The sequence below is a fragment of the Serinus canaria genome, chromosome 9, assembly GCF_022539315.1.
Source record: "Serinus canaria isolate serCan28SL12 chromosome 9, serCan2020, whole genome shotgun sequence".
Taxonomy (NCBI): Eukaryota; Metazoa; Chordata; class Aves; order Passeriformes; family Fringillidae; genus Serinus; species Serinus canaria.
In genome coordinates, this window is record NC_066323.1 from 23,863,139 (window position 1) to 23,917,852 (window position 54,714).

Sequence of the window (54,714 nt, forward strand, 5' to 3'; positions counted from 1 at the left end):
ATTTCATGTGCTTCCTCCCACCAGGACTGTTTCAAACACCTCCTCAAGTGCCTGACTTGTCCACTCAATTAAAATTTGCCATTTGTCTGACTTCCTGTCCTAATTACCCCTTCCCCCTACAATCTGGGATATTCCTGGGCATGAGGAAGAAAAATGCCAACATTTTCTACAGCAGCTCAAACAGGTGTGGTCTCTAGTGGGGGCTACCAAAGACCAAACATTTCTGTCTGCAAAGTAATTATGTTCCTGAAGAGCAACTTCTTGTTCAGGAATGCTGCTGAACAAAACCACCTGCAGAACCTGCACCAAAAGCTCCTGAATGCTGTTGAAAACACAACACTCTCCTGGTGTTTGCCACACTGCATTACCTGTGACAGCAGCTCCAGAGGCAGCCAGGAGACCCCAGTGGCCAATTACAGACTCAGCTCCTGAAAATCAGAGAGAAGTGAAGGGCCAAAACTTTATCAACCAACCTTATCAGCTCCTGCCTCCAGCCAAGACACAGGAAATAGCATCTCCTCTTTGCCCTTGCCAAAAAGAAATAGAAACAGCAATAATCACACAACAAGGCAAGGGAGGCTACCAACAATGAATTAGAATTGATTGCATCTTTTATACAGCACTTTGTCTTGATTCTTTAAAAAATGTTTGTGTGAGCCAGAGTTTCTCATGACTTAAAATGATTTTGTATTTGAAAGGAAAAAAGCTGAGCCACTCTAAGGCAATAAGGGAAACCTGATACACATCCACAAGAAACTGATCCTCTTCAGTAATAAAGAACACACATTTTTCTTCAAAATTTTATTTTAATTTAAATTATGGGGCCAGCCAGATTTTTTGGGTATGAAACATTTTCCTCAGGAGAAATGAAATGCTACCACGGAAATAGAATTACAATTGTATACATCTCTTATTATTAAAAAAAAAAAAAAAAAAAAAAAAGAAAAGAAACAACAACCAAAAAAAAAGAAACAAAAACAAAACAAAAGAAAGCTTGCATTTAAATATGTTTTAGTAATACCCTTAAGCCTTCAAGCAGATAAGAAACCACTTCCAGAACAAGTTTTTTAATATGAACAGCACATCGAAGGAGCTTTAATTTAAATACAACTTCTTTTCGAAAGCCAACATTCAAATGTTTCCACATATTAAAAAAGTCACCATAGCCATTGATTCCAAGGCCTAATATAGAGAAACCTCTATCCCAGTCCAAATGTTTTCACTTCTTTACACATAGAAACCTTTAGCACATCTACATCTTTCTAGAGAGGAAGCCTTACATGTTATGGTGAGTAACTTGGCAAAGAATGTTTCCTCCACTCACCTATGATAAACCAAACTATAACAGACAGTTAGTACTGAGCCACAACATCACCCCATGCCAGCTCTGCCTGGCATCTCTGGGAAGAGTCAGCTGTTTTCCTTCCTGTAAGCAAAATGATTCTGTTTGCAAAGGACCCGTTAAGAACCTTTAAAAGACCAATTTTAATGTTAAGAGCAGTTTTAACCAAGCGAGTGAAAACACTCCATTTTCTGGAGCTCTGGGATTTTCCTTGTGAAGGCTTTCAAATCAGCTCAAACGTCACTGATTGGGAAATATTTCAAATGGGAAGAGGACAGGAAGCAAGAAACATTTTCTGTAGCATTCACAATCATTCAGTCATGCAGGATTGGAACTTCCAGGCCCCAATCCACAAGTTTTTGCTTGGTTGTGATCTCAGCGTTACTATATGATGGATAGATACAATTTTAATAACATCATTTAGCTATATTTAGTAGATTCCTTTTGTATGGTCACAGTAACAAAAACATGGTGCAAAATCAGTTGGAATTTCTGGTTTTATAAATACTGATAGTTTGCAGCAATAAAGAACGAAATCAACAAAAATGAATCATTTTGTTATCCTAGGACACCTTGGAACTGCTTCTTGAGGCCGGAGGGAATGAAATCTCTCACACAACTATTGGACTGAGTTATTTACTGTCAGAAACGATGCACAGCAGGCTCCCCAGAAGTCAGAGGAATCAATATTAACTTAGCATAATCCTTGCCATTTGCAGAGCTGGTGAGCACAATGCTAGTGTAATTAAATAAGGCCAATATTATCTGGTAAGAAGGGAGCAGAAAGGGTTCCAGTTCTCTGTTTCAGCCTACCCTAACTGATGGCACCCCATTAGACACGTGAATACAAAGAATTTATTTGGGTTTGGGTGTTTGTTTCCTTTTAAATGCTGCAGTACTTAAGATTGTTAAATCAGCATTTCCATGTGATCTGAAGTATTCAATTACATATGAGCATTCATTTTGCAAAACTCAATATTAGGTAATAGTTACAGACTAATACAATAACATTCCTCTGCTGTACAAATTAAATCATATTTTAAAGAAATGAGCAGCCTAGGAGTTATATACAAAAGAAACCAGCAAGCATTGTTGAAATGAAATGCAAAATGTCACTGCTAGGTCTACTGTCTGAAATACCTTTAAAGTAAAATTAACAAAAACCCTTAGAATGTATTTCCAAGTTTACAAGTCAAGTCTCAGAAAAATCAAATCATGTCAAAAAAAAAAATTCTATAAAGCAGTGAAAGGCATATATACATTTTCCTTATGAACCTTGAGATTTCACTCTTTTAAAAGTTGCTAAGTTTCAATATCAGTTTATTTGCAAGACAACTGTTTATCCCAGTAAGCTCACATCTTAGATACATTTCCCCTTTGATTACAAATAAAGCACTGCACATTTTTTTTTTTTAATCAAGGCATATAATCTTATACTATGGTGCCAGGTATGCACAGGTCACGTTGTGCTCATTATCTCAAACAAGGTAAGTGCAAACATACAGATTTATTCAGATTTGCAAGCATGCAACCTGTTACTTAACTACATGAATACCTTCTCTCCTAGACCAAACTAGTATCTATATGTTTGCTTTCACGAACCTAGAATCTTTCTTTTCAGGACTCCTAAAACAAGCAGTGTCTTTGAATTCTGAAATGACACAAATATCAAGAAAGTCCACATTGTGCAAGAAAGCAGCAGCTATGTTTCTCAACTTGGACTAAAAATGAAAAGAGAAAAACAAAAACCGTTCACTGAACAGCAGATTAGCAGTAATGTTCCTCATGAATCGATAAGAGTGCCTGATGCTGAATATCTAACAGCAAATGCTGAATTTGGGTTTAATATTTTAAAGGTTTATTGGAGTTTAAGCTTCTTGCTGTGCTGGTCTCTTCAAATCCCTGATCTGTTTAACTAAATAGGTCTTCTCATCATTAAATTGTTCATCCTCGGTCCTGTCATTCTGAAACTTGCTGAGGAACTCAATAAGTTTGGTCTGGTTCTTTAGAAGGATGTCTAATATAGGCTGTGTCTTGTTAGGATTGGCTACAAACACCTGCAAGAAAATAAAAGACATTGAGCACAACAGCGAGAAACAAAAGGTTACGTTAAAAAGTAAATTATCTAACAAAATACTGATGATGATAAATTAAAACTATGCTTTAATTATTCCAGTATGCCACCAAAAAACCTGCAAGTTTTTAAATAAAATTACCTTTTTTTTAAATCAGGGCATAAGCTGAACATCAGTACCCAAGTAAATCTAGTCTGTGGGAGGTGACCAGCCTCAACAGCCTCTGCAGAAACCAATGCAGACACTTTATGGGTAAATTCTATGGCAAATGCATGGTTTCATATCATGTGCAGCATCTGATGGGAATCTCACACTTCACTGCAAAGTTTTAGATCTCCAGTTATAACTCTTGGCTGCCTGTCTGCTGCAAAGTCAGAAGCCATCTGTCATAATGTTCAAATTACAATTCAGGTGAGTGACATACTGCTCTCTTTCAGAGATCATGCAGTGTGATAAAACCACTTTTGAACTCCATGATTTTGTATGGAATCATGCATTCCTCCTCATCTTAATGCATTCAATCCCAGAAGTTTCGGAGAGATGCTACTCTGACAACCACACAGAAGTCCCTAAGTAGTTTCTAAACGGTTTTCAAAAGATGTCCAAGATATCAATTTGTAAAGATGGATCATAATCAAGCAAACATTAGTGCTCCCTTTATTTAGTCACCTAGCAGACATTAAGGTCAGCTCCATTTAGGCTCAGCTGAGCAGTTTACTCAATGAAACAGCTTCTGGTCAGATTCCTTCTGTTTCACAGTGGGGTTTGGTAACATACCTTGAACACATGGAAGGCCTCAAACTGAATGTTACGACTCTTGTCTCGTAGAAGGTTCATCATTAGTTTGAGATTTTCAGGTTTACTGATGTACTTTGTCATAATTGTGAAGTTGTGTCTGTCCAGTAACAATTCACCGAGAAGCTGAAGACAGAAAAGAAAGAAAAATGAAAGAATTAGTAACAGAAGAATCACCATGTATATAAATGCTTTCAGACCCCTGAAGTGGTGTGGTGCTCTGTGAATGCAGCACCAGAGGACAGGAGATAAAGTAGCCACACAACTAAGTGCCCTAGATTTCCATGTGCAGGTGCATTTTTCCCTTATTTCAACAACACAATTTCTCATTTTCCTCAGAAAGTGAAAAATCACACTTGTTCCCCCTTGTTATGAATTGGAAAGAGAAGTCTTTCATTTTTTCCACCACAACTTCATTATTTTTTCCACTTATACAGAAGCTATTCAGCATAGAAAGAATACCTTTAAAAAAACCCAAAAACCCAATAAAACACGTTAGTATATCAAATGAAATACTGACTGTTCTTTTACTACCTAAAGGGTTTAAAAGGATTTTGCCCACAAGGATCACCTTTGCTGCAAGCTCTGCTTTACATTTATGTTCACTGTTTCTTACCTACTTGAATGGAAGATCAGTGTTGCTTAAGGCACATCATGAGAATCTTTGATAAGTTATTTAAATGTAACCAGACTTGTTGAAAGAGAAAAATCAACAAAAATAAAGAAATTTGATGAGCCATTTTTTCATAGGGAGAGAAATTACTTTGGTCTGTGATGGACATTAAGATATGTAAGAACTGGACTAAAAAAATTAGCTGATCCCAAGAATTAAAATGTCTGAAGAATTAACATAACTACTGTTCAAGGCTGTTACAGAAGCCATTTCAAATAAAGTTAACTCACCTTGAAAATAAAGGGAATCTCTTTGCATTTCAGAAGAAAATAAAATTGCCTTACCTTAAGTGACTGTCTCTTTGTCACGTAATTTTCTGAATGAAGTAACTTCTCATATTCACTGAAGAACTAAACATAGAGTAAAGAGAAGGGTTAGGACTTTTTCAAGTGTCATAGGCATCTTCTTCCAAATTATTGCAACAAAGTGGAGAAGATGCAAATCCCTAACAAAACTAAACAGAATCTGAAATCTCAGTGGGTTCCTGTAAGTCACTACACTGTCACTACTTAGGCTTTTAAAGCAGATATAAAGTTAAACATTGAATATGCTTTAAAAAATGTGTATTTGCTCTTTCAAGAGACTTTAATGTTCAGGTCACAGGGCAGTGGAAGGAGATTCCTCATTATTTCTTACAGAAAAAGGCTGTGCAGAGCAGCTGTGGCTGCCCCATCCCTGAGGTGTCCCAGGCCAGGCTGGATGGAGCTGTGAGCAATCTGCTGGGGGTGCCCATGGAGGGGGCTGGACCAGGGCATGACTGAGGGGACAGCTCCTGTACCCCACATTTCTCTTCACAGAGAAAAGCAAGGCACAGCTTTTCCCAAGAATATTCTTATCCCATTTGCTGTGCCTGTGTTGTGCCAAAGCAGAATGCAATATGGAGACTGCTTGCCCACAGTGATGGTGCTTTGTTTTCTTGGCCTGTCAGGGCCAGGGGTGTGTGTGTGTGATGTGCGTGTGATGTGCGTGTGATGTGCGTGTGATGTGCGTGTGATGTGTGCGTGTGATGTGTGTGTGATGTGTGTGTGATGTGTGTGTGATGTGCGTGTGTCAGGACTGTCACTGACAGCCACGAGATTCAGAGCAGGCTGGGTGCAGGTTGAGTGCTTGGCTGTCACTGACATAGTTTCTAAAAAATCCCTTTGCCAGGATTTTTCTCCTGAGAAGCTGACAGGCCTCAGAAACGAAATGTAAACAATAATTATCTGCTGCTGTGGAATGTGGCAGATGCATCTTTGGTTGCTCTCATGTGGATTGTTTTCACTTGATGACAAATCATGGTCCAGCTGTGTCAAGGCTCTGAGCAGTCCCAAGTTTTTATTATTCTTTCTTTTCTAGCCTTCTGATGTCTTTCTTCTCTTTCTTTAGTATAGTTTTAGTATATCACTGTCTTTTAATATAATATCATAAAATAATACAGAACATGGAGTCAAGATTCTCATCTCTTCCCTCATCCTGGGCACCCTCAAGCACCACCACACTTGGCAGATTCAGTTCAGATGTAATGTAACATAGTGTAATAGAACATAGAATAATACAGTATAATAAAGTAATTAATTAGCCTTCTGCTATCAGTGGAGTCAGCTGCATCATTCTCTGCCCTGCTCGGGGTTCCCTGAGAGCTCGCTGAGCTTCCAGTTCCCAGGACACCCTGGAAAGCAGGGCACGGGCTCCCTCTGCAGGAGAAGCCGGGCTGCCTCCCACAGGACCACGTTCAGTGTAAGACTCTGATGTCTTGCACTCACCAGAGCAAATTGATTTTTCAAATTGTGCAGGGTTTTTTACAAACGCCCAAGTGACCATCTGGAGTTGCAATTCAGTGTGTCAAAATGTGAGGACATCACCGAGTCAGGCAGGGCTAATGGAAACATTTACCTTGCTCACTCTTGAGGGGTTTTTTAATATTGTCCGGTTTTACTATTCATGAGTAGTCTAAGTTTCATGGCTGTGACATTGTTAAATACAGTTTCACTGTGACTTTTTTTAGAAAAACATTGATCAAAATCTCTTAAAATTTCAGATATGATTACACAGCAAGCAGAACTTTGCTTCAAAGTAGATGAAGAGGTAAGCTAAGTATCAACCCTGCACATCTAATTTCTAAGAGCCTCTTAACTGGTTCCCAAACAGTGCCTAAAGCATAATTCAGTAGATAATTCAGGGCTAAAGCCAGTAGTCAAAAAGGGAATAATAATTTTTGTCTCCTGTTTAAAAAGCTGAGTCACTCAGAGGAGATATTTGTGATTTAGTGAACATGGCTGGAGACAAACCTTTAAAACTCAATGTGATTCCAAGTTTGTTGGGTTTGGGTTTTTTTTAATTGCTTGTGAAATCTGGGAGTTTTAACCAGAGTAAGATTTAAACACTTAAATATCTTAGTGGAACTTATTCTGAATAATCTGTTGAAAGGCAAAAGGATGGAAGTCATGTAGCTGAAAATGTCAGGATAAATGAAACTCTCTAACATTATTTGTTTTGGCTTTGGGTGGGGGGGGGGGAACTGAACCCCAAGTTCAGCTGATTTAATATTGTGTGGAAATCCCCAAATCCAGAGCTAAATGAGGAATAAAACTGATTTCTTCAAATAAGATACACAGCACCAAAGCTCTAAATATGAAAAGGTGTCTGCTCACCCTATCGTAATGTTGTTCCAAAAATTCTGCACTTAACAACTTGTGTCTTGTAAGCAAATCCTGTAAGAAAGCACAAACCCAGTACAGTCACTAAAAATATTTAAACAGTACAAAGACATTCTCACACATGTAAGACATTCAATCCAAAATTCTGCTATTCATGAAACACACTGGTTTAGGACTTGAATACAATTACCTGGACACTGCTCAGGACCTGGGCATCCCTTAGGAAAGATCTGTGATGAGTTACTTTAATTCACAGGGAAACAGCCTGTGAAGAGTGCTATTTATGGATCAAGGCTATATTCTGCACACAACTACACACAACCAAGGTTAAGTCCCAGCATTTAATATTGATTAATATTATGCTTATTGTCCCCATAACTGATTGGTTTAGGGACACAAAAATTGGGCCACAAAAAATTTCCCCAGACAAAGCAACAGCATCAGATATCCTCAGGAGGAGTTGAAGACAAAGATTTAAAGCCCCTGGCATGGTAGCACAGCTGCACTCAGGTAATGCAGGATACATTTTACTCTCCAGAACGGAATTTTGGGGAGCAAATGTACTGTACTGTATTCTGAGCAATCAGGAAGAACAGTGTCCAGCTCACCCATCCACATCACACCTATGTTCTTCCCCTCTGCCAAGGCTTGTTTTGCCAAGAACAGCCCCCCCAGCAGTGGGTGCCCAGGGCAGAGAAGCAGAGAAGCAGCAGTCCCAAGGTCTGAGGGATTACCTTGAAGGTGGCGAATGCATCGGACGCGATGTCGAACGTGGACATCTCCACGTATCGGAAGAAGTCGTAGAACTGCTCAGACCACAAGATGATTTTAGCTAGTGGCTCGTGCCTGATGCATTCTCTGAGCATTATCCCACAATTTAGAGCAATTTCTGGAGATTCGTACCTATTCACAAAAGCCAACAGAGATTCTTTATGAGTTTATGAACTTCCACAAGTTAGCACTGCAGCACCACACTGCTAATTACAGCCTTCAGTACCATCAAGTAAACAAACCCATTAAAATCAGAGGTACTCACTTCTGCATTAAACTCCATGTTTAAATATTTCTACTAAATTCTGCTCAAATAGCTGCCAGTTACAATTACAGCCAATGAAAAGGATTTTCACAAATGGGGAAACAAGACTAAATAAAACTACTTTCTTTGCTCTCTTGTTCCATACTGGTGGGATTGCAGACATCTGGAAAAGCAGTAAATGATTTGCCTTGAAAGCTGCTTGCTTAAACATGACAGCAATTGACATAAAACCTTCCATATGAGCAGGAGGGGTTAACAATACTGGACATACATTCAGATCTCTCCTCCATTAAACCATTTTTCAGCATCACTGGCTGCTCTGCACATCATGGGTTCCAGCTTCTGGAGCAGCCACAGCCTCTCACATGCATTCCTGCCTCACACCTCCAGAATGCTGCCTCCTAAACCAGTAGGAGCTAATTGGAATTCTCCCCAGTTTCAGGAGAGAAGTATCATTGTGCATACTAAGCCTTAACTCTATTACCCTACAAAAAACCCTGAAATAATTTTCATTAAATCCTGCAGTACTCTCCATTCAACCTGTCATGGAGATTTAAAATCTACTGAACTTTTTACAATTCATGCCACAGTTTAAATTCACACAAACTTGTCTCAGTTGGATATCAGATGTAACATGTAAATGCCCATTTCAAACATCCTGACTCATCAATATGAGTTTCAAAAACCCCTGTGAGGATGAAGCTGTCTGAAGTGTGACAACACAAACTAAAAGTGAGCACCAATGTGTTGCAGCCCCCATTCAACCACTTACAATGAGAACATGCTGAAAAAGTAGTTTTCTCTCTGCACCTCAAGTATCTTTGCCTTCTTTTGTAAATTATTTTGAAGATGAACTGAATCAATAATTTCTTTTGCATTATGCCACAACTAATATTTTTTTTTGTCCCTCTGACCTTTAAATGACATTACAGGCAAGTAATGCTACCAACAGGAATATCCCACTGAGATGAGTGGCCCTTTCATACACCCTTGAGTTATCCCAGTAGGTGGAATATAAATAGCTGTATTTTTTAAATTGTTTATAAATGCTTGATGAGCTTGTCTGTCCCAAAATAACACAGTGGAATTGCAATTTTCAGAACTTACTTAATTAATGTTACTAGAAATGCAAGCAATTATTTTCTGCTTTCATGTCTGGGAGCTGCAGCTCTACATGTGTTCAGTATGGCAGGACCCTCCAATATCCAGCACTCCAAATATTACAAGAAGAGAGGAAGAAACAGTTGTCTGACACAACAGGCCACGAATAATTCTTTTTTGGTCAGGTTTGTGGTGGTGTGTTTGTCTCAATACAGCAATATAAATCACTATGAATAAGAAGTCTAAGACAGGCCAGCAAGCTGGAAATTACTGTGGTTAAAAGGAAAAAGAACAGCCTTCAACTGTTGATGAGTAAGTTCACAAGAGAATAGTTTAAAGAGGCTCAAATAGCCTACTGAAAGGAAAATATCTTACTAGCCCACTAAGAGTATTTCACAGTACTAACAGTTCTCAATTTTCATTTCTTTTTCATGCAAAAGTAGATGGTTGGGGTTCTATTTCTTAGGTTTTCCTTTACTTAGGGGAATTACAGACCCCAAAATGAAGTAAAAAGAAAATAAAATTAGGCATATTGCAAAGAAATGCAAAATTGTCAGAACTCACTGCTTCTCCAGGCATTTACAAAGCCCTTACTTCATGTAAAAGCACATTTATGCTTCACAGTGCACATACCCTTTTAATAGCATGAATAAGATATTCTGTTGAGTGCAGATGTATTCAACTGTGGGAGTTCTTGTACCAATTTGTCTTCTGAGAATGTTGTTGAAAATTTGCGCAACATCTTTCTTGCCCTGTCAAAAACATCAGCAGTTAAACACAAAATATGGAAGTCCACAGGCAAGTTAACAATGAAACATTATCATCACCTCGTGCAGCTGTACTGGGCAGCCTCCATATTCTGATCTTGACCAGATTCTCTTTCTTTATGCCCATTTCAAATATGCCAAAGCACTCAAAACATGACAGCACATTGCAGGCAGATCATGGGGAATTTACACTCAGAAGTAAAGCCAGCAGATGTTTCATCAGGTATTTCTATGGAGCATCAATCTCCTGGGCTTATTTGATATTTGATTTTGCTAACAGTATAACAGTTTTTAACTGTGCTCTTGCCTGGAAGTGTATTTCTTCAACATTCCATTATCCTCTCCCCTTGTCTAGGGACCCACATTAAGAGTGTGCAGAGCATTTCCAACTGCAGCGTTAACATCCAACTTAGAGCTGCAACTTATGAAAGTGGAATAAATAAATGAATGAATAACATACACAGAAATCATTCACTGACCTAAAATGCATGTCTCACATTTTTCAATGCACAACAGCAGTATAAATAAGACCAGGATGTTGGAATTCAGCACAAATTATACACACAAGAATTCACAAGCACAGCACCAGACAGTGTAAAAGGAACCGGAAATGTTCTTTGTTGAATAAATACACATCTCCTGTTTATTTCTTCTGTAGGACCACAAACTGGTAGACATCTAACAAAAAGGTGATTATAAACATAAACAGCTTCCACTGTCATTCAAATGCACCATTTAAAAGCCAGGTTTCTGCAATTAACTGTCCATTCTGGACTGCACAAAGACACCTCCAGGATTATGGGTTATCAGATCTATTCCAGAAAAAGACCAGGCCAGCTTGTTCTAAGCCTGGACCTGCAAATAAAGGCCTGTTAAGCAACTTCACCTACAGGTTCCCTGAATGTTCTACATCAAACCTAGCTGTATATAATGCTTCTTGAGAAGCTCTAGCTGTGCTGTAAATCTCCTGAGTAACACCAGGAAGCTTTTGAGTAAAATGCAGCAAGAATTTTAAAAACATCATCAATTATTTAAAATTCTTTCTGTTTTCTAATCAGTGTAAAAAAGACTGCATGAGAAAAAATGAAATGTTTATGAAAACGTAGGAGGACTGGAGTTTTACAAATGGCATGTTTGTGAATTACCACAGACAGTTTGGCTGGAGTGTTGTTTTCAGGATGTAAGAGATTGTTTGTAAACCCTTGTTTTCTCAATTACAATTCCATTGAAAGCCAGCCCAAAGCAACACCAGAACTCTTTGTTCTGTCATGAGTAGAGCAGTGTTTGCAGGAATTGCTTTACTCAAACTCCACATAATATAATCATCAAGTCCCATTCAGCAGAGCTGCGCTGCTTGCAGTCCCCAGCAAGAACAGCATTTCCTTCTCACCCATCCCTGAGCTGCCCATGGCACACTGCAACCCCACAGCCAGGTTCTGTCACTTTCTTGTGCCTTGCCAAGTGACCTCATGGCCCAATAAGACCCCAGCGGTGAGAGGGATACTGTGCTTGTATTGTCTTCTCAGCAGAAGGATTTAGCTTCCCTGGGCAAAAGGCAGTTTTGTTTTGGGGGGTTTTTTTAATTCTTCATTTGAAAAATCCCAAAACAACAGAACAAGAAACCCAGTTGCACCAGGGATATCATCTCTACCAGTGCAAACCAGCAAGGAGATAAGTGGTAAGTGTTAGGACTGATAAGGAGATGGTTGTGTTGACTGCTTTATTGGGAAGCAAGCTTCCAGGGAAGGGCAGCACTTTTAAACAGGCCTGAGCACAAGGCAAGAGATGGGCAATTACAGTTCTCTTCATTAAAACATCCAATTTGGGTTTTTTCTAGCTTTTACTTCTTACTTTTCTATGGGTTGTTTCCACCATAGCATTTCAGATTCAATCACATTTGAGTTAAAGAGTCACAATAAATAGTCCCTGTCTTAATAAGCTGTCTATTCCTGTTCTACAAGGAAACCTTCTTCAGAAGTGAGACTGAAAGGGAAAAAGACTTCAGTTTGTCACTGAATAACGTGCAGCTGTTGTGGGAAACCAGAAAGAAAAAATTCCCGACCCACTCTTCAAGTTTAAAAACCACCAGAAAATCAAGTATGTATTTCCATCAGTAATGGAAAAATTGCTTCAAATGCAGTAAACCCACACAGACATTTGGGATATCAAAGGCAACATCTGGCTGGCTTTGTAACAGCTGGAAAGCTGGAGCACATCTGGAGCACAGGTGTGTTGACATTAATTCTAGGTACCAACAGCAGCTGGACAGTCTGCCAGCTGTCAGCCATAAAAAGCAGACATGGTCCAGCCTAGAAAGCATGAATGACTCCTTCTCCCTCCAAGGGGAACCATCACATCCTCCTGAAACACAGCAGCAGAAGAGCCACAGGCAGGAAACAACTCACAATCCTTCCACGTCCCCTTAATGAAAAGCACAGTTCTCCTTAATGAGAGCAAGCCTGTGCAAATGGTTCTCATTCTTCATTAGCAGGAGATAATGAAGGTTTCCTTTGCTAATAACTGGCCTGAGTCAACAGCAGGCTGATACCAATCTAGAGGTCAGCAGAATCCAGATGACGTTTCATGATTTCCTTTCTTCAGCAATTAAAGGCCATCCCAGTCCAGCATTCCCTCTCAGCTTTCCCAGGTTTCCTTGCTTATTTAACAACCTGAATGTTTTATGTATGGTATAAACACTTGTGTGGGTAGGGGAAAAATACCACTGTATTACAATTAAACACAAATCAGAGGGAGTTATGGGTGGGGTGGAGGGAAGAGAAGAAAGAACAGCGAAGAAAGCCATTGTTTTTGGAATGTCAAATTACAATAGGACTTTAAACTGTTCTGTTTGTATTGTGAGCAACTTGTTTATGAACAATCCCATTTTTAAGCAATCTTAAGTGGGATTATCTTTATGGTTGAGGCTGTGGAGTGAGATACATGGATTTGGCTCCCTTCCTAGACAACCACACGCCTCTTGTGAGACCTCAGGGAAAAGAGAAAAATCCAATTGTACTGCAACATCTCATACCTAAATAGGATTTTTCTCCACGGTGCTAAATTATTCCATGTGATGTGGTGACAAATGCCATAGAGGCTTGTGGAAAGATACCTTTAAATATAAGTAAGTATCACTATTTTGAATTGATCAATAAAAACTTGGGTTTGTTTTTATTAAAAAATAGAAAAAAAAGACAAGGAAACCAAAGGCTGCATCACTTGTGTCTAAAAAAAGAGAGAAATAATGGACTATTAATAAAACTAACAGCTTTAAATTATGTATTTAGGCTTCTTATGATTATTACAATAATTCTATTACTTTTCCTAGTAATTTGAAGCAGCAAGATGAACACAGAGATACATCTTGCAGTATTAAGGTTTGTGTTCACTACAGAGTTACTACTAAGAGATTAAAGCTTCTGTGTACACAACAACTCTGAATTATTCCATAATTTTAACAGAACTGTACCACCAGATTAGAGGTTAATCTGCTTCAAATCTGTGTTGCTTATATGTCTAAATTCACAGATTTCATATTCCACAGTTGCTCAATCTTCCATTCAGTTTGGAACAGTCTCTTTCTAATGGATGTATCATAACCACAAAATAAAAGCTGAAGACTGAAACATCTTAACCATTAAAGTGGCAGGAGTTCAGACGTGTTTATTTTAACATACAGAATATAAGAAATGTCAAACCTCCTCTCTTACCTCAAAATCAATGAGCTGCAAGTCAGCTACTAGGGTACTAAGAAGACCACTGTTGTATAGCTCCTGAGCAAGCTGGGCCACAGCTTCTGTTTGGGGCTCCTTTTCATTTGTGCCATACAAGATTTCTTTCATGGCAACAAGGTTTTTTGAGACCTCCTCTGTCGCCTAAAGAAAATGGGAAAACAATACAGTTAGAGAACAAAGCCATTTGTCTTTCTGACTGCACACTCCTTTATTCTTAACATCTGCAAACTTCCACTGGGGGGGAGGAATAATCAGGAAATGACAATCTGGTAAAAAAACAATAGATATTCTTTCTGCAAATAAGACTGTTATGAGACTGGTATTTTCAAAAAAACCCCAAACAATACAAAGCAGAGGCAAGACATACACAATTTAGTTACCAAAGGTAAAAATCTCTTCCTTTTTACTGCCTTTTAACTTCCCATTCAAAAATCCCCTAAAGAACAGCAATAGGATGAAAAGAACCTGACAAAATTTCCATTCTGCGAAACAGTTGTGTAGGATCAGACTGGAAAACATGACATGGAGCCTCATGCCTGTGCCTAGGGAACTGCTCAGAGACACCAAACTGATTCCTCCTGTAGATTTTGCACACATCAGGTTTTGCCAAATACTAGGCTCCCATTCCAGTTACTGTGGATAAAGTCTTTCCAACAAATAAAACCTCAAGGTGAACCAACTTTTAACTTTCAGGTTATCTCAGCACACAAGAACAACCTGGCCAACAGATCCAGAAAGAGATACACTCAAAAGGACACAAAGGTCTAAAACCCTTCCCTGCTTGAAGCCCACTTTACAGAAGCTAGACAGGTCTAACTTGTCACTTGTGAGGAATTCCTAAGTTTCCAGGATGAGCTGGAGCAGCATTTAGCAGTGAAAACACAGTTATCTCACAAGTAAACTAAAAAAAAAAAAAAAAAAAATCAACAAGAATACTTCTAAACACCCAGTTCTGAATCTTAAATCTCAGTTTTATTGGACCAAAAAAAGAACTACTCCTTTCAATAGATATGTTTACTAAGCTTGGGGGCAAAATGCTGAAAATGATCATCATAAATAGCTGGTTTAATTATAATGGTTCTTCACATGCCTAAAAAGTCTGAATGGCTTGTAAGTGCACTGATTTTTAGTAATTAGATGAATCTGCCAACAAAGTATGCATACACTTTAATGTAAAGCATTCATGATTGATAGCTCACAGAAAATTAATAAAGTGAAGAAATTACCACTTCCTGGATATTGCCTGTCTTATAAAGGGTGTGTAAAAAGATTTCTCATTTGTGCTTTTTAGCCAGAGAGGCTTAGGATCAGCATGACCATGCACTATTCGAGCTAAAGCCATTCCAGCTTTGCTAGGTATGCAAGCAAGGATTCCATGACCTTTATGGAGGCTCTGTATCATTTTTAGCTCCTCCACAACTTTCCACTCCCTGCCACTTCAGTTCCTAGTCCCAGTTGTCTCCTCCTCAATCGAAATCCCAAGGGATTTTCTGTGCACTGCTGGTAAGACAGCAAGAAGCAGGTGCTCAGTAAGACCACTTTGATTCACACCAGCTCCTGAAGAGGTGAAATGGGAACACCAGCTCCCCATGCTGGAGCAGAATTACACCACACAATTGTTCTCTGAAATTCAGAGGAAACAGCTCTTTTGTAGAAGAACAGGAACACTGTCAGATATGGAGATATGAAGAGATATCTTTGATGGATGGCTACCATGGGAAGAGGAAGCAAAGTCTGTCCCTGCACACTAATGTAAAAAGCAAGATGAAAGAGGAAGAAAGGCAGCTCAAGGAACTGCCTATTTCAGCTGAAACCATGGCAGTATCGAGGGCATGCCTGTCATCAAGAAAGTGAGTGGAGAATTTGTCCTCCCAAAACCCAGGGAAGAGGACAAGCCTCCCCAAACTTGAATAACTGCACTTGAGGGCTCTCCCTCACCAGCAGCCCAAGACAGACACCAGCAATGGAAATGCTTGCAAACCAGGCAGAAAATAATGCAGGGTCTCCAAACACTGAGCGTTTATAAAACAAAAAAGCCTTCTAGCCCAACAGGAACATTCAATCTGGGAACTTCAGTAGGGGACAGGAGGACTTCAGTGCTCCTCACAGCTGCCAAGACCACCTGCATGTGCTCCACTGCAACTTGGCATGGCACAAAGCTTTAGTGGGAAGCAGCATTAGAGACACAAAACCACTGAGTCAATGAGGTTGGGAAAGACCCTTAAGCTCAAGGCTGCCACTAAACCACATCCCTAAGAAGCAGCACAGCTTAGGCTGGAAGATACTGCTTTAGACTACTGAAATTATTCACCCAGTACAGGTTTAGAGCTATATCTGGTTTACCTGTCTGATGGATCTTTTCATTAATAGTGCAGTTTCTGTAGCTGCATTATCTATGTGGAGAGAGCCCCCAGGCACTGGGCTTCCATGGGCCTGCAGACTGCCAAGCTCTCTGGAAATATTTCAGGAGTGGCCGTGTGTTCTTTATCTTTTTCTACTGTTCACAATCCCCAAATAGTCCAGCTGTACAACTCTAGGTAGAGTATTTGGGGTTTGCACTGCTTACCATTTAAGGAAATACTCAATTTTAGGATATATTACTGATCTGTCCAGAGACTGCAATCAACCATAGCTATAAAGACATGCAGCTATTCTGGGGTAACGCTAATATGTGTGACTTCATGGTGTCTGCTTTTATTTTTAAATAGTATCTTCCTGTCCCTCATAAACATAGAGAAGCAAGTACTTTCTTTATTTTCCTTGCTTTCCATTTCACTTCTGTAGTGTGGCTTGTCCTCAGATGGTATTGATTGTCTGGCACCATTAAATTTCAAATATGACTTGCCATGAAATTTTTCTCTAAAATTCAGGTTGCTCCTAATGAGAAAGTGTTGAGAGCATATAAATACAGATGTTAATACTTAAAAAATAAAAATTCTAACACATAAAATATATACTGTTTTATATATACTTATGTAAAATATGTACTTATACTCTCTATAAAATATATAGAGAGTATAGATATTCTGTATATGTAAAATACACCCTGGTCATATATTGTACTGGGTATATTTTATATATTTGTAGATATGTTGTCTGATTGTTAGTTCCACTTTTGATCATGGATTTTTGGATGAACCTCATTGTGTATTTTGATCTTCCTCTCTAGAGGCTTTTTTTTTCCCCTCTTAAAAGAGAGCAGTGCATTAGACAATTTTAACCTCAGTATCTTAGAAAATCTTGCAAATAATGCTAGCCAAGCTTCTCTTATCTTTCTTGATTTTATTTGTTTTCAGTGGTTTTGATTTTATTTGTTTTTAGTGGTTTTTTACTTGGCTCTTCACAGCAATATTTAACCTAGCATTATATTTTTCAGTGTAACTATCTAAATTCCATTCTGCATCTGAAATTGCAAAAATAGGTCTGCACATCTTGTATTTGGAATGTGTCTGAGAGTCCATGGAATGTGCAAGAGTAAGGAGGTTCTAGAAATTTGTCAGAGTTTATTCCTAGTCCTTTTGCTGTTGAATTTTAGAGAAGAACTCTAAGGATGTTGTATTTTATGGAAGTGCAGTGCTCCAGTTGATAGACTACGATAGATTGGTTACTGATATAATACTTCCAGAAAGCCTCAGTTTGCAGAAGATTCCCAGAAGTGAAGCTGGAGTGATGCAAGGCAGGTGCTTTGAGGTGTGGTGGTCAGACACTGGCACAGCCTGCCTGGAGAGGGGTGCAGTGTCCATCCATGGAGCTGTTGGGAGCATGGCTGGCCATCAGCCTGCTCAGCTTGGCAGGACTAAGGTGGCTCTGCCTCGAGCATCCTGATGGCCTCCTGAGGTACCATCTGAGGACAAGCCACACTACAGAAGTGAAATGGAAAGCAAGGAAAATAAAGAAAGTACTTGCTTCTCTATGTTTATGAGGGACAGGAAGATACTATTTAAAAATAAAAGCAGACACCGTGAAGTCACACATATTAGCGTTACCCCAGAATAGCTGCATGTCTTTATAGCTATGGTTGATTGCAGTCTCTGGACAGATCAGTAATATATCCTAAAATTGAGTATTTCTTTAAATGGTAAGCAGTGCAAACCCCAAATACTCTACCTAGAGTTGTACAGCTGGACTATTTGGGGATTGTGAACAGTAGAAAAAGATAAAGAACACACGGCCACTCCTGAAATATTTCCAGAGAGCTTGGCAGTCTGCAGGCCCATGGAACCCCAGTGTCTGGGGGCTCTCTCCACATGGATAATGCAGCTACAGAAACTGCACTATTAATGAAAAGATCCATCAGACAGATAAACCAGATATAGCTCTAAACCTGTACTGGGTGAATAATTTCAGTAGTCTAAAGCAGTATCTATCCCAACTAAAAAGCATCATTTTAATAACTACTTAAATTGGCTGGATTTAAAATGCTTACAAAAACATACAATTCCATAAATGCATTAGTAACTACATCAGTGCAGTAGCTCATTTAAAGGCCAAAAATTACTGTATGATTTGCCAGTGAACATTTAGCACGGAGACAGCACAGAAAAGTTCAATTAGAAGAGAAGCATGTTGTCTCACCTGCCACTTCCCAAAGAAGACTCATCTTTACCCCCTGAATACCAGCCCCACACTGGAGGCCAGGCACACTACTTAACCTTTAGCCTTCTTTCAAGCACAGATTAATTGTACACACATGCGTAACAAATCCAGGATTTTACTGCTTTGTGAATGACAGCATTAACTCCCTGAATGAAATCTGACCTCTGGCAGCATGGCACAGCATCACCCTGGCAGGGCTGAGCCAAGCAGCTCATGGTGCTGCCACCACACAGCTGTGACATCAAGGAGAGAGGTCACCCACGCCTGCAAGGGCCAGCCTGCCTGGGATCACAGCAGGGCTCCAACAGCCACCCAGCAGCCCCAAGGGAGCTGTTGGGACAGGGCAAGCCAAGGTCAGAGGGTGGTAAACAACAACTTGATTGCATGAGTAAATATTTACCTGCACCACAGTAAACGTGTGCCACACACCAAGTGAAATGCAGTATGAGAAACATGCTGGGATCAGCCAAAGAGGAGGAAGAGCTGTGAATAAAGATTAAAGGAGTAGATCGAGGGTAGGTCCTGCTTATGGGAAAGGAGGTTCCTTTCCCTTCCCTTTAGGCCCCCTTTCTGAGAGAGCACAGGCAATGGAGAACAAAGAGCATAAATGATGAACACATTTGAGTTATAAAGCACTTGACATCTCATTTGCCTTCCCAAATACTGCCAGACAGCAAACCATGACCCCTGTGCTAAGCACAGCACTGCAGCAGCAAGCACCAGAGCTGTGGCACAGAGGGAGGTGGGACAAGTGAGCCCAGCCCAGCTCCCCCAGCCCAGCTCCCAGCTCCTAAACCAGCACCACATGATTAAAAGACATTTCAAATGACCTGGAGAACTACCTGGTTAATTTTTCTCCAGTCTTTACTAAACTCAAAAGCTAGATTAACATGTAACTAGGATACACCTGAATTTCACATTTTTGATTATAAAACAAATTTTCCAGTATTACAGGGCAAAATGTTTCATAATTGACCAAGACATTGCTATTGTTTTACACCTTTTACTTTGAAGAATATCTTCCATTTTGATTATAAAGAATGGACAGGAACACACACTGTCCAAGATTTAAAAATCTTTATTACCTCCTTTGATTTTTTTTTTTTCTCAAATAACATTAACAGATTTAAATTTCAGCCTAAGCACTGAAAAAAAAATGAGGAATTCTGTTCAAGCATAATTACACTTACAAATTCCAGGGGAAATTATTTGTCTAATTTTCTGTATTAATCTGTATTTCCAATTGTGCAACAAAACTGTCAAAGAGCATTCTCCACATAGTAGCAAACTCAGTATTATAAGAAATGAAAGTGTGTAAGAAAAGTAGGTAGTTCCTTAACCCAAATGGGTATTTTTATAACCAATACTGAGTATTTAGCATGCTGACCCAGCACTGAGATTGCACAATTGATATGTAACAGGCTGCAAAAGCATACCCCTGGATCAAATAGCAACAATGACAAAATTACTGAGACACATTGTATTTTATACACATCCAATCACTAATAAAGTGAAGTCATAAAAACAAGAACAACTTTTGCATCCTTCTCCCCTTTTAGCACCAGGCAGCAATTTTTGTGCTTCATGTAGAGTGAGTTTTTCTGTTTCTGTTCCATGACTAGCCACAAAACCCACCCTGCCACCAGCACAGAATTCTTCTCCAAAGGAGGCCAGAAAGTTACACAGCAGAAAGGATCATCATAATAAAAGGGATAATGAAAAAGATGCCTAAATACTGAGATATGGGCATAAAGAAATGTTTGTTCTTTTCTAATAAAAGCCACTGTCTTTTAACTCCAAACTCACTCTAGTCATGTCTACAGACTGGACAGGAAGAGGGCACAAATTCAGGGTGCCTGCTCACAGAGCTGTGCCCTCAAAGATCTGATGACTGGTCCATAAGACATTGCAGAACTTTCTCCATCAACCCAGCAAACCTCCTGAGCTAAAGAGTCACAACCTGAGTCACCTGCTGTCGTGGGGTGACAGCCTTTATCCCAATATCGTGTGTTGTGTCTGGCCTTTCTTCCCCCCACCCCGGCCGTCTTGCCGCAGCGGGGCGGGGAGGGTGAGGGTGACCGGGCACCTCGGCTTTTGCTTTTGGCTGGCTGCTGCTGCTGCTTAGCTTGCTGGCTGCTTTTGCTTTTGCTTGCTGCTGCTGCTTAGCTTGGCTGGCTTGCTTTCTTTTGCGCTCTTCTTTTTTTTTTTTTTTTTCCTTCCCTTTCCCTCTTTCTTACCCTCCCCTGAAGATACCGTACCGGCTCTGGACCTGACCTGGGACGTCCAGGACCCCCCGGAGTCTGCGAGAAGAAGATCAGCACCCTCCACAACACTGACTGGTTTCTTTTTCTTTTCTTGTGTTGGGGAGTGTTCCTTTGTTACTTGTTATTAAATAGGTTTTATTTTCCACTTTGCTCCTCCGAGGAATTCCTTCCCGAACCCGGTATTGGGGGAGGGGTGGTTGGAGGTTTGTTTTAGGGGACTCCCTTTCGGAGTTTTCCCCTAATTTGTCCTAAACCAGGACACCTGCCTGAAGTCTTGGCTTGCCAAGGAAACAAACAGTTCCTGATGTATCTCTGCATGGAGGATCTCACCATGGATGAATCTCACCATGGACACTGGTGTTGTGAGTGCTGGGATTCATCAGCTCCTTTGTAAACAGCAAGGATGATGGGGAACAGCAGCACCATACCCAGCCTCATTGCCTTGGATGGCAGGATTTAACCCACTCACACTTCACCTAGAGAATGTGGAATGCCTTTGTCCTCCTGCAGGCACAATGTGTTACCTTCTGTCTCACACAGGAAAAACCACTCCACAGGCTCAGCATATTACTTCTTGTCAGAGCAGCAGCCTCACACAAATGAAAGCTTTCAAAAAGATGGAGGTGTGGGACCAAAAGCCAGCAAGAAGAAAAGGTAATACCAACCTCCAGCTGCAGCATCAGGAACACAGGCACATGCTACAGGAGACAGCCACACACCATAGGATGAGCTGGTCTGTTCCCCATTATGGGTCCCAGCAAAAAGAGGACACAAAAGAACACAGATTTTAAGAGCAGGCCACATCTCCAGGAACTAATAATGAGGCCAAGATAAAGGAGGCAGTGCCAAGTCTCATCAGAGAGACTTCAGAATGCACCTATCCCTTCTCTCCTGACAGAAGGCTCTTTTAGAGACAGAAGAAGAGCAGCAGCAAATTAAAATCTTCCAGCTTTCACACAAGCCTGAAGAACAAAATGTAACACTTTTCTCTACAATAGGAGAGAAAATGCATCAGAGGAAACTACTGGTACACTGCAAAACACCTGGAACATACCACATGATGGCAAAGGGGTAGAAGATACTAATTATTAAAGAATAGCAATAGATGGCAATTTCATTAAGACCCTTAGAAGTAGTAGTGCCAAATCTAGGTGAAACTGAATGTAGAAGTGCTGGCCACACTCTGCTTAAAAATATAGGTGAACATGAAAAGATTGTGACTAACTCCAAAATGGGACTCAGTGGATGCCAAGAATGAATGGCACACAATAGTTAAATAATGCTGGGAGAGGCTCCAAGGAAGGTGCTCATCTCAACCTCTGCCACACTATTCACTAGGTGGGACACAGCTGCACACAGGCTGAACTCTGAGGTCAGCTCCTATAAAGCTGTAAAAGCCAGAGTGCCAGTTGAGAAGGAAATGACTGGGCACAGGTACACAGCCTGAAGTACAAGACACTCATGTAAAGGAAATTGCATAGCACAGGAACTTCTCACATCTTACTGTGGGCTGAAGAAGAGGCAGGAAAGCCAAAATATATTATCTATCCATGAAGACACAGAGTTCTTCAGCTTCAGTAAGAGACACTCTGCTCTGTCAAGATTTGCATGGACAAGCAGAGACAGAACTACTTGTGCAGTAGAGAAGGCACTGTGGTGGTCACAAGACCAGAACACTGTACAGCTGTGAGCTGTTTATTAAAAGAATGCAATGTCCTACAGCTCCAAACCATTTTAAATGTCATTATCAGCTGCCAGTGGTGTAAGCCAACAAACCAGCAGGACACACACCTGTTCAAAGGTACATAAATTACCCTTTATCAGAGTATAAACCACCAAAATAATTGCTAATTGTTTCAGTTTCAACAGCTGTAAATTCCCCCTTTCCCCCACTCTCAAATACAGTTTAGCAACTGGGACATCACAACTGTACCTTTTCTGCCTTTTTGTCAGAGATGTCTTGTTTTTCTAGAACTGCCATGCTCTCCTTCAGGTTTTTCACTATGTCTGCAGGAGACTTGTGGGACTTGCCAAAGGGGAATGGCATGATTGCAAACCACAAGGTCTTCCTTCTGTGGCTCCTGCTTCACCTGGAAAAGGAGGAGAAAGAAAGTACATCAAAACTAGAAACCTGAGCTCTGCATAACAACACACACCAAGATCAGAGAGCAGCAAAGGTATTCATACATGGAACAAATGATCCTTGACAGCTGAACTAGAGCTTGCCATGACAAACTTAAATTCTTGTATTTCTATTTCTTTTGAAATACAAGATACACATTGAAGAACTCACATTAAGATAATCATCTTATGCTTCAGGAGCAAATTAAAGAGTACATTAATTATATCCAAAGGCACATACTGCACACATGCCCCATATGGGCAAGACTTACAAGGATCAATTATTCTCATTAGTGCTGTCAAGCCAAATGCCTTCTCCCACGAGGTGCTCCTGGTGTCTCAAGGCCCTGCAGTGACTGCCCAGGTACGTGCTCTTACCCAGATTCACTCCATAAAGAATTTGCAAATACCCCAAGGTGTGCACCTTAGTGCAGGACCCACAAACACGAGCAGGCAAGGCTACAGACAGCAGCCTGTTCCTGTCAACACACCTGGCATGGCCTGGCATTCTCACATCTGTAACCATACTGAAATACAGTCTCACCCTCACACATTTTATGGGAAATAAAATTTGACACCTAGCAAGGATACATACAGCACTTGAAAACATTAAAACCAACACCTCATTTGTATCTTTCTCAAAAAGATAAAACACATCTTACAGGAGGAAGTTTCCTTCCCTAAAAATATCTGGCTCTTGAATCCAAATACATTTATTCTTCTGTATGTTTACACATATTTACTTTTATACACACATACATATATACTCTCTTCTGTGTACAAAATAGAAAAGTACTACTGGAATAAATGAGTGTACTGAAGCTTTTGTCACTAAACACACACACCCACATTTAAACAATAATAAAACCTTCTTACAAGTGAATTACATGAAGAATACTTCTACAACTCTAATCTAGACAGAAGAGAACAGGAAATCCTCCATTAAAAATGCTGACAGTGCTACTTCTGCTAGACACAAAAGACAGCTGAAGCTGGCAGAGCAGAGCCTGCACTGTCATTCCAAAGAAGGAGGACTACCCTGAAAGTTAATTTCTATCTCCCTGCAGTGTCTGTGTAGTGAGTAACAAGCCAGCTCTAACCAGTACATGTTAAAGGTTCTTATCTGACACAATGCACTTTGCTCCTTGATTAAAATACCAGCTCACCCACCAGGAACTCCAAAATCTTACTCCTGATCTTACTCAACAGTTCTGATCAGGGATGAAAAATCCCAGTGTAATTCTATTTTTGAGTTATTTTTATTTTTCAAACACATAAGTTTGGCTGGCCCGAGGGCAACAATTTAAAGGGTAAGAACAGAAGAACTTGGATCTTCAGCCAAGTAAATTTCCATAAATAGAGATTGCAGGTAAGCAGTCACAGAGACCATACATTCACAGCTCCATGTCTACAACTGACTTAAAGCATAAGACAGGTAGTTTTTAATTAGACTGCTTCCAGATAGAAGTATCAGCAGGAAGGCTGAAACAAGACCTTCCACCAGCCCTTTCCATTCTTTAACAGATCACAAGGAATTTATGTTGCATTTATTTTCTAGCATGTGTCATAATAATAACCTCTCATTCACAATCTGCATAAAGAAGGGTCTGTAACACTGAAATTACAAAAGCAAGAGATAAAAAGACATCAAAAAGTGCCCACAGGTCTTTCTTTTGAGAAGAGAATTTTATGCCTCAAACTTCATCACATCTAGTGGAACAGAAATCTACAGCCAAGGAAAGCACCACTATTGACTGTTATTTAATGAAACTACAATGGCATTTAAAACAATATTTAAGGAAAATTATGGTATTTTCACACAGGATTTATTTTTCCTAGAAAGAGATAGTGTTAAAATAAGCACAGTTTCCCCACAACATAGATGGCACACCTCAAGCATCACAGCAATATTTTAAATGTTCTCTTTATCTCTCCCTTTGATTACTACTCTGCCAAATTCAGATGAGCCCTGAAAACAAATCTGGAATTGTTCATGTTTGCATATCATCAATGATAGTAACAGTATCTAACAACCACTCTGCCTATTCATTCTGGAAGATGGCTATACCCATGTAACAGAGAAGGACTGGCTCATCCAAAAACCATGATCAAAAGTGGAACTAACAATCAGACAACAAATGTACAAAGATATAAAATATATCCCAGTACAAAGAGAAATTACCAGTTTTAATTCCTTGGATTATGCATTAAAACAGAAGCAGATCCACTAGGAATCAAAACAGCTGAGAGAACAAAAACATATGGTACCACAAAATCTGGTATGACAGCAAAATACAAATAAAATAAATCAAACCAAAGAAAAGAGCCCTGCACACTCAATTTCTGGATCACAACTATGCTACTCCCAAAGTCTAAAAGACTACATGAATAATAGAAAACCTATGGAAATACAGGATATTGATAAAGAATTGTCCTCATGTGTGCCAAAGGTCTAGGTTTGCAAAACTTGATTTGCCTCTAGACAGTGCCCATTTTTTTCTTTAAATTAACAATAGTCTATAGCTTTGATTTATTCCTAAAACCTTCCAGGTTCTGTGTAAACCAGATACACACATACATGCATACTCAAGTCATACACAGGCTTCACTCTACATCTAGTAGAAAATAATCAATTAATAACAGCTCACTAGCATACATTCATAATAAACATTTTCTCCCAATCCAGGTAAGTTCCTGTATGAACCTCTCATAAGCAATTTAGAAAATCAGGAAGGACTGTCAGCACCACTAAGAAGGAAAATCTACAGCCTTGACTACTGAGGATGACATTTTGCTTCAAGGTATTTCTTTTATTATATAAAATGGAGTAAATACACTGTTTATGCCATTTCAGTTTTATTACTGGAAGGAATGCAATGGCACTGCTGGGAACATCATCTGGCGCCTCAAGACTGAAGATCCCACAAACCCCGAAGCAAAATTGTTACTGAAAAACCTGGGCCACATCCTGCCAAAAAGAAAAAAGAAAAAGAAAAAAAAAGCAAGCAGGAGCAGTGCTTTGTCTCAAAGCTGTACTTCATGCAGGAGAACATAGACAGGCTGTTCCTTTTTCAGCCCAGCAAAACTACCCCCAGCAGCACTCTGGGCACAATAGACAATGCCAACATCTGTGTGGGATCGGAAAGAGCTGCCACCACCACATCTGCAACACAACAAAAAAAGGGAACAACATCAAATGACATTTTCTGTAAATAAGAATAGGCCTTACATCATGTCAAATGATAACTGATTCACGATACTAGCACCTGGTTGCCTTGCAAATTCAGAATAAAACACTGACTGTGCCTAAACAGAGGATCATAGGATTCCTGAAGGGTTGAACTGCCCCAAGTCCATGGACAGCTCTGTGCTCTGCTGGGCTGCTTTGCTTTATCTTCCCTTCCCAGAAACCTCACATCCATCCATCTGTTAAAAGAGATCATGGACAATATTATACAAACCTCAAGTTTCTCAGGCATGCCTTTTATTTCACCAGTATTCAAGTAGGTTAAAGGTAACAAAATTTAAGGTCCTCAAAGCATTGGGGTCACAGCCACAAAGAGAAATGTGAAGTGATGCTATCAATGCCAATGGACCATCAAACAACAACAGGGCACACGGCCAAACCTGCAGGGATTGAAGTTCTACTGACACACTCAGGCACTCTGGGACACTGGGGCTTTTGTGATAACCAGAGATAGTGGCCCCACTGTTGCAGATAGTATATAACTTCCAGCTCTGTCAATGCACCAGGCAGCCATGCAGTTTGCTTTATCTATAAGGCTTTGTCATTTCTCATTCACTGGATTGACCACACAATCAATAATGTCTGATTTAAATCTAATGCATTCCATATATAAGATTTTAAAGTGTCAGTTGAGTCAAAAAAACCCCAGCATTTTAATGTGAGGACAACCCTCCAGCAGAAAAAAGAATGCCACAGGAACAAATACAGAAGCATGATAAACAAATCCCTTTCCTTTAATTAATTTAAATTCTCTAAAGAATGGATACACTAGCCTGGACTATTGGTGTGTCATGTAGCTGAGCTTTTTTTGTTTGAAGGGTCAGAAAATTTGCCACCTCTATAACAGAAGTGTGCCACCACTTAAACCCTGATTGCTTACTAGAAGTAGTGTTTTTTCTGTTGTAGGAAGTACGTTTTTGTTTCTGTGAGATGCCTGCATTACTGTTTTCAGAACAATACAGGTACAAGAAATGGTACAGTTACACTCCTGACTGCACTAACATGTGTAGTTACTCCACAGACAAATGAATTTGTGGCATTAGAGTCTCACCAGCACAGACTTTGAAAGAGAAGAAGGGAAAGAGATTAAATGGAATGGAAAGCTATACCAGCACCATAAGCAAGGACACAAAGACAAACTCAGGCCTTTTCACTTTAGACATACCATGAACTTACCACAACAAAGTTTAAACATTTTTTTTCCCTGCACAGAAGTATAATCCATAAATAAAGCACTGTTTAAGTATCCACATATATTCCAGCTCCAGAGAGCAAACCACCATCTATGCCCATGCAAAATGCTACTTAACTAATGCACAAAAGCCCTACATTTCCAATCTGTGAAAAAAAACAGGTGCAATAAACCCAATCCTTATTCTATTGTGGCCCTCACCATTTAATTGCACTCTATTAACCCCTCAGACGCATCCTTCTGCCTTGTTTATACACACCAAGAGTTTAAGGTGATTGCTTTTGCAAGCTCCTAATGAGGAAAAGAGGAGGAAAACACCCTTCAGCTATTTCCTGACTGCAACTGCACATGTTAAAAAAAAATCCAAGCCTAGTGAGAGAGTCCATGAAGCATTTAATGTGCACCTAAGAAGAAAACTGATGCAGATCAAACAAAACAAACATAATTTTAGTAAGGCCAAATACCAGTGAGGTTCCCCAGGGCAGATAAGCCAAGCCCAGAGCTGGCCCATGGGGAGGTCCCACTCTGCCCCAGCTCCCAGCATCACACCCCTTCCCCTGTTATTGGCCAGCTGAGCCATCCAGGAGCTGAGCCACTCACCAGGCTACCAGAAACCTAACATGTGAAAGGAAAATAAGCAATGAGTAGTGTAGGCAATGCAGAAAAAACATCCCTTTGAGCAGCAAGTAGTTGTCAATCAGCTCCCTCAGCTCCTGATCTCTCAAGAAGAACCCTTCATGGTGAGGCTGGAGCCAAATCAACAGCAGGGCTGGAGGGGCAAGGTCACTTTCCATCAGTTATTTTGAGAAGCCTGATATTTGTCCCAGTGCCCAGCGTGCTGACTGAACTGACCAAAATGGCAGAAGACAAAGCCAACAAAAATGAGGGATAATAAATAAAAATTCGGAAAGGTTCTTAAGACAAACCAGCACAAGGCAACCTGAGCTGTGAGCCACACTTAGCCCGAGGAAGGGAGGAGGAGAGGGCTGAGGCAGTCAGGAGGGAAGGGCACAGCAGCTTCTCCTCCTCTTCCAGGTAGAGGGAAGCTGCCAACTTCTATCCTGAAATTATATTGTGTGTCAATTACCTTCCACAGTGCTAATAACACATAGGAGAATGGCTTAAGCAAACACTCTTAAATAAACTAATCAGTCTACAAAGGCAAAATACCAAGTTTCACAATAAACAGTTGGGGTTGCACTGCTTGTGGATTTTTAATTGACAATTTATCAGCCTATTACTGACACAACATGTTGCATCTTGCTAAAAGGGGCACATTGTTATTAAAAAAATTTAATGCAGAAAGCTCATGTTTGTCTTGATAGACCTGATGTCCCTCACAACTCACTCTTTTGCTGCATGCTTCTTGATTACCAGGGATCATTAAGCCAGTATTGAAAACAATAACATAAATCAGTTTTCTTGAGGTGTAATTGCTCCAAGGGGCTGTTAGCTCAGCTAGAATTCACCACTGTGAAGTCTGGTTGGAATGTTAAAACCAGGAACAGATCGAGAAATTATGCATTTTTAAAAGCACTGTCTCACTCTCAGACATGCCTAGCATCCCAAAGGAAGACTGACAGCCATGCCTTTGATCCAAGAACCATTTTTTATGCAAGCTACCATGCTCCTTGGGAAAAAAAAATTGACTACTTCAAAGCCAGAAGCGACACCTTATTAGTTATTCACCCTCTAGTACAAGATTATGAAATGTCACAGCTATCAGGGTATTGAGGCAGCTGAAGCTCCTGCCTGTACTTTTCTGTGAGGGTGCTCTGTCCCTGTCCCAGACATGCAGCCAGGTGCTACTGGGAAGCAGCTGGAATATTGCTGCCAGCTCATCACTGCAAATTCCTGCCTACAGCACAATTCCTGAAAGGCTTTTCCACTCCTGAGTGCACAAGCGCAGTGACCGAGGGCAGCAGCCATCACCTCCTTCAGTGGGTTATCTGAGTACTCACATTCCTCATTAAAACATTCTTGCACATTTTTCATGTGCTGGGTTTCAGTATCCTCATTCTGGATATATGGCTTCCCACTAGATTAAAGGATTTTCCAAAGCTTTACGACTGTAGTAAAGCAGTTATTTTCTTTTGGATATGTTAAATGAATTGAAACTCAACAGCCTCTCATCCAAAACTTGTGTCTAGCAGAGTTTATTAATACAAGCTCACCTGCAAAACTTTCCTATCCCAAAGGAAATGAGACTGATAAAGAGCAGGAGCCACAGCACAATGTGTGTCAGGGCTCCAGCACGAACTGCTCAGGGTAGCCATGGCAGACCATGGCTCTGCTTGTAAATGGTAATTACTAGCAAAATTTAACAGTATAGTCCAGGTCTAAGCCATTTTTGCTATCCTCTAAATACTTCCAGACACCTTTTCAGTATTTCTTTCAACATAACTTTAATATGTGGATCAAATAATTACACCAATGATCTGTTTGGATCTAATGTGATAATTTTCTGAGGAATATAATTCATACATATGGGTTTTCTTGAAGGACAGGCATGTTCATCTCATACTTGGCATGTCCCACCCAGCACACAACATTAGCATCTTTCTTAAAATTCACTATTAACTTATTCTATCAAGTCTGCAGCACACAAAAGCTTTAATGTGATTCAAAAGCAGTGTCACAACTCTGCATCACAGAATTATTTGTAGTATGACCCACCTAAAGATTAAAATGGAAAAAAAAAATCCCCTCTTTAAAAATGGCAACTTTATTCAGGGAAAAATGAAAATCATGAAGAAAAAAATTTTCTTCTGTAACACAGAACAACAGTGAAGTGAGAAAAAAAAATTAATTCTAAAGATACATTGGAAAATAAATTTCTACATAAACATGAAATTCAGAATGTGACACAGCTTCTTACTTTCTGAATATTTCCAAACAATTAAAACCCTGGCAGTTCATAGTCCTGCTTGTTTCTTTAGCACCAAATGCCATCTGATTCCTTTCATTAAGCAGGCTTCTCCCTAGCCATTCAATTAATTTACTGATCCTTCTGCCCTCCAAGAGCCTCCTTCTCCAACAGACACCTGCACCATGCATGGAAAAGAAAAGGGCAGCCACTGCCACTGGGGTCCTCCAGCTCACCGCAGCTCCTAAAAGCACACTACACTCTGTGACCTGGACATTGTTATAAGAAATTGCAGTTTAACACACAGCTACAGAAACAAAGTAGAAACTGTTTTTAAATAGCACTGCTGCTTGTAAGGGGCTTCAGAGATCCAGCATACGCAGAAAAGCCTGTTAATATAAAGCTCAGAATGTGAGATCCCAGCCTGTCTACATGCTGAAGGAAATCTTATGACTCAGCTTCTTTCCCTGGTGTGCTGTTTAAAGTTACCCCACCCATCCATTCCCCCACAAACCTTACTGCTGCATTGCAATATGGTACACACACAGGCATGTGAATGCTTCACCCATTCCTTGGGAAGTATATTTAAAAATTAATAAAAACAATAATAATCCTACACTTCATCACAAAAAGCAACTACTATCTCTAGCACACTGGACAAAAAAACCAAAGAACTTACCTGAAGATTCAAGGAAAGATGTCAGGCAATATGCCCACGTCTGCCCAGGCAGAAGCTGAAACAATTTTCTCCTAACCTGGTATCCAGTCAATCCCCTGTTGGCTCAGCTGCCCATACTGCATCATCACAAACCCCAAAATATTTGTTACATGACAAAAAATGCTGCAATTCTGGACGTGCCATTCTACCCACCCTTGGAAGCAAAAATGCAAAGCAAGAATCTCCTTTGTAACTATTTCTTGTCCTTTGCATATCTTATTCCCATTCCCTTCCAGAGGTTCTCTTTGTACCAGATTTTCTGATATACATCTAAGGGTCTATTTTGAGAGTAAAGCAGTGGCAAAAGTGGAGGCAGAAGGACACTGCAGTTTCATTTCTGATTTATTTCACATTGTGAAATACGGCCTAGGTTCACATGTTCCAAGAACACAACTGAGCTGTGTGTGAGAAACCCCCCAGGTGAAGGACAGGAAACCAGCACCACACACATCAGCACTGGTGCAACAGGCAGGGGGAAAACATCACTTTAAGCAGGAGCTTAAAGGTGACATAAGGAAGGAGGGTGAGAATCCCAAGTACCAGCACAAGGGAGGTGCACGGGAGCTTTTGGCACCTTCTGAGCAGAAATTGAGAACAATTAAATGCAAGAACAGGTCTGGGGCTGCTCCAGCCACAACTCTCTAAGGCACAATTTTCTTTAGAGAATATTCCCCCAAACAAAAACCTACACTCAGTAAAGCCATTCTCTAGCAGCACAAATTCAGAGAGTGACCAGGTAGGAAGAGACCTTCAAGATCATCGAGTCCAACCCAGCCCCAACACCTCAGCTAAACCCTGGCACCCAGTGCCACATCCAGGCTTTGTTAAACACACCCAGGGATGGGGACTCCACCACCTCCCTGGGCAGCCATTCCAGAACTTTATCACTCTTTCCTTGAAAACCTTTTTCCTAATATCCAACCTGTATTTCCCCTGACACAGCTTCAGACTGTGTCCATTGGTTCTGTCTGTTGCTGCCTGGAGGAAGAGACCAACCCCACCTGACTACAGCCACCTTTCAGGGAGTTGTAGAAATAACAAAGCTAGGGAAAAAAATCATAATTAATAAAGTATTTACCCAAATACATTTTTAATAAGAAATTTATAACTTTTAAAACTAACTTTAAAGAAATTCAACAATATTTTTCCCATGGTTTCTTTACTTTATTTGGAAACCATATTCTGTGGCCTGCTAGTAACTTCTAATGCTCAACCTAGGTTTATTAAAGTTTAACACAACATAATTGTTCATCTAATTTACCTTAAGATGAACACATTTTTAACAAACTTAATCTACAAAATAAGATCACTTAAAGAACAATATTAAAGCACTAACATTATGAGCAGAAAAGCAGTGACCGTGACATAGCTCAGGAACATCCTAAAAACACTGACTTACACAGAAGACACACCAAGGAGTATCCCTCTTCCCACAGTGATGACTGCTGGGCCCTGCCAAAGGCAGCATGGAATGAACTCCATCCATCTCTGCTTCACCACACTCTGTGTGAGAAGGCTTCCCTTCCAAAAGAATCCACTCCGGAGCTCACAACAAAGACTCTTTATGTTACACTGCTGTGGAGCTCACCTCGGCTCCATATGGAACAAACCAGCTGGGATGACAGGCAATCAAGCAGAGCTTATCTACTTGGACTCGCTTCTGTGCTTCAGCTGGGCAGAAGTAGGGCTGAAACTGAAACCCAACAAGCACAGCAAGTTGCACTGCAAAGAGCTGGTCACAGTCCACAGGGGTGGCTGAGACCACAGCTGACTCCTCAGTATTGCCACTGTCACCTCAACTGCGAGGTCTCAGTAGAGTGACACACAGATTAAAACGTAAATCACTGGGAGATCAATTCTCATGAATCCAAGCTGATTCTTGCTACACAAAACCAAGACAATTGGGTGCATGATCCAATGATCCCTATCTCCTCTACAAAAGGGAATTCCTGACAAATAACCTATGGGAGTTATGTACTGACTCAGAGAAAGCAGGAGAGGGCAATCAATAAACAACTGAGAATCATGACACCACCATTACTGGCAATCTTTTCCCTCTAGTTCATTACATCCTCATTCAGTAAAGGAAAAGAGTTGTCCAGGCCTTTTTCCCTTCAATTATCTCTTACCTGGTACTGGGAGCTGAAGCACAGGCAGTATCCGTGCTGATCCACACGTCATTATCCATCTGACAAATCTGCTTTCTGCCACACTATTTTTTTTTGCCATGGTCCCTGGCACTTAAAAGACAGTTTTGATGACAGTACAAAGGGTTTACTGACACAGCTCTGCTAGCAAATCCTACCAGTGCAGATACAGCTTAGATTAGTAAAAACCACAACCTCAGACCATGATAACTGCAACTGTGCCAGGGCTTTACTGGTTAAGTACTTTTATAAAGAGTGCTCCTTCCTTCACACTGCCAGCCAGAATCAGTACACCATCAATCAAGTGTCCAATTTTCCCAAGTTAGCTGTGTGGAGGTGCCTTTCAGTACAGAACTCTCACACAGCTCATCCTCAGACTGAACTCCCTGCTTCCTCTTGGGCATACTGTACCAAGGACAATGTGGCAAAGGGGAGAACATCACAGAGAGCACCAAAATTAGAGGATAGCCAGGAGATATTTTTCCCCTAATTACTCAAGACCAAGAATCAATTTCATGGGCATCACTTGAAATACAAAAGGAAAAAAAAAAATCAATGCATTACAGGCCACAACACATCTGTGATATTCAGGTGCACATCTATCTCATTGCTACCAAGATACCAGAGTGAGAAATGAACTCATGAGAGGCAGCTGGCTAAAATCCAGACTGATATCCAGGCTTCAGGAAAGAGACAACACTTTGATCATGTATTATGCCCCACAAGGAGTGGCGTCCCCCAGGGGTCACAGCTGGACTGGCACTGGTCCAGATATGTGGGACTGAGCACACCCTCAGCAAGGGCTGCTGGTCACATCAGGCTGCAGGGAAGGGACACCACCCACAAGGTGACACGTGGGTTCATGCAGTCCTTGAGAAGCTCAGTGAGCACAGCAACTGCAGGGCCTGCCTCTGGGACAGGGCAATCCTGAGCACACACACAGTCTGGGCAGAGAATGGATTGAGAGCACCCCTGCCCAGGACTCAGGGGTGGTGACTGGTGAGAAGCTCAAGGTGACACGGCACTGACATGGCAATGGGCACTGCAGCCCAGAAAGGTACCAACATCCTGGGCTGCATCACAAGCAGCGTGGCCAGCAGGGTGAGGGAGGGGATTCTGCCCTCTGCTCCACCCTGCTGAGACCCAGCTGCAGGGCTGCACCCAGCTCTGGGGGCCCAGCATATGAGGAACATGGACCTGCTGCAGTGAGTCCAGAGCAGGCTGAAATGAAGATCAGAGGGCTGGAGCACCTCTACAATGGACACAGGAGTTGAGAGCTGGGGTTGTTCAGCCTGGAGAAGAGAAGGATCTGGGGAGACCTCAAAGGGGGTACAAGAGAGCTGCAGAAGGGCTTCTGACAAGGGGGACTGGCTTCAAACTGAGAGCAGACAGAGTTGGATTAGATATTAGGAATTAATTCTCCCCTGTGAGGTGGAGAGGCCCTGGCACAGGCTGTCCAGAGAAGCTGTGGATGCCCCATCCCTGGAAGTGTCCAAGGTTGGGGTGGATGGGGCTCTGAGCAACCTGGTCTGGTGGAAGCTGTCCCCGCCCATGGAGGGTAGTAGCTAGAGCTGGACAGTCTTTAAGGTCCTTTCCCACTCCAAACAATTCAATGATTCTATCATAAAATTATCTCAATTTAAAACTAAACAACAAACCATTACTGAGTAAGTGACCAGATATTGTGCCAAGATAATAAACAAGCAAGAAAACTAGACCTTAAAGTAGAATTCACTTTGTTCTCCCAAGAAAAGAACCAGCCATTACAATACAGAAATTTCACATAAATAATTTCAACATCACAATATGCCTTAAGAGGCTGTAGGAAAGTGCACTTTGCACAGTTCCCCTAAATGACCTCTCTTTCTTCTGCCAGTTTAAATGTTTGGTCTAAATCTCCCAAGTCACTAATGGAATTCAATTCCTGATACATGAACCACACCACATCTCAACTGCCAAGATAGGTGTGCTCCTTTGGGGCAATACAGAGCACAGAAAGATATGTTTAATGGCACAGGTGATGCATCCCAGGATTAAGAGTTATCCAAGTCACAAACCTTCAGGAGAGATGATGTGAACATTTAACATCATGCCATTGTATTTTACTTTTATAGATTTTGAGCCAGAGGGAAAAGAATTTCAGCTCACCCATGAACTCCACGTTATGAAATACTCTGCAGCACAGGAATCAAAAAGGGGGAATGATCTAGATTGCTCCCAAAATGTGCTCAAGCTCTTGCCATGGCAACCTAATTCAGAGTCCTTCTGAGGACTCACAAGACACCAGTCCAAATATCTGTGTTACAGCAGGATACTTCAGCATACACACTCTGGAAAGCCAGCCATTCCTGAAAAACCCAGGTCAAAACCCTTTTCCCTCCTGACACCACCTGAGAGCGTCAGTTACTCAAAGTTATTGTACATTACTGAAAACAGAAGATAAACAATGTGTCAGATGTCTCTGCTGATACATACCATCTGTCTTCCTCTTTTTGGGGACACTTGAGTTCTCTTTCCAGGTAGACCACATCACACTCAGCAAACCTCTGCTTCCAATGAGAGTAACAAATAAAAGAAAATGCCAGCCTTGGAACAGACAGGTTAAAAGTCTTCATAAAAAGTTTAACATCTAAAATTATTGCAGCCAAAACTCACAAGGTAGTACCTTACACTTCCTGCTTGCTGTTGACCAAAAGCTTCTAAAAGCATGCTTGCATTTAAAGAAAAAGGAGGCTGGAGGGAATCACACAGCAGAAAGAAAAGACACCCTTCCCAAAGAAAGATTTCCCAACTGGTTGGACTTCAAAGCAACTCACAATGGCTGCTGTAGCTAGGACTCTCCAAGGCATAAGAGCCCTGAGGGCTCACAGATGTGACAAACCAGCACTGTTGGTCTGTCCATACAGGAGTCAGCACTCCCCTGGCACACACAGACAGGACCATGGATGAAAAACTGGCTGAGAGCTACCTGGCTGCAGACAGCACATGAAAAACAAGGTTTGCAACAAGATGTGACTAATGTGACTAATATTAGGTCAGCTAACATGGTGGGAAGCACCTCTGAGGGACAGTTCCCTTAATTAATCTGCTTAGAAGGGCTGGACTGGAAAAGGGAACTATCAAATTGTTTCACAATACTAAAACAAGAAGTCCCAATTTGCCTCTAATGCAATTACTGTGCAATGCTACCAAGAGAAACTTGAACACTACATTAGAAGTTTCCATCTCTACAAGTTTACTCAAGGAATGATCACACATTGGAACTGAAATGACTGAAAAAACCCATTCTGCAGGACAGTAGTTCTTCTAAAGGGCTAACACCAAGCTTGGGTGGAACTACTTGCATTTTAGCTGATACCTACACTCCCTACACTCCTAACACTGTGCATTTTTACTTATTTCAGCTATGTCAGAATCCTTAGGGCTATGTGGAAAAACAAAACAAAACAAAACCCCTGCAACCCTTGAAATTATTAATTGGTGCACCAGCTTAACATAATTTTATTTAAGTAGGGATTACAAAAATTACTTAAATAGGAGTACAACAGTACAATATCATCACTTTCTATATCACTAAGAGGCTTCAATCAAACAAGAGCTCTTAAATCAAATGATGAAATGGTCAAGAAATCAAAATTCCCTCTCTCACCCTGCTGCCCTCACTGCTTGTGATGCAGCCCATAAACTGTAATGCAACCTTTACATTCCCCAGAAATTACAAAAGTAAAAGGCATGCAGTGACAATTTTGGAATCTGACCAACCATCCATTAGAAACAGAAGTAAATAAGGGGATTTCACAGAATTCAGATATACTGAAATCTATTAAAATAACTCTTCACTACTAAGTCAAATAAGATTTCAATAAACAATGTGAGAGACACTTTAACTGATGGATTTTCCAACTATCCCTTTTAGCTCCTAAAATAAAGATTTTAATTTCCCCTTCCCAGTCATTTTGAAATCAGTTTAGCTTGGTTATCTAATTTAGGGACTTGCTCAAAGTCTGGATTTTGTGGTATAAATCTCAGAGGCATCAATCCACAGCACTGAAAGTCGAGTACCATAATGAATACAAGACAAGGTAGAGAAACTTCTGTACTGCTTACTAACATTTCTCAATGTTTGCTAGTAATTCTGAAAGTTAAAAACACCCTGTTTAAAGAGAAAAGCTTCTGTATTTCTGACCAACAATCCTTCCCCTTGTTCACTAAAGAGCTGAAGAACAGCTGCTTCTGAAACACAGATTTGACATTTCTTCCTCGATTTGACAGTGTTAAATCCTCAACCTGCATCAACAAAAGGAGTGACTACCAGTGCTAAAAGGAGAGCAGAACAATTCAGACTCCACTCCAACAACTCTCAGACCCTACCCATACAATTCCTAAGGGAGGCAAAGAGCCTTGCATGGTCAGCCTCAAAGCAAAAATCTAATCAATCTTCTTTGATGTAAACTATAAATCCAGCCCTAAATGGCCATTAACATTTTTTTATTTTTACATATCTACACACACACACACAAGTTTCCAAGCAAGAAGGAAAACTCACTAAACAGATGTGAGTGCCCTGTGAGAAAAAAAAAATCTATAAACAGGCAGGAAGTAATAACTACAATCACAAATTAAAAAGCTGGGAACTTGAAGATTGTTTAGTTTTTCCAGGTTAAAAGAATGACGAAAACTGGCAGCAATTCAAAACTTAAATGCATTCATAAGTTTGTCAGCACACACAAATGCCCTCAAGTTTTTGTGACTTTTTGGGAAAATATTCCATAACCCTGTACTGAAGAGGCTCTTTTGGATCTAATGACATTAAATCTGTCACCATAACAGGAGCTAAGGTTAACACCAGTCACACAGCACAGCTATGCCAGGACTCTGCCCAAAATGCTCCATGAATGGATTTCTGCAGAGAAAAACTGTTTACTCCAGCTCCACCCTATTACAGAGTCAGTAGAGTTTGGATATTGCTCAATGTCAATTACAGACATAAAACGGAACTATGTTAGTCAATTCTGATGAGTCAATCTACTGCTTTTCTTAGAGATTACAAATCTAAATAATCACCTCCAGAACAGCACTTGTTTAGCCAACATATACTGTTGGCTGTCTTTGCTGTCAATCATTACCTCTGTAATGCATGGAAAAAGACTATTTGCCTTGGTGACTGGAGCTTGTGTTTGCTTTCAGTCATATTTTAAGACAAGCTGAACTTCTCAGGTTCATATTTGAACCCTCAAATCCAACAGCAACACGTGATTTAAGGTCTTCCAATTCTCTTGATTATTTTAGTTTTCCTCAGCTGTACTTTCTTAAGAGAAACCTTTAATCATTCCACTGATAAGCTATACTAGAATATAAAATTAAAATTTCCATAGGAACTTTTCCTTTTTTACAGGTGGAAAGCAGGCAACAAGGCATAGAGCAGCAAAACCAGGTCTCTTGGACAAGACTGAGGAAGCAGAATTTGATCCCAAATCATCCTTTCTCCTGAGGCAACACATAACTCAGGTGCCTATAACATGGTCACTACCTGGGTGTTCATCCTCCTCTGGAAGGCCAAAATGAGATTCCAAGGCTAACAACCAACATCACAGCACAGTTCAGGTGTCTGATGGACCAACACCACTGTGAATGCTCTCAAACAGCACAGCTGGGCTCCAACTGCCCTTTCAGAAAATCACAAACCTCTAGGGCAGGTGCTCTGGAGTACCTAAAATACAATCAGATATCTATGTTTAGGCAACTGTATTTCACATCACAAACGGGTGTCACTGGAAAAAGAGTCTAGGAAGTGTGTGTTTCTCAAGTGTTCCAGCAGACAACATGCACAACAAACATCACACACCCCAAGAGAGGAGGAAATTCTCTGTGCTTAAGCATCATTCTCTGGAAAAAGGGGGGAGAAGCACCATGCTGCTGAAGAACACTGTGAAATGTACTGTCATGAGTATCTGTGAAGCAAAGAAAAACCCCCAAAGATCTGGATCCTCCTGTCTTCTTTTGCATTAAAGCAAAAGACCAAATACACTGCAACTAAACAAGTGCATTCAAAGGATGTTATGTGCAGCAAGCTGAAAAAACCTGGAAACAAGCACATAAGCATTTTGTACCAAATCAGTCTAAGCAAAGCAAGGTTCAGGATATTTGCTGATTTTTGAGAGATTGACTTTGCTTTCTCAACATTTGTCCAATATAGAACCAAGCATATACAAAGTCTTTATCAAGAATCATGCCTCAAGTGACCTCCTCCAAGGTTATCTCTTTAAATTCTCCTGAGAAGTTTCTCCATCACTACCAAACTCCAGTCAGAAGAAACTTAGGACTTGAAGAGCAGGTGTGACAGGTTGGAAGAGCCATGCATTCATAAACCATGTGGGAGAGACTTCTCAGACATCCCTCTGTTACACTCAGTGCATGTCTGCATCCCTAAGGCCTCTTTTACAATAAACCCCCCCACATTTTCTTTGCTAACATTTTGTGCCTCTGTGAACAGACTTTACTTGTGCTTATTCTTTTTCTGTACATGATATTCAATAAAGTCATAATGTTTTGTGGTTGTTAATATAGTGGGTAATTTTATAAATTATTGCAATACATTAAGAAAATATTAAAAGGAGTATAATCTGCCAGAGCTGTAACTTCACATGTAACAGTCAAAAATAAAATATAATGGCCAATAACTTTAGCCTCATTTCTACAAGGGGAGCAAAACCTCCTGAAACTGCTTAGCCAGGGGAAGAGCTCAGAGCTCCACTGCAGCAGGATGCTCTGAAGGGCTGTGATCAGCACACACATCTACCACTACATACAGGCTGACACTCAATGTCTACAGACTTCCTCTCAAAGCAAGCTCCTCAGCAGATGAGCTGAGAAGCTGCTGTGGCTCTGAATGAATATTTGGAAAAATATATCCATCCATGAGGAGCTTCCCAGGTGCACCTGGCCAGGAAGGTAGAGAGAAAATGACAGAGAAAGTTGCACAGTTGGAGGAACGCTGGCTGCAAGAGCCATCTGGGGTGTCAGAGGGACCTTCTACAACTCTGTGCAGCTGCCTTTCCTCCCAAATCTATGCACTGCCATGCTTCACTCCAAAGTCAGTAAATAAAACAATGGAAACTTCTCAGAAAGGTGTTTCTTCAGATGTCAAGCTGTTTGCCTGGGCAGCTTTAGCAGCCAGAAAAAGATCACACATTCACATTCCCCATTTCTGGAAAGGCTTCTCCATTTTTTCATTCTGTGTTTTAACACAGATAAACTTCAAAGGAGATAAGGCATTTCACACATGAGTGACTGAACATAAGTACTGTTCTCACAGTCACATACATTCAACTCCCTGAAAAGCTGACAAATTAATTCTCTTTAATTTATAGCCAAGTTCTATCTTAGCTATTTTTAAGTCTCATGTTTCAAATCTTGCAGGGTTTGCAGTTAAAACAATTTGTTACATTCTCTTAGTAAGAAAAAACTATTTGTTATCAATAAAGACTGACTAAAAAAATACACAACAGGGCAAGGATCAAAAGCAGCCTAGAGTAATTTTTCACTGATGCAGCCATTTCCCACACTTGGCAGTATACCTGAATGTTTTAAAATGTTTTAAACATCTACATAGTAACTCATAAATATCTCCATCCAAAGAATGTTTGTGAACTTAGAAAAACATCTTGCACTAATACTACAGTCCTCTACTAATTATAACTCACCAGTTTTTGAACTGTCTTGCTATATTTAACTTTTTAGTGAAGAATTCTCTGAGTGTTTGAAGGGGAGGGAAGGATTACAGAGGAAAAGGATCTTTAGAAAGAAACTTGGAATTTAACTACAAGTAGCAAGATTTCAATAAACAGATTAGCTGCAACATTCGTAATATCCCCCAGAAATTGTGCCCTTGTGGATAGGTTTAATATTTGCTCCCTTTTAGCAAATTTTAAGTCAACAGTCAGAAACTTTTTGTAGTGTCTTTTGATTATATCAAGCATAGCTAGAATGCTCAGACCAAGGGAGTTAGAAAGCAAATTCAGTTGTTTATTTAAACCTAAGCCATTTACTTCCTAAATTAACACTGTCTGAAAAAAAGAGGCCACGAAGGCTGTTGAGGAACAACCACAGTTATTCCTGTAAACACACAGAATTTTGGCTGCTTTGAGTTTGGATCAATCCTGAATTCAAGCCTTTATAAGAAGTATTTAAACAGGGGCAAATGAATGTGTTATTTTATCACAAGGTGCAATAAGGAAGGCAGTAACTCTACTCAGGCTAAAGAAAGCCCAAACTCACATGACACCAGTGGAAGCCTTAGGTACTCCTGATCATGCATTTAACAACCCAGCTCAAGTCCTTTAAAATAATTAAAGACAGCCTCATCTTCTAATTTAACCTTTGTGTTTGCACTTGGGGGGTGGGGAGGGATTTCAGCATAAAGTTTCACCTTCTCACTGCAGACATTCAGCTTCCCTTTGGCTCACACCTCTGCACCTCGTGGTGCCAGAAGCATGGTATGGAGAGAAAACACGGGCTGAGAGAGAATTAAACGTACAAAATTTCAACTGTGCAATGCAAAAATGGTAATATTGAAAAATATTCAACTCACATTTTTGCTTCACACATTATTTACATAAATAGCTGCAGGCTGTTATGGAACTATTAATTTTGAAGGAGCAGATGAGTCAAATCTTATTTTTGATAGGTAACTGCAAGATGCCTCCAATTAGACTAAGATAATCATACTTTAATAGCTGCTCTTGTAATTAAACCATATTACACAGTGTCACAAGTGCAGAAAAGCAGGGCCAGAAGGGAATTCAAAAGGCCACCAGGCTTCTTCCTGCCCCCTGCTTCAAAGCAGCACCAGCTATTAGAGCTTTCTGAAACTCCACCAAAAAAATCATTATTTTAGCAAGTGTCTAAAGCCTCTACAGCACATACAGAGATTATCAGCTTTCAGAACTATTTTAGACAAAAAAAAAAAAAAAAAACCAGGCTGCAAACAATTCATGTAAAAAAATCCACAAAAACTGAACAAAGAAATGATTCAGAAGGGAAGACACTGGCCAGTAATTCTCATATTCACCAAAATGCCATAAAAAACCTTAGGAAGTGCAGCACATACAGGGCAACAGTCAAGTCTCATTCAACTATCAGCAATTAATTAATAAGAGCTACATGACAGAATGCAAAATAGATACCATTCCCTCCTGAATAAGCCAATCAAGGAATTCCAAGAGGTGCAGTTTTAATATTATCACACCCCACTGGGAATATACATTTGTCTGGGCTTGATAATACCCAAAGAGTATAATTATCTCTCAAAGACATACTGTCACATAGTATTACTCAACTGCTGCTTCTATTTGTAAACACATATATTTTTACAAATATAAATTCTTTTTTACACAACTGTGCATTCAATGCACACAGAACACATTGAAATTTCACAACTTCGTGTCAAGATAAAGAAGAGAATCTCATTAAACTTAAGAGAAAAAAAAAATCAATGCTGTCAGCATTCAGAAAAACTCAGCAACATGGTAGTCCATAAGTACAAACTCACATTCTAAGACTATCTTGCTTAGATAGTCCCAACACCATCAGGCAGGACCTCCTCCTGTCCCAAGGTGCCTCTGAGCAAGGAAAGCCCCAACAACAGCAATGTTACACTACTGATGAGATCCACATCAAATACAAATAAATTTAAGCCAAAGGCATCCTAGCTGGCTGACCCAATAGTTTCTCACACCACATGAAAACCATGAAGCTAAAACTGTGAAATACAATATTCTTACAGCAGACAGAAACCTATCAGGACACCATCACGCCACTTACAAGTCACCTTAGCTGCCAGTTTCTACAGGACAACTGAAAACAGCAAAAAATCAACTTACTCCTGAGCCCAGAATAGGTACCATGCTTATCCTACTTCACAAAATATTTTGTGGCCTTTTTTTTCTTCTGCAGTTAAAGGCATGTGCCACATCAACAGGTCTTAGGTAATAGCTGTTAATTAAAGGTACACAGTCTTTTAAATAGTAAAAATCTATTATTTAAAAGCTTCGATACCAAGGTGCAAGCTGAGAGGATGTTAAATTTCCTCTGACTACACGAGCTCTAGGTGTTAAAAAGGAAGGCACACTTCCTGATAAACCACACTGCTAAGGATATTAAATTAAGAGCTTCTGACAGGTAAGTTTAAAAAAAAACCCACACACAGACAAAACTTTACAACATTTTGATGTTAATCAAATTTCATTTCTGATCCACACTGAAACTGTTCTTCCACGCATTATTTGCCTCACTGAAACTGAAGAGCCTAGGTCATGTAATTTAATCTTTGACTCATCATGCAAATTAAATCACACCATTCCCACAAGACAGCATATAGGTTTTAAATAAATCCTGGGCACCTACATGATCCCTCACCAGGAATTAAAATTTAAAAAAATTTAAAAATACCAAAACCGGACACATCCTAGTTTCAGTACCGGTAGCATACCAGGGATTCGCAGGGAAAAAAACAACGGCAAAACTTTTCTTATCCCACGGAGCAGAGAGATCAGGCCGCGTTAGCTGTCTGTGGGGCAGTCCGCAAAGGAAACAGGCTCCGAGCAGCCCTCCCGCACAGCCACTGCTGCGGAGGCCTAGCGGGGCTACCCACAGCAACAACAATTGTAGGAAGAGGCCTCGGAGCCGGACCCCGAGAGGCCGCGCAAGGCAGTGCCGGCCCCGCACCTCCGGCCGCTCCGTGCGCCCAGGGCCGGAACAAAGAGCGGTGGTCGCCGGCAGCGCCCCCGGCCCGGCCGGCGCTGGGACGGGACAGCCGCTGCCCCTCCGCCCTCCTCGGGAGCGGCGCGGGCGCTGCGGTTCGCTCCGGGCCGAGCCGTGCGCGGCTTTACGTTGATCGTTCCCCGGCTCGACGTTGGAGCGGCTCGGGGACCGGGGCGCTGCCGCACGGGAAGCGCAGCCACGGCCGTGCCCTTTCCCTCGGGCTGCCCGGCCGTGCCGCACGGCACCCCCGGAGCAGCGGCTGCTAGTCCTGGACCTGCCCTCTGCCCAGGCCGGTAGGACTCGGCCGGTCCCTCCCAGCGCCCAGCGGACAAACGGGCCCGGAGCGCGGCGGGCACCGGCCGGGCCGCGCTACCCGCGGCCCGCGGGGCACGGCCCGGCCCCGTGCCGGACAATGCCCACGGCTCTCGCCCCCCGCAGCCCCGGCCGCCCCAGTACCTGTGGGTCCGGCGGGCCCCGCCCGCCCGCTGGCGGCTCTCGGCTCCGGCGCTGCGGCTGCGGCAGAGGCGGCGCGGCCCCGGCTCGCCCGGCCCGTCCCCCCCGCCCCGCGCTCTCGGCGTCGCACCGGCCCTCCCTCCCGCCCGCGCTTCCGCTTGCGCCGCGGCGCCACAGCGCCCCCTGCCGCCGCGGAGGACCGAGGGCGCTGCCGAGCCCGCCGCGCGTTTTGTTATTTCCTCGTTTTATTGTTCACGGTGCTTTTCGTCATTATTCGAGTCACAGAGCCACCAGGGCTGGAAGAGACCTTTCAGATCACCCGGTCCAACCATGGTACACTGCCACTGTACCCCTAAGCTACTAAATTACATCGCCCAGCCCCAGGTGTAGGTGTCTCTTGAGCACCTCCAAGGTGGGGACACCACCTCCTCCCTGGCAACCTGTTCTGATGCCTGACCCCCTGAACAGGGAAAAATATGTTTTAATATTTAATCTGATTCTCCCGCCTCAGTTTAAAGCCATTTCCTCTGGTCCTCTCACTGCAGACATGGCAGAAGAGACCGGCCCCATCTCACTACAGCCTCCTGCCAGGGTGTTGTACAGAGTTGTACAGAGCAAGGAGGTCCCTCCTGAGCTCCTGGAGGCTGAACAACCACAGCTCCCTCAGCCACTCCTCAGCAGAACAAGTATTCTAAACCTCTCACAAGCCTTGGTGCACTTTGCTGGACACGCTCCAGCGCCTCAATGTCCTTTTTAAAGTGAGGGGCCCAAAACTGCACGCAGAACTCGAGGTGCAACCTATTCCTTTATTCTTTATTAGTAGTTAACTGCCTTTCTATTTACTATTTAAATGTTATTTATTGGTATTTATTAATTTGTTATTTGTATTTACTATTCTGTTCACCATTTTTACCCCTCTCTACTGTGCCCTTTTGTAGACCCTTTACACCCTCTGTAGTGTCACAAAACTTCTTTTCCATGCCGTGACCCTCAGGGCCTCAGTGAGGGGTTGGAACTCGGCATCGTGCCTTGGACGTGCTCTGATTGTCCTAATGCATCAGGTGCTGGTGATTTACAGCCTGCAGGTTTTCTGCACTCCCCAACATGGCATGGAAGGACTCCAGACTGGTTTTCTGTCCCTGTATGTAATACTCATCTACTACTGGCACTGTGACAAATGCAAATTAGCCTGGATGGAGAAAAGCCCACACCTCTCCCAGCATAGATCAAGTTGATATTGTCCATTAGTGCGATATAATACCTTTAAAGCAGAAAATACATTTTTAATGGAACAAGTCATGAATTTCTCAGAAGCCACGAGGTGAAACCTTGCCCCAGGAGGTCTGATGCAGCACCGGCATGCAGCCATGTGGGACCTGCTTCCCAAAATGTCCATAAGCTTCTTGTGAGCCCACAGCTTCTATCTTCAGTTTCTTCTTGCTTACCTGTCTGCACATCCCTCTGCTGCACTTCCCTGTCCCACTGCTGGGGAGGTTTGGGTTGGGCTCCTTGGTGTTGCTGCTCTGAACTCCGCACATCACAATTCCCTGGCTGCTGAACCTCATGTCGGTGGGCAGAGCTGCCTCTGGCCTCTTGGTGGGTCTCCATCAGCTGTGTGCTACAGCTCAGACATGGGAAATGCATCTGAGCACCCCAGCATCCAACAGCAGGGGAGCAGAGGGGCTGGCACTGGGCAGTGGTTCCACAGGACACTTCCTTGGACATGTACCATGGGCTCCAGGTCCAGCCTGGCACCATGCTGGAGCCACAGGGGGCTGCCCCAGCCAATCCTGCCACGCTCAGGGGACAGGACATGTGTGTGCATGCATAGCATTTATTTATATCTACTTCCTAATGTTTATTATATTTATTTGTGAATATTGGTTATATTCATTCCTAATTTTATTACATTTATTCCTACTACTTATTATCTTTGCCTCCTATATTATTTATATCTCCCTCAAATATTTACCTGCTGTTGCAGGAAGATGTAAGAGATGCAGCAGCACTGGATCTGAAGCAGGAGGGGTCGTGGTGCCTGTGTGAGGTGATGGGACCTCGACTCACCACGTGTGGTCAGCACAATTTTGGCAGTTCATACATATATCCCACTTGTGAGAATAATCAATCTCAAAGCCAACAAGGAAAAGGTGTGTTTATCTGAGTTCAAATTGTGAACCCATACTTAGGCTAAAACCATTGGAGTTTGAACATAATAATCAGGGTACTGAGGAGAGAGGAGGAGGAGTTAAAGGCAAGCACTGTTAAAGGGATTCAATATCAGCTCCTGGAGGGTAGACACTACTGCTCTACAAATGACCATTGGAAAAGAGATCAGGCCAGAAATGGGTTCAGTGCAATTGCTATCCCTGCACACTGCAGAGAAATCCCTGAGCAGAGAGAGCATGATTTTCCTAAGCTCTTAGAAGCAGGGATTAAATACAGCATGTGAGAGGGCTCTTGGCACACTAATGACTCACTAATTCACAGCCATGACTGAGAGAGCCATTGTGAATTAATTAATCCTTGCACATTAGGAAGTGAGTAAACATTAAAAGAAAATCCAAGTTACTTCACTGGGGAAAAGAAAAGGTATTTAGAAAGGCAAGCATGCAGGTGCTTTGCTTAGGAAGGATAGAGCTGAATGGGATCCTGGGTCTTTCTGCTGCAGGTGGGAGGCCCAGGGAACTCTACAGCTTAGCTTTAACTCCTCCCATCACCATCTCGCACTGAAAAATAGCAAAACAGGGAAAAAAAAAATGTCAGCCTGTGAAATTACCCCTCCTTCAAGCAGCTCCCCTCTTTTCACCCTTCAGCCTTTACCTCATGCAGTGTAGCCATTCCCTCCTGGGGTGCCACGGCCGCTCTGGGGCTAGCCCCCCCCCCCAGCTCTTCACAAAGCCCTGTAGCCATTGCCTGCTCTATCTTCTCTTTTCCATGGCACACACGTGCCCTTTTCCCTTGTGGGTTCCCCTCACATCCCCACTGTGCTGGCAGCAGGCTCTGAGTGCCCCTCACATCCCACACAGGCCCCAGGTTCCCCTCATGTCCCCTGCAGGCCCCGAGTGCCCCTCACATTCCACACAGGCCCTAAGTGCCCCTCACATCCCACACAGGCCCCAGGTGCCCCTCATGTCCCCTGCAGGCCTCGAGTGCCCCTCACATCCCCTGCAGGCCCTGAGTGCCCCTCATGTCCCCTGCAGGCCCTGAGTGCCCCTCACATCCCCTGCAGGCCCTGAGTGCCCCTCACATCCCACACAGGCCCCAGGTGCCCCTCACATCCTCTGCAGGCCCCGAGTGCCCCTCACGTCCCACAGAGGCCCTAAGTGCCCCTCACATCCCACACAGGCCCCAGGTGCCCCTCATGTCCCCTGCAGGCCTCGAGTGCCCCTCACATCCCCTGCAGGCCCTGAGTGCCCCTCATGTCCCCTGCAGGCCCTGAGTGCCCCTCACATCCCCTGCAGGCCCTGAGTGCCCCTCACATCCCACACAGGCCCCAGGTGCCCCTCACATCCTCTGCAGGCCCCGAGTGCCCCTCACGTCCCACAGAGGCCCTGGGTTCCCCTCACATCCCTCACAGCACGCCTCCAGCCCTTGCAGCTGGCCACACACTTTGGGGTGTCACTGCCCAAAGTTTTACTGGTGGCGTCACAGCTGGAGCTGTGTCACACAGGTGTCACAGCTGTCACAGGTGTCCAGCAGGAGCCCCAGAGCTCCAGCTGTGCTGGGAGCTGGGCAGGCAGCCCTGAGGTAATTCCTGTGCTGTGCGTGTGTCACCCATGCCATTGGATGGAGGAGCTCTGGACCTCCATGGCTTTCTGACACAGATCATCTCAAAATATACTCTGGGGCCTCTTGCCAGCTGTCTGGAGGGGCACACGAGGAGGGGAGAACAGAACCAACTCCCAGGTATGTTTAAGTGGGCATAGACTGGTGTGATTCCCAGAGAACAGCCCGTGTTCCTGGCTCCTGATAAGGCGCCTCAGGGAGGAAATATTAGAAGTAGGGACAACTGCAGTCATGCTGAATTTCTTCTGTTTAAAGTTTGACAGAAGAAGAATCCTGAGTCTTTCCATGGACTTTGAACCAAGCTGCAGTGGCTGAATTTAATCACCAGGTTTCACAAGTGCCTGTGACAATTCCTGAAACTGCGTTTCACCCGTTACTGCCTGGAGACATTCACTGCAGATCCTAAAGCTTTTCTCAAAGAAACATCTGTGGGTATTTTTTTACCTTTCAGTTAATTCAATTAATACATAACGAGCAGACTCACAACCCCCAAAATCCTATTTATGGTAGAAAACACAATTAAATGTAATTGTCTTTCATAGCAGTTAGGAGGTTTTATCCTCATGGACATTCCATGATTTATCTTTAATTCAAGGTTCTATTTCAGAAATAGAACACATTTTAAAAACATTATAGCAAACCACAAGAACTAAGGGTTAGCATGTAAACATTGTCAGAAAAAAACCCCATTTACCTGAACAATCATAGAAAAAAAAAAAAAATCTGTTGCAAATCCCTTTCCTGGAGAGCAAGTCATTTTAATAAACTTTTTATTACTGTGGAACAATTGAAAGTTATCTGTAAGCATCCATTCCAGGGAGGATCTACTACTAAAGCCAAAATCAGGTTTCCATCAGCATTGTAAATGTGAAAGGAAGTAAAAGAAGTCACCCCAAGAAACAGCACTAGTATAAAATGTATTTCCTGAGCTAAAAACAAAAAACAAAACACCATACACAAAAAAACCCAGTCAAATGCAGCCAATAATTCAATAGAACTGGAAGCAAATACAGTAAGAATCCCAAATCATGCAGAAAGACAAAAGGCTGTGAACACTGCTGAAAAATACTGTTGGGTTATTCCTTTTAGATGCTTTCCCTCTTCTTTTACATTTTAAAGAAATTACAAGGTGACTAACTTGGTTCCTATTTAAGTAATGCTGTTAAACTCTGAAGCTCACAGCCTCAGAATAACACTGCTGTGCACTTGCTTACCCCTTTACCCCTTCAAAGGGCTTTGCAGAAATGAATGCATTAGCTCTTACAGCAGAAACCTGTGAGGGGCACGGGCTTTGTGCTGCCCTTCAGCTGGGTTCAGGCTCAGCTAGCACAGGAGCCCTGGCCACATCACTTGACAACACCAGCAAACACACACATGACCTGCCCTGAGACTCTCCAAAGCTTTTCTGCAGCTCTCCTCCTGCTCCTGATGGGACCCCTGGCTCCCAGTGAGGAGAGAACTCCAGAGCTCTGCTGTCCCAACCTTCCAAGGCAGGCACTGCTTTGGAAAAGGGCTACAAAATTGTATTATCTGAAAATTGTCTGTGTGAGAGGGCATCACTGTCTGCACGTCTGTGTACAGACACACGACACACCTGGAATGGGGAGAGGGGATGAAACCTCATCTTTGAAACACAAGACACCCAGCTGATCACAGGTATTCTTCTGGAAAACTCCTTAGGGAACTCATGTGTCTCGTGACCTATTTTTGCTTTTTGACAGAGCAAACCCAGGGCACAGCTCCTAATGTTAAAAATCCACAAGGAAGAAAAAAAGGGTTGTGGCAGTGGGGGTTTTATTATTATTTTACATGGCCTCATTATGGAGAAGCCAAAACAAGTGCAAACTCTGCTTTTCTTCTTCCCACACCAGCCCATGCAGCAGCACCCACCTTCTCACAGCTCCTGGTTGCTCTTCTTCTTCTCAGGGCCATGGTTTTCCTACCCCAAGGTGGCTGTGCTCCAAGAACTTCCTACACCTTTTGGTTCCTCCACAGCAATGAGAAATGCTTATCCCTGTAACAAAGGAGTGTCTCCTATATATACCTAAAGAGGAGGGGAAAAAGTAAAGAAATTGAAGAGGAGAGTTGGTTTAAAGCAGACAGTATTCATAAACAAAACCAAAATAGTATCAAACCTTTTGCTTTAATTGGTAAAAAATTAGTTACAAACATAGATGTTAAAAAAGAAATCTTAGAGAACATCACGAGACTTTAAACACAATCCAGGATGGGCTTGGCTCACACAGACCAGAGACCCTGCAGCTCATGCCTTCCCCTCCTAAGCCCTCCCATTTTCCACTGTCACAGCAGCAGCCAGGCTGTGCCAAGACAAGACCACACAGTGCCAAACCCAGGTGAGCGTTTCCCACTTCCTGGGGGGCTGCAATCCCAGCTCTGCAGCAACAGAAGCAGGCAGCAGGTCAGGAATGCTGCTGTAAGGGCAGTGCTCCCCTGGCAGCCCAAGAGCCAGGGCCCAGGACAGCACACAGGTCACCCTCCTGCAGAGCACAGCCTGTGGCTGCCCCATTGCTGCTGACAAGGTGTCCTGTGCCAGGGGCTCAGGATGTGGTGACAGCACACGTAGACACACGGACTATAAAAAGCAGGCGTTGGTGTGTGGCCAGGCTGGCACAAAAGCCACATTTACTCACAGAAGAGATATTTTTCTCACAAAGATGAATCTTAACCCACATCACTATGCAGCCTCAAGAATGAGAAGCTAAGAAGAAACTGGCAGTGTGGGAAGTGCAGAGGCTGAAGTGTGGGGTGTGCAGGGTGCTGAGCCCAGGGGTCCAACGTGGGGGGAGTCAGGCATCCATGCTGTTGTGAAAGTGAAGCTTACTGAATAAACCAAGCACTTGGTTTATTCCATTACAGATCAGGCTTGTTATCAGGTGACATCTGGTAACATCTCACACACACAGAGTGTGAGAACACCCAGCACTGCTCTCCTGAATGAAATAACTCACCCACAGTGTGAGAACACCCAGCACTGCTCTCCCGAATGAAATAAATCAAGGCATGCTGCATAAAGAAAGTTAAAGTGTTCTCCTTTAATGGTCCCTCAAAGTGCCCTGTGCTCTCCTCATGAAGCTTGGCTCTTCTCCCTTGTACCACCTTATGGGAGCTCTGCAGCCTGGTCTCTGGTCTGTGTGAGCCAAGTCCATCCTGGATGGTGTTTAAAGCCTTGTGATGTTCTCTAAGATTCTTTTTTGTAATCTGTTTTTTGTAACTAGTTTTTTAACAATTAAAGCAAAAGGTTTTATACTATTTTGGTTTTGTTTATGAATACTGTCTGCTTTAAACCAACTCTCCTCTTCAATTTCTTCACTTTCCCCCTCCTCTTTAGGTATGTCTAGGAGACACTCCTTTGTTACAGGGATAAGCATTTCTCATTGCTGTGGAGGAACCAAAAGGTGTAGGAAGTTCTCGGGGCACAGCCACCTTGGGGTAGGAAAACCATGGCCCTGAGAAGAAGAAGAGCAACCAGGAGCTGTGAGAAGGTGGGTGCTGCTGCATGGGCTGGTGTGGGAAGAAGAAAAGCAGAGTTTGCACTTGTTTTGGCTTCTCCATAATGAGGCCATGTAAAATTCAGCACAGGCAAGGGGCTAAACCTTACAGCCTGCCACCACCCACACAGCTTATCAGATTTTCTGTTTCCTATAAGATGCTTTTGGCCCAGGAGCTGTGTTTCAAGCACTTTGGCTGAGAAGCAGCAGATAAGATTTCCTGTGGGGCCTGGAGCGCTGCTAACCTGCCAGGCAGGAGACTGCTTGAGCAATGGCAAGAGCATCAGCTGATCCTTAACACCAAGGCTGGATGGGGGTGTGTGAAAGGAAAGCTGAGAATTACTCAGCTGGTACCAGCCTTGTAATTATTTCCTATCCCAGGAGTTCACTCCTAAAGATGGTAGAGCCAGCTGGTACCCAGGAGGCTGAGCTGGGGCCAGAGAGGTTTGGTGCACTCAGTAAATGAGGTGGATTTAGAAATATCAACAGAATTTACAGATGTTCAGTGGTAGTTTGGATCTGGGCTTTCTCTGTGATGAAAATACTTCATGTGGCACTGTCCAATGCCATGTATGACCTCTCTCTTCAGCTGTAGGAGTAGGAGCAGGTGAGCTCCCAACTGCACTCCTCCCCTGCCACACCATGGTGAACTCACAAGCTTTGATAGGCCACCACAGACACCAAACTCATCTGCCAGATGCCCTGTGCCTCTTCCCCACTCACCACACAATGCTCTCCTAGCCACAAACCCCATCACCTCCCAGCCCTCTGCCAGAAACCATGACCTGGCACACACAGTGTCACTCCATCCCCAAGGATCCCAACACAGAGGGTGTCTAGAGCAGCCTTCCCCAGCACAGCCATTGCTTCTCTCTGCAAGCTCTGATGGTGATCTTAAGCCCACAGCCTATCGTGGGTGGTGTCTGCTCATTGGGACTGTGCTCTCAACACAACAAATGCTCATCCCCACATCCCAAGAACAGAAAAATCGTCCTTTGCTTTTCTGACCAACCCATTTCCAGCACCATCCTGTCCTGGACGGGCTGCAGGACTCATGTTCCTCCTGCAAATGCTGCTGCACGGGGCTGAGATGGGCCATGGCAGGTGGCCCATTCCAACGTGCTGAACTGAGGCCAGTCAGGAGAGGTAGCCCTGGTGCCCCCGGGCCATCCAGCAGTGAGTAATCTCCGGGAGACCGCGGCTGCGGTGCCTGAGTGCCAGGAGCCAGCCCGCCTGCTCCGGCACCGCCTGCACCCTCCGGACCCGGCGCGGCCAGTCACTGCGCTGGCACGTCCTGCTGCTCCTCACATTCCTCCCGACGGAATAGGTCAGCAGCAAAACAGCCCTGGTGAAGCAGGGCTTCATCACGGCCTGCTTGGGGCTTGTGGCTACTGAGAAACATCCAGATTTAAACGGTTTGAAGGAGAGCTTTACTCCTTTTAAAACCTCAGCCTTGAGCCAGAACCAACCTTCTGAAAAAGCTGGACAAAACCCTCTTTATTCAGAGTGAGTAAAGCCCCTGTAAAGCAGCCTCTCCTTGGAGAGTGTTTGCTCATGGCAGGGCAGGCCTGGAGCCCGAGCTGAGGGAGGGGGCACATGGTGCAGAGGGTGCCCCATGTTCACACATCAGGTCCAACCCACAGCCTGTGCCGGCAGCAGCCACTGTCCCCACCTTACCCTGCCCACTGCCAGCCCTGCACTTTGCTCCTCGCTGCCCAGAGCCCACATCACGTGGTGAAATTAGAGCTGCTGTCAGAAAACCAGCCCCAGCAAGACCACAGGCACCTGGGAGTGATGGGCTGGCAGTACCCCGGAGCAGGACCCCTTTCCCTGCCTCTGACAGCCTCCCTGGCACTGCTGGGGCCGGGCACCCACAGCCCCACACCAAGCCAGGAGACACACCCCAGAGCAGCTGCGAGCAGTCTGGGGACAAACCCAGCCTGCATGATCTCCAGCCTGGAAAAAAGAGGGATCAAATAGTCCTTCTGTGACCCACACTGCAGACTGAGCAGTGCTCAGGAACCTGCCCAGCTCTCCTCCCACTCTCCCACAGCAAATCCATCCCTGCCAAAGGCTGAGCTGCCTTAACGAGGCCATTCATTAACCAGCCCGGGCCAAGGTTGGACTTGGGCTTGCCTCAGTACTGCACAGGCCTCCTTGTTAGCCCTGTCAGTTCTAAGTTGGTGCCACAGTATCACCCCGAGCTGCAAGAGGCAGGGGCCACCAGCCTGGGCGGCTGCACGGGTCTGTGCTGACGTGCAGCACCCTTCCTGCATCATGGAGCTCCTCATCCAGCTGAGATGCCTCCTGCTTCCCAACTGCCATGCAGAGAGGGCTCTGCTGGCAGGACAAACGCAGGTGACACCCCCTGCAGGGCTTTGGGCTCCTTGCCCCCGTGCTTGGCCTCCAAAGAAGCAACACAGCTCAACTCACCTGGCTCTCCCCGCCGGCCCTGAGCAGGGAAGAGGAAGAGCTGTCCTGGCACATGGCAGCCTTGCTGGCAGGAGCAACTCTGCCCTGTCCAGAACCCAGAGAAAATGGACTGGGGCAGAGATGAAGCAGGCTGAAAATTGCAGGAATTAGAGGAACAATCACAGAGCTCCTCAGCTTTAACATCAAACTGGAATTAATTACTCTCTTATGTGAATTCTCTTGGCTCAGCTTCTTTTTCACTGGGCTTCTCACTTGTTTCCTACGAACTGCTTAAGCAGAAATATTACCAGCTCTCATGGAAAAATCTTCTTTTAAATTATTTTATCAGCCAGAAAGAAGGGGAATGAAAAGTTCTCTCAAAATTTTTGCTTTCATTAAAATAAACTTTTTTCCTATCAAAGTCAGTTTTACAAGGCTAGACATAATCAATAGGATTGAAGGCTTTTTTTTTTTTAC

The 54,714-nt window shown here is 42.7% G+C and overlaps 1 protein-coding gene across 2 annotated transcripts; it reads right to left on the reverse strand.

Moving 5' to 3' along the window:
- Positions 1-1,051: 1,051 nt before the first annotated feature.
- Positions 1,052-44,653, reverse strand: CAB39 (calcium binding protein 39). 2 transcript variants are annotated; one of them, XM_030227222.2, is made up of 9 exons: positions 44,531-44,653; positions 22,956-23,112; positions 14,139-14,303; positions 10,295-10,413; positions 8,259-8,427; positions 7,519-7,578; positions 5,170-5,235; positions 4,195-4,338; positions 1,052-3,399 (listed from the first exon to the last, which is right to left on the reverse strand). In XM_030227222.2, the coding sequence occupies exons 2-9, from the start codon at positions 23,067-23,069 to the stop codon at positions 3,211-3,213; spliced, it is 1,026 nt and encodes a 341-aa protein (XP_030083082.1). In that variant the 5' UTR covers positions 23,070-23,112; positions 44,531-44,653; the 3' UTR covers positions 1,052-3,210. The 2 variants fall into 2 exon arrangements, with proteins under 2 accessions (XP_030083082.1, XP_050833989.1); XM_050978032.1 differs by lacking the exon at positions 44,531-44,653 and adding an exon at positions 43,803-43,820.
- Between the last annotated feature and the right edge of the window lie 10,061 nt (positions 44,654-54,714).

What these genes read in the sequence shown, in the direction of transcription:
- CAB39 (XM_030227222.2), bottom strand. Translation starts at nt 23,069, where the DNA reads ATGCCATTCCCCTTTGGCAAGTCCCACAAGTCTCCTGCAGACATAGTG. An exon ending in TGCAGCTCATTGATTTTGAG is followed by an intron (nt 10,414 to 14,138) that starts GTAAGAGAGGAG and finishes TGTTTTTGACAG; the next exon opens with GGCAAGAAAGATGTTGCGCA. An exon ending in TGGAACAACATTACGATAGG is followed by an intron (nt 5,236 to 7,518) that starts GTGAGCAGACAC and finishes CTCTATGTTTAG; the next exon opens with TTCTTCAGTGAATATGAGAA.